This window comes from Coffea arabica, chromosome 3e (genome assembly GCF_036785885.1).
Source record: "Coffea arabica cultivar ET-39 chromosome 3e, Coffea Arabica ET-39 HiFi, whole genome shotgun sequence".
Classification (NCBI taxonomy): Eukaryota; Viridiplantae; Streptophyta; class Magnoliopsida; order Gentianales; family Rubiaceae; genus Coffea; species Coffea arabica.
The window spans coordinates 4,905,588-4,967,582 of NC_092315.1; the positions used below are offsets into that span (position 1 = coordinate 4,905,588).

A 61,995-nucleotide genomic window follows, 5' to 3' on the forward strand; every position below is an offset into this window, starting at 1 on the left:
AAAGATGAATAATACATCTTTAGACCTTAATTAGATCTTTATTAACTCAATGCACAGTCACGTTACAATTCAGATATGATCTGCATGAAAAATAATAAAATACCATATGGAGAATGCATCTTCCCTTTCCTCCTCCTAATCAAATTTCGGTGCAGATTTAGATAACATATAGTTGAGCGCTCTAAACATATGTTCTTGGATCGCTTTTAGATAACTTTTTGTTTTCCAATTGTGGTTTTCATACGTGGGAGTGGAATATTTATTTTTTAGGTGAACCCAAATTTTGTTTCTTCTCTGGCGGCTGTTGAGACACGCATGCAAGTTGATTAGAATCGCAGATTACGGCCTTTTATATTGGTTCATAGGCGTCTAATTACTGCTATGTATTCATTTTTAGATGTTATGCATGTGCTTGCTGTAGGATTTTTTTGTAGATAGAAGACTCTAAAGAAGCGATGCTCGAGGTGCTATTGTATAATCTAATGAATAGTTTACTGGTTCGGACAATGATTGTTTGAGAAGATCTACCACATCATTAGGAGTTAATCAAGATTATCCTTCTGGAATATGGCATTGATTATTGGATAACTATAAATGTAAGCCTCCAATTAGCTCGGTGAAGTCTGGCTAATCATTTGTTTGTGGCTGAATAAAGAAGGGGGGGGAAAAATCAAGGTGGACAGTAGATTGAACGCAATATTAGGCTGGGACTAAGCCATTCCTATCCCATTCTTTCTTGCATTTGGATATTTGTGCTTGTCCATTTGTCCATTTATTCCTTCTTTGGCTATGTCTGCTATGTTGCTAGGTACCATACTGGTAGCTGAATTTCTTTATACATCCCTGCATGTGCCAAAAAATATATGCCCTAATTCCCATTTCATTGACCATTTCTGCTCCCTATCTAGGTTCATTTTGTCTTAAGTACTAAATATTACACGACCTAAGACCTACTTGGGGACATTGGATACATTTATTGTAGTATGTTATTTAGACGTGAATATGGATGGTGGATGGTGTTCTCCACTCTCTCATCACTAGGGCTTTAATTGCATTGAGCAGAAATTTTTTTTACTTAACATGGACTCTTTAGGGTTTTCCCTTTGCCAACCCAAGACAAGGTTGCCATTTCAGAAATTTTTTGCCATGGAGGTAGGAAGAGAAATTAAAAAAAAAAAAAAAAAAAAACCCTTTTTTTGTCTTGGTCGACTAGTAAGTAGCAATAATAAATAGCTTTGCACATTTAAGCCCCTGTGCTTGAGCTCTGCATTGCATTATATGGTAGCTAATTAGTGATTTGGTTGAAATTGGCAGCCATTATACTAAATAGCTTTGTACAAGAGACGGTAATTTTTTTTTTCTGCAAAAACTTCCAGCAACTCTACAAAAATGCGATCTAAACGAGTTGTCAATCAATGGGCAATTTACCCATCTCCTTTTTGTCCTAACCAAAAAAAAAAAAAAAAAAAAAGAGCAAGGGAGAATAGCAGTAAAATTCTGGTACAAAAGTCTTACCGTAATATTTGACTAATGGAGTCCTCGAGTTTTGTCCTCTATGTTCCACCAGACATGGTATACAAACGCGAAAAAATGGCAGTTGGATTTCATATCCCTCTTATTGTCCTTGCTACCTGGCTTCTCGACTAGACCTCATCAGTTGATTTGACAGGGCCTATGTATAAATAAATAAATTTGCAACTCAGTGGTTGAGTGGCTTTTGTTCAATTAAATTTTTTTGGGAGATAGAAATTTATGTCTGTCATTATTGAATTCCATGTCGGAGGGTAGTGTGCAGAAATACATTGGCCCTCTGCATGTCTGCCTTTTCTAAAAAGAGAATCTGCAAATTTTTGTTATGTTCTGGTGTATGGGTTGTCCTTTTAAGATTTAATTGATTCGGCTTTGTTTGGATATCAATTTTTTAAAATAACATTTTACTTGTATCATAAACACATTTTTTAATTCAACTTTTTATATTTTCAATCACCTTTTTATCTTACATACATCACATCATAAAAAAAATTATAATAATTATTTTAAATAATACTCTATTCAAACAAATTCCAAAACAAGGAAGAAAATATTAGTGTAGAAAAAAATTCTACTTATAGGGAAGGAGTGAGATTTAAGAAGCTGGAAGGAGAAGGAGGATTTGAAAACAAAATACTAGAGTAGTGATATATAAGAGGAAAATAGAAAGTGCGTTTGAATAGGAGATTCTTTAAAATAATTTTTGTGATGTAATGTATGTAAAATAAGAAAGTTGTTGAAAATATAAAAACTTGATTGGGAATTATTATTGTAATGCAAGTAAAATTTTGGGAAAAAAAGTTACCACCCAAACGCATAATCATTGCAGTCAAAATAAGATATTTTACCTAGAAAATTAAATACTCTATATTTCCTCCTTAATGTTCTCGCCACATTAGTAATATCTGTAAAAATACGAGCCATTTTTTTATATCTCACTCAGGCCATAATGTGGTGATTCCTTTTCTAAACCCAATTTTCTGATTTTGAGGGTAACTATGAGCCAAATTTAGGTAGAGATCAAGTTCTTCAAGTTAATTTTTTAACGACTTTGTGTTGGAGTACTTCATTTCATTGGTAACATGCTTTGAGAAATTGGATAGTCTACGGTCAACAATTATAGAGTAATGGAAAGGTACAGTGACCTATATAAGCACGGTTAAGGAGACTAATAAGTAACTAAAAGCATTCTTTCCGCAGGCGGAACTCGATTTCTTGATATTTATTTAAAAAAATCAGCACATTGGAATTGTCTTTTAGTACTTTAACATATTGTATTCATATCATTTTATTAAGTTTCTAAAACAAAAAGAGAAATGCATATGCTTTTAATACTACTGTTCTCACATAAAACAATGGCTTTGTTTGGACATTAAATTTTTTTTAAATAATATTTCACTTGTATCATAAACACATTTTTTAATTCATCTTTTTATATTTCTAATCACTGTTTTATCTCACATACATCACATTACAAAAAGTTATTTCAAATAATACTCTATTCAAATAATATGGCTTTGTTTGGATGTAATTTATGCAATATTATAACAAATCATATTGTAAATAATGGTATTTAATGTCCTCCAAAGAGCTTCTTCAATTAGATGAAGGTGGTGTTAGTGTTACTTTCAAAGCTAGAAATGATGTTGGCTTCAAAGGTTTTTTTTTTTTGTTGTGCTAGTTTTCTTGGGCAAAAAGAGTAGTATTTTATTGATTTTTCATGAACTAGTGAAATAAGAATTCTTTAATGTTGTTTACATTTCTATTATTATAAAGGAAAATGATTAAATTACAGCCCATAGCTTCCTTTAAGTTACTGACAACTCTTGACCATTGATTGCATTTAGTCGGATTGGGGCATAAAAGGCTACTAGTTTGTCCAGTTAAAATGTGGAACAAAGAGTCTTACATTTGTGCCCTTCCTCAACTTCGAAATTCTCAACATGCCTCTTTTCCAAACCTCTCAATTAGCCACCATCTCTGCCACTTCTATGTTGCATAAGCCGGCCAAATTTCATGAACTTTTTTTGTTTTCCTTTGAGGTACAAATTCCATGACTTTATGCACAGTTTAGAAACCAAATTAACAGTTGAAAAATCTCATGATTCAAGAGAACTCCTCAATTAATCAAATGTTTCCATCTCAAAACACAAATGCACAATAACTCCATTCATCACACCCTGCATATGAAACCAATGAAGGCAGAGATTTGACATGAAAGACATAATTAATGTCAAGTTTAGAATGAGAAGAAGAAAATAGAGGCAACCATTTGGTGTTTTGAGGGGGAGAGGGGGGGGGGGGGGGGGGGGGGGGTTGTGGAGTGACAATAGAACATGGGGGATTTGAACTTGGAGGAGAGTAGGAAAAGATTGGTACGAGAAAACTGAAAAGTGGCAGACGCAAGAAAAATGGAGACAATAATGGTATGACTTGGGGTTGCAAGAAGGAGAGGACTTGAAGCTTGGAGGCTGAGGGGGGAATGGGGTGGGATTGGTCTATTTTTTGATTGATAAAACTATTAGGTCCTATTCAAAATATTAAAAACCGATAAAACAGGCATCAACAAGAATCTCTAACAGTGAAGTCACATACGTTTGTAACGTTAGAATAGTCGTATTTAAAAAAAAAAAACCCTAAAACTCGTCTCATAGGCAAAAGTGCTGGATTATGTGAAAAAGAATTGTCCACCACAAGCGTTACGCGTCAAATATGCTACTAGAAAATTAAGGGAAAAAAAAAAACAACCAAAGTCGCACATCTTGCAGAAATTTGTAAGGCCATGTGAATAGTTGCATTACCCAATAATGCTTATTTATTCACGATTAGGGGCAAAACTTGTGAAGTTAAAAGAATTGAGATATCTCATGAGAAGGTACTGATTGTTGCTTTCTACCAACTCCTATCCTAAAAGAAAATTTTGGACATATACAAGCAGAACACAAGGTATATAGGGTGCTTGTCAACTTTAATAATTAGGACCAGGAGGTACTTCAATTTATAATTTCAATTCTCGAAAGATGTCATGATATTTTACCCATCTTTTTGTGTAAGAAGCCGAGGAAAGACATCAAGGGTAAATAACAAAAGTTTTGCCTCCCTCCACCTAATAGGATATTTAAAGATCAAATGATAGAACACCCCAGATTCCTGGACTTAAAAAGTCATTCTTTTGGATATCATCATGAAGCATTATGGCTTGTCTACTAGAAAAATGTTCCTAGGGGCTAAAACACTTCCTACAGAAGATTTATACGTAAAGTTTCATGCTAATAACACCAGCTCTTTCCTTTGAGAAGACTGGCTTGTTTCTCTACTTAATAAAGAAGATGATGATGAAAAATGACTTGTTGCTTCTCGACGAAATAGTTCCCTTTGGTATATTTTTGGTTTTTTTTTTAGCCCATCTTGCATGCAATGGCGACAAGATAATGATGGTTGATTTCAAACATAAACTCATATCCAAACACACTCATGACAAGTTTTATATCATCAAACATAAATCATAATGACCACTCATGACAGGATAATGATGGTTGATTTCAAGGCACTTTGGTGTGATGGTTGATTTCAAGGAATCTTTGGTACAATGGGCATATGAATTTGAACAATTCATGTGTTGTACTTAGTATATTTTTCCTGCCACATTTTGTTAAGCATCACCTTGTAACACAATTTATCGTGCAAATCTAGGTGCACTTTCTCTAACACTAAGCTACAAGTTGCATTTTTCTGATGACCAAAAAAAAAAAAAAATTCATACTTTACTCCCAATTCTGCTATTTCCAAAGGCGTTCATTTGGAACCTCATGGATAATAGTACGTCATAGCAGCATCCTTCAATAATAGTGACTCCATTTTTCACAGGCTCGTATTCATCTGGTTATTGACGATGGCCTCAATCAACATTTAACTAAAAAATTGTTTCAACCTATATAAGCATAATTGACTTCTTAGGAAGAGATTAACTTAAAGCAGATCACTAGCTGATTACTACAGGTAAAATCGCCCATGTTAAAAAAGAAAAAGAAAAAAATCATCCACGTACAGACATTGCGTTGAATGCGTAAAGTACAAAAGTGAAGCACATACAGCAGTAGTAGTAGTACTTCAAATGGAAAGCAAAATAGGTGAACGTGTAAACTAAGGCAACTAGTCAGTTCAATTGCTTTATGAATTATTTTTAGAAAGACGAGATTAGCTTTGAGTATGAAAAGGTATTTGGTTCATGTCCCACAGAATACCAATATATCAGTTGTAATTTGCTTTTCTTAAGATTCTTCTAATTATGTTATAAAAATATCGAAGATTCGCTTTTTTCCATAAATTGTACTGATACAAAACTGCTATGTCAAAAACACCATTTTGACATAGTAGTGTGAGTTTTCTCCTAAATTCAAAACTATGAATTTTGTTTGTTTTGTAATAAAGTTTCTCCTAAGTTTTCTTAATGATAGTTTTCTATTCCTCATAAAAATTCCTAGTGTGAATTTTCTATTCTTTTAGAGATTCCTATGGAGATTTTATATTTGTTTTCTAATTATATTGTTAGATCTAAATTTATTTCAGATCTAGTTGTTAGCTCTGAAATTTTTTTAGATCTTGAATCTATTTTAACAGATTTCATCATCGTTATTGGAGTTTAAAACCGTTAATTAGCAGATATGACGACTGCAATATATACAGAAGGGAGTTGTAGTGATTCATCTATTAGAAGACAATTATAAAATTTCTTGTACTTTTCAGATCTATTGATAATTTTTCAAATCTATTGTATTTGTTAAATTGTAGATTTATAATTTTGATAGCATGTTTAACCTACCATCAAGGTAGTATTGTAAATTAAATCATGTAGGACGATTTCCAACAATCTGTTAATGAAATTTGCTTTTATGAAAAAAAAAAGGGTCAGGAACATTGCTCTGGTAATGCATTTCTCTTTGAACCCAAAAACTCTAAGTCCTTAAACCTCAATTTTAGCTATTAGATTAATGCCTCATCAGCAAACTAATTATTAAGTTTCCAAATAAATAAATAAAAAGATTAACTTTTTATGCATTGATAGTATATTGATTTTTTCACACTAGCAATTTATTATGTATGCTATGTGTATGATTTGAATTTTAAATTTGAATTCATGTTATACTGCATAATCTAAATCTGTTAATGTTAAAAAATATATATACACTAACAGTGTAAAAAAAAAGCTATAAATAAATAAAACCACATTATTGTTATTCCATACTTGATCATATCAAATATTTAGTCTTCTTAAGATAATAATGGCTAAACGGAACCTGATGAGTTCAGGAACCAATTGAACCAGACGAATTCAGGAACAAGTAAACCTACTCGAGGAGCAAATCAAAACGACCTGAACTAGTAAAAGCCCTGAAATACTACTAACTAATTGTATAAAAATTCATTAACTTATTGAGATCCTTTATGTTACCAAAGTATGATAAAAACTAGTTGATGTCCTCTCAATTTCAATATAAGATTTTGAATTTGTTAGAATTAAAAATAGTCACCGGGCCCAAGGAATTTCCAACTCATATGTAAAAACACCAAGAACAATTCATGGAAAAGTACTATAGGCTGCAAAATATCATAAGAATAAGTTTCATTTGGATTGCGAGTTTTCTTGAAATATTCTCTTGACAAATTTTCTAACTCACATGCGTCGCATCGTTACAGTAAATTTTTTTTATAAAAATTGCTAAACATTTTAATCCAAACAGATACTTGTCTGGATCGCTATTTTCAGGAGTTTTTATAGAAAAGCATACTATAACAATTTGACGTATGTAAAATAAAAAAGTGATTAAAAATATGTTCACGAAACTACAATCCAAACCCTTATATGAATTAGCTGTTTTTGAAAAACTTTATTGTAACAGAGTTTTTAGAGTATATTTTTAGAAAATATTTTAAAATATTTAAGAGTAGTAGAGTTTTTAAAATATATTTTGGGATATTTTTTAAATATTAAAAAATTTTAAACTACTTTTTAGAATATTTTTTAAAAATTTGTATAATATTTAAAAAATTAATTTTTAAAAAACGGAAGGATCCAAATAGAGTTGGTTGGAGGTACTTGATGTTGTATTTCGGTGCAGTAGTACTAATAATAATCTAATAGTACACACACAAGCAAGTAGTGTTAATAGTTACAAACAGTAGAATCAGTCATTGTCATCAACTTTTTCTCAGCCATAAGCACAAAAAGAATCTGAAATCCAAAAATTTTTTTGTCAAAAAAGAAAAGGGTACGAGAATCCTTCTGCAATCACTCAACCAGTCAATAAAATTAAATATGCTTGCAGTCCGGACCGGTCCAGTCCAGTCCAGTTAGAGTCGAAGAATTGGGAGTTGCTGACCCTCTCGATTTGACATAAAGTTACTTTTGGGCCCACTCCCCCTGCCCACACGCACGTGGTTGTCTGTCTCTCTTGTCGGCCCATTTGGATTTCGCAAGATCCCCCACCCCACCGCCACCCTCCCAAAAAACCCCTCTTTTCGTCTTTTTCCCCGTCATAGTAGTTGCCCTTTTGGCTATTTAGTGGCTCTATTAACTGGGTAAGCACTCACATTAACTAATGATTAATTTTTTACCACACCTGTAAAATATTTTTGTGCTCACTTCATCCAAACTTGGAATTTTCTTTTTGTATATATATGCCATACTATGATGCCTTGCTCTTAAAAGTAGAATCGTTATCTTCAACTGACAAATTTTTCTTTAACGCCCCACTTCTCTTTATACCCTTTTTATTTTCAATTATCAAGCACAGAATTTAAATTTTAAATCTAAAAGTAAAAAAGACTCGAAAAACTCTTTCTCGATCACTGAACAGAAATACATTCAAATGTATTAACTAAAAAAATAATTTTGTATTGATAGTTTAGTATACTATTAATATATTAACTAATTTACTGCCTGCGCAAGCTTTCCTGTCTGTATTACTAGGTGTTAACTAATTTAAGCACTTAAATTTTCCAGTAATAATTAAAAGAGTTTGAGGTGCATAATTTATTCAAATACTAACAGGACTGAATGCGGTGTGGGCTTAATGCTAGTCCCTCCATTCCAATTTATTTATTGTGTTTCAAGAATTCAAATTTTTAATAAAATAATATGTGTTTGGGTAGAAGTTATTTGCCAAAAAATTATTTACTGGAATCACAAACACATTTTTAATACATTTTTCTATCTTTTCAACCACTTTTTTTGTCTCACATACAATCATATTGCAAAAAAAATGCTATAGTAATTATTCCAAATAATATTTTGGTTGTCATGTTTATACTTCTCTTTTTAATTTTATCTTCAAAGATTCAAATTATGAATTTGACTTGGCATGCATATAATTAAAGAAATGAACAATATTGAAAAAAAAAGACTAAAATGAGTTTGAATTTTCTTAACAGGGCAAATATTTTGGGATATCTTAAAATAAAAAGTACGATACTTTCACTAGGATGAAGAAAATATCACACAAAACCTAGACCAAATTGTTTATGTTTTATCACTATATGTGTCTAGGGTTGCAAATGAGTCAAATTGAGTTGACATTTGACCTAATTGAAATTAGTGTCAGCTCAATTTTATCAAGTTTGAACTCGAACTTGAGTTCGACGAGCTTTCAATATAAAATTCAAGTTTGAGTTTAACCTCAAATTCAAGCATAGTCGAGTTCGAACTCAAATTTAAAAAGTAAAAAATAATTATTTTTGCTTTTAGAAAAATAAATAATATATTTAATTTTTCTTAATAAATAATAAAAAAATTAGAAACATATATATAATTTTACTATTAAAATAATATATATACATGTGTGTATATATATATTAAATCGGTTCACAACGAGTTAAGTTTCTCTATACTTGATTTGAGTTCAAGAGCTCGACTTAATCGAGTTTTGTTAAGTTAATTTAAGTCGAGTTTTGATCGAATCGACTCACGAGCACTCGTGGACAGTTTGATTCCTTTGTAATTGTATATGTGCCTGAACAAAGGAATTTTGGGGGTTCATTTTTTAATGGGGATGGGGGTAATGGTAGCAATTATTTGAATAGAAAGATTTCTGCTAGAATAATGTGGGATAAAAATCGGAAAACGCCGGTTTGTCCGGTCTAAAGGGTGAGCTAAATGCCATGCGGTCAGATCTTGACTAAGAGTTTGTGTTGTCAGCCTTCAGCCCTTGATGTGGACCATACAAAAGGCCCTGTCTTGTCTGCGTCAATCATCAATCATCTCCCTCCGTTTTTCTTTTTTTTTTTTTTTTCCACTTTTACTGCCTCCCTACACAAACTGCTGCTGCTGTTATTCTCTTGCCAGCAGAATCCTATATTGTGCTTCTCATTCCCGTGCCTTCAAGCCTTCCTCCCCCCCCACACCAGCAGAATCTCTCTTTTTTCACCAGGGCTGAAATTCATCTGAGCAATTTGAATTCTTTTGGCACATTGGTCCAATTGATGTTATTGATGCTTAAAATTGTTGCCCAATAAGCACAATACGCCTTTGCTGGAGAATTTAATTCCCGGTTGAAATTAATAAAATGTATACTTAAAATATGACCTTGAAGTTGCTATGGACTTGGAACTGTTTCCAAACCTTGATGCCTCCAAGCACCTCATAATATTCCAAAGAAAAAAAAAAGTGAGGCTTTGCCGTCGGGAGATTCTGAGTTTAAAAACTCATTCTCGATTAATTATTTTAACTAATTATAAATTATAATTTTGAATAATTAGTTTTCTGATGTATGTCTTCGTTTGCTTTTCAGATTATAGATTTTTTTAATAACTAAAAAATTTAAATTCATAATCAACCAAATGGTAGATTTTGTTAATTCTGATTATTATCTATAGTCAAATTTTACAAAATTCAAGCAAATGAGAATAAGGCCTAAGTCAGTACTTAAGCTTAAAGGGAAACAAAATATGGTCATAGATAGCAGTAAAATTGTATCAGGAAAGTGCAGAATGATCAACTAACATGATGGTCATCCAAGTATTCATGCAAAAAGAAACGAGTTTTTTTTTTTTAACCAAGTGGACTTTTGTAGCTTTATGGACCTTAATGTGTAGGACGATCCAGTGTATTGGTCCTTAATCCATAGGACTAACTAGACACATGGCAATATTGGATTGTCACATAAATTTTTTTTTTTTTTTTTTGTTAAATGAGAGGTTTTGAATTCAGAACTTCCTAATTATAATTTCTTTCACTTTATCATCCAATTCAGCCCTCTCTTGAATTATCACGTAATTTGAGTATCGTCAGATTGAATTAACTTCCTATAAAACTGTGTTACGCCAGTACGAACAAAGAAAATAAATTATGTTACAGCAATGCATCATGGACAAATAAATTCTTGGATCATTGTCAACTTATCTTATTGGATAGACAATCGCACTCCTCTAATGAAACTTTTAAGCATGATTTAAGGGGTAGGACGAAATTACTAATTCAAAATTTATGAGCCAAATTACCCCTTTGCAATTTCTTTGATTTGCATATCACTTCTCTATCTTCCAACGCAAATCATCTTCCTGATTGAGTTGAAAACAGAAACAAAAAAGGGGTCTTCTTTGATTTCAATTTTGTCAAAAATCCACATCATTGACCCACATCTAAATCGTCCGTGTTTTCTGCCCAAATTTGTCGGCCAGTGTAGCCTTTGGGTAGCTCAGAGGCCCAAAGGGCCAGAAGCTTGGGACATCGAATCTAGTCAAATTCTAGAGGTAGTGATCCACGACCGCTAGATTACCTTGTTACAGTCCAAGTCAGCGACAAATGTTGTCATTTCTTTGATCCACTATCCTTTTCAGGCTCATCTATGAGCCCAATTACCAAACCAGCTTCTTGAAACTACAGATATTCCTTCACATCGAGTTAGCCCAAGCTTTTGATATTGGGCATAAAAGCCGGTAGTCCACAGAAGCTTGCCGTCAACAAGTCACCGACAACTTTTAAGTACCCCCAGCCAATTATTAGCTAATACCGCGTGATTCCTTACCTTTTCTTTTCTTTTTTTTTAAAAAAAAAAAATCTTATATATACTATCAGTGTGTATACTATTGAATTGAATGCACAACACATATAGAAAATTTAGATTTTAAATTCAAAATTTAAATTATGTGTCATATATTCAATTGTAAAAATATATACACTGACATATTAACATTATGTGTCATACATCAAATTGTGAAAATGTATACATTGTTAATATATCAAAAATTAATCCCTTCTTTTTTCATTGCAATTTATCTATTTCACATTTAACACTGCCAAAATGTGGTATAAGGCATGGGGGGGGGGGAGAGATACAGTATAGTTTTATAAGTGAAAATTTTTCATAAAAAAGAGGTTAAATTTATTTAGTTTGATTGACAAAAACTAGTACCCTTCTTTCCCAATAAATGACGGATAACTTTTCTATACACTCAGTATATAATTTTTTTATACAAGCAAATTTAGATCATGCTACGTAAGATTTGAAATTCAAATGATGCACATGTGTCATACATCCAAAGCTGATAATAGAAAAACATTACTACGTTGTCAATGTATAAAAATTTAATTCATAGATAAGGGGCAAAAAATCTCAATTAAAAACTTTGAAATAGTTGAATTATACCAAATCCTATTGCCATTGTTAAATGTGAATGAGCTGGCATGCAAAAAGCATGCAGTAAATGAAATTTGTAATTACATTATGATAATTGGCATTCTCATGGATGAATGTGCAACGGTTAAGCAAACGATACCCTCAGATTACGTGACAACGACTCCTTCCAAGTTTATAAATGAACTCTTGATTTGATAGACATTTGGACTTGGGGATAGAGGTTGACATCCAATGGGGACATTAGTCTGTTTGGATTGTGAATTATTAGAGATATTTTTACTGTAGCACTTTTTGTGATGTGATGTATATAAGATAAAAAGGTAATTGGGAAGGTAAAAAGGTGTATTGAAAATTGTAATAATGATGTAAGCAAATAAATTTGGAGAAATAAAGCCCAATCCAAACAAGGTAATAGACTTATGGTTGATAACGGCAGTAATTACCATCTCTTGTAACCCTTTAATGATAGAGGGACTCTAGGGATGGTCATTACTTTGTTGATTCAAAAAATAAATAATAGCATCTAATTATGACCAAATTTAACTTAACAACTTACATAGTTACATATCCTAATCCTTGTTACTCATTATCGGAAAACAACCCAAATAATCCCCTATCCCAAATGAGTGTGTTTGGATAGCTAAATAATGGCAAAAATTTATTTGCTTGTATTACAAACACAATTTTCAACACATTTTTTTATCTTTTTAATCAACTTTTTATTTTACATGTATCACATCACAAAAAGTATTATAGTAATTATTTCAAATAATATATTAAATAATACTTTTCTAAGGTACTGTTGGGATTGAGGAAATGGGAGGAAAAGGGAAGGAAGAAATTTGAGGAATTTGATTTTTGTTTTTTGGATTGATTTTTGAAGAGAAAAATGAAAGGATAGGGAGGGAAAGGAAAGAAGAGGGTGTTGTTGTTTTATTGAGTTATGAATTCCACCAAAAAGTGAGCAAAAAATGGAGGAAAATGAAATTAAATGTATCAAAATACTTTAATTTAAAAAACAAAATTTTCCTATTTAAATTAACACTTTATCTTTTCCTTTCCTTTCTTCTCCTACCTGAATCCAAATAAATATTCATTATTTTTTTCTTTTTTCTTCCATACTTAATCCAAATAAGATGAATGAAAACCAATTTCATCTATTCAAATTTTCTTCAATTCTTTTACATTGGTGTTCTCTACTTCCCTTACCCTTGTTACACAATCTGTAAACTTCAATTAGAAAACTAATTAATGATCCCAATTATTGATCTTGGCTTCATTTAGTACACTAAAACTTTACCCCGAAGGAATCCAAGAAAAAAAAGGGAAATAAAAGAGAGGACAACAAAAAATGTACACAAATATTAGCAAAAGTTAATGAAAAGCCCCAAGGACACACGATACCTAGACACTGTTTTTAACTTTTCACCATGTGGTCCACGCCATCTCCAAAAATAGCCAAAAACACAGAAACAAGTGAAAATGTGAGTTTAATCTCAGAACCTGAGATCTAACCCCTTTCCTTTTCGGCTATCTTCCCCTCCCGGGCTGCTGGGGCCCCCAGCTTATTTTATTCTCTTTTTTCTTCTACTGAATCATCGGGTACCTACGCGTTCAATCCCATTACACGCACCCTCAAAACACTCACTCAGAGGCAAATCCATGTCTGGGCTTTTTATTTATTCATCGCAATTGTGTTTTCTGATACCTTTACTTCTTGAAGATATCCAATCTCAGATCTAATCCAAATTCTGGACTTCAACTAAAGTAAGCATCTTTTTCTTTCTATATGTCTCTCTTTTGCAGTTCAATCTTTTTTTTTTTGGATCTGATTGAAAAATCTATGACCCTTTGATGACTTGATACAGAAAGTTGTTGATTTTGAATTCAATATATTGCTTTTTTGTTGGTTTTGCACTGCATTATTGGTGTTTAAGGTTTAGACGAAAAGTTGTTTAGATCTTTGTAGAATTGATTAGTTTAAGGATTTATGAAGCTGCCCTTTTCTGTTTTTCTTGTTTTTGTTATTCGTTTTCGTAAAGGTTGGATTTTTATGTTGATTTTGGCAAAGGGTTGTTGAATTTACGGAGATTTCTAATCTGGATCATGACTTGGGGGTGCATAATTTTTTATGTTATTTGATTTTTAGTAATTTCTGCTTTCTTAAATGTTTCGATCATTTAAATGCTCGGCATTCAGTGAATGTTCGATAGACCTAGTTAGTTGGTCGCTGACTTTTGATTTGGTTAGGCTCATGCATCCTGTGCGAATTGGATTTGATTGTGTAATAACATCTTTACATCCTCTTTTCATCATAAATTGTTAATATTTAATGTAACACTATCTTCAAGATTTGGGGTAACTCTAGTGGTTTTTCTAGTTTAGAATAAAATGAAACAGCTAATTCAGTGCCAATTTAAGTATCTTTCCCTGAATTACATTTACCAGATTAGATTTCTGTTATAAATTGTCTATGATCCTGAAAAGGGAACTGAGATGCTGATGTTTGTTGAATAATCTTGGAAAGTATTTATAACTTTTTGAGTTTTAAATAGTAAACTTCTTAACAGATTCTCATATGTAGGCTGACATATGTGCAGAGATTTCTCTATTCCAACAGAAATGTTTTGCATTGTTGATTTATTTAGTTCATAGATTAATACAATTATGTTAACATTGACTTGAACTTTGTCATAAAGGTTTTCAAGCATTAAGGTTCTCTTATACTCTGGAGACTGTTTTCTTCTCTATTCATTCTCTTCTACAGCTTATACAAAGTAATGTTATCTAGCTATGGTCTCCCCTGCTTGCTGAGTTGGTCTGACCAGTTTACTTTTATCTTGAACAGGTTTTTCTGAAGTATAGTTTTCTTTCTGAGTTACTTTGTTTAGCTTCCTTTGTCGGTCAAAATTGTGGAACTGCATTATCAATGGCCCGGTTATGAGATCGTGTTCATGATTTAAGAAGATCTGTCGTGGAAGGGCAAACTGAAAGTTATCTTGGGAGGGTACTCAAGCTACATAAATGATGAGGGGTAGAGCAGATGGAGCACCAAGGAAGCGCTTATTAACTTCCGTCAGTATTGTGGCAGTTCTTTTGGTTTTCCTGTATGTATATTTTGGCTCTAAGAGCGGCGGTGAGTCTGCCCTGGAGTATGGAAGCAGGTCCTTGAGGAAACTTGGTTCTTCTTATTTGGGAGGAGATGAAGATGGTGATCTTGGAACCAAGCAGGATGATTCTGCCAAGTTTTCTCTGGAAGATGGAGAGGATGGATTTGTTGCAAAGACTTTCCCGGTAGGTATTTACAATGCTGAGCAAATGAATGACTAACTCCCTTTTTCATCTTTAGCTGCCGTCTTAGAAGTGTTTGACTTATTAGTTATTTTATTGTCTGTCTGCATGATTTTATTGAAATCTTTCAATTTTTACACTTGCCTTTGAAGGTTTGTGATGACCGTCATTCAGAATTAATCCCCTGTCTGGACAGACATCTCATATACCAGATGAGATTAAAATTGGATTTATCCTTAATGGAGCATTATGAAAGACACTGCCCGTTGCCTGAAAGGCGATACAATTGTTTGATTCCTCCTCCTTCAGGTTACAGGGTGAGAAATATGCCTAATATTTAATCTTCAATTTGTATATATGGCTATGATATAATAGTTTGCTGCATGTTCATATGACAGGTTCCTATTAAGTGGCCAAAAAGTAGAGATGAAGTTTGGAAAGCAAACATACCACACACACATCTTGCACATGAAAAATCTGACCAGAACTGGATGGTTGAGAAAGGTGAAAAAATTGTGTTTCCAGGAGGAGGCACACATTTTCACAACGGAGCTGATAAGTACATAGCATCAATTGCAAATGTAGGTTTCTTTGGATTTTAGGCTATGAAAAATTTTATTTCTTTAACTAGTTTATACAATCCATGTCTGGGATTTATATAAGATCCTTTCTATTATGCAGTTTTGAAGGAAATTTATTGATGTTTTTTTTCATACACATTGACTGGCAGATGCTGAACTTTTCCAACAATAAATTGAATAATGAAGGAAATATACGCACAGTTCTTGACGTTGGCTGTGGTGTTGCGAGTTTCGGAGGCTATCTTCTTTCATCCAATATAATTACCATGTCATTAGCACCTAATGATGTACATCAAAATCAGATACAGTTTGCATTAGAAAGAGGAATTCCTGCTTATCTTGGTGTTCTTGGGACGAAGAGGCTTCCTTATCCAAGCAGATCATTTGAATTTGCTCACTGTTCTCGTTGTAGGATTGATTGGCTGCAGAGGGATGGAATCCTTCTTCTTGAGTTGGACAGGCTACTCAGACCTGGAGGCTATTTTGCTTATTCATCTCCTGAAGCATATGCACAAGACGATGAGGATTTGAGAATCTGGAGAGAGATGAGTGCACTTGTGGAACGTATGTGTTGGAGAATAGCTGAAAAAAGGAATCAAACTGTCATTTGGGTCAAGCCTTTGACAAATGACTGTTATATGGAACGACCACCTGGTACTCAACCCCCTCTTTGCCAGTCTGATGATGATCCTGATGCAGTGTGGGGAGTCAAAATGGAAGCTTGCATTTCACGTTACTCAGACCGTAAGTTTCTGATTTGCATCAAACTTATTTTATTTTATTTTTTCTTTACCTTTTTGTAGCCCTAAATGTGAAACATATTCAATAAAGTTCGGAGATGATAATTACTCTGCACTTAGAAACAGTGCTTGAAGATCAGGGCTGGTGAATACGATCCAATATCCTGAATTTTAGAAAGCTTGAGTGCTTAAAGCCTTAAATGGGGCAGATTTTACCTGAATAATAACTTGCTATTAGCTAAAGAAGCAGCAGGTTGTTTATTTGCTCTTCACTTAAGATTTTTTTTATTTGTAGTCACTTGCTGTATTCAGAAGTGATAACTACCTCCTTAGTTTGTGTTTTAAGTGCTTTTCACATTGGGTTACAGCCTGTGAATGGATAGAAAGTTCTTGGCTTTAGGGCACAAATTGAATGGTTTGGCACTTGTACTAACAATTGTAGTTTGAAGTTAAAAGAGTTTTGGTGCTTCAGGGTTATGCCGAGGACAATCACAATAGTAATGGAAAAAACAGGTTTATGATCTAAATGGTAATTTACTCTGTTCTTTTTCTTTCAGATGATCATAGGACTAGGGGTAGCGGTTTGGCCCCTTGGCCTGCTCGACTGACTGCTCCACCTCCACGCCTTGCTGATTTCGGTTACTCAAGTGAAATGTGGGAAAAAGACATGGTAATTTTGAGGCCTAATATTAGCTCTCTCTCTCTTTCTCTCTCTCTCTGTCTCTCTCTCTCTCTATGTGCTCTTTAGTTGTATATCTCAAAGGCCTTTGTACTTCTGTGGTATATGCACAGCAACTTTGGCAGCGGAGGGTTGAGAATTACTGGAATCTTTTAAGTCCAAAGATTTCATCAGACACTCTGAGAAATGTGATGGACATGAAAGCGAATATGGGCTCATTTGGAGCTGCTTTGAAGGACAAAAACGTTTGGGTGATGAATGTTGTGCCTGAAGATGGTCCTAACACGCTTAAGCTTGTGTACGATAGAGGGCTTATTGGCACAATCCATAACTGGTATGCTACTGAATTGTTTTGTAGTTTTCATAAATTTGAAGTTTGGTTACTAAATTTTCATCTTCTGGTACAAGTGAATAATTCAAGGGTTGGAAGAGTTAATTTAGTGGCTGAAGAAAATTTAGATTATTGGAACATATTATAACATTTGTCTTGGTATGTTGAGGCTCTATTCTTCTTTTCTTGAGCTTCTTAAATTTGATTATGGAAAAATAATTGCTGCTCAAAAAATTTGAAAACATGTTTTGGTTGTTTAGGGTTTTTGAAAGCCAAAAACTGTTTTCAGAATCACCTCCAGGCTGCTGTCAGCAATCAGTTTATTCAAGCATAATTAAAGCTTAAAAAGAAGGTCAACTGCAAGTGAGACTACCTAGAAAAGAGATTTTAGCTAAAGAATGTATGTACTCAGCTGATTTTAAGCAACTTAGGACAGGCACCAATGGCCGAGAGTTTTCCTAGCTTTCTTAGAAAAGTGACAAACATTGCAGATGCTCTATAACCTTTATTCAGTATGCCTTACTTCAAATTTGTTGGAAACAGGTGTGAAGCCTTCTCAACATACCCTAGGACTTATGATTTGCTCCATGCTTGGTCTGTGTTCTCTGATATTGAGAAGAAGGGTTGTAGCGGTGAGGATCTGCTGCTTGAAATGGATCGGATACTAAGGCCTACTGGATTTGTTATCATCAGGGACAAACAACCGGTTATTGAGTTTGTAAAGAAGTACATGGGTGCGATGCACTGGGAAGCAGTTGGAACAGCTGATTCCACTTCTGATCCAGACCAGGAAGGAGATGAACTCGTGTTTGTCATCCAAAAGAAGCTGTGGTTGACTAGTGAAAGTTTGAGGGATACAGAATAGGCAAACAGTGTGGTGCACCTCAATTGTCTTCTATATCCACACGCTCCCATCTCTTTGGATTCAAGAAGGACGTCCTGAGAGCATGGAAATCAGTTTTTTACTCTGTAGCATTATGTGATGATGATTTTTCTAAATTTTCTCTTCAGCTTTGATTTTGATTTAGTTGACAAGGCATAGACTTCTGCACCTATAGGCAATTCTTCATTGTTTTGATATCAATAGATTTTGAGTTATTTTGAAGCCACTTTGCCAATGACCAATAATCTCAGCTGCTATACATGCTAAAAGTGGCTTCAATTTAGTTGATTAAGGGTATTTGCTCACTGATTCATTACAACTATGCTATTTAGCTGTTTCAAGTGGATCCAGCACTAATACAGCAATCAATATTTATCCTAAGTGTTTATATTTCCAAGGTGCACATGCTTTGAACTCGCAGCTTCTTTCTTAGAACAGGTAGCTTTGATATATGAATTTAGTAGTAAGCTGTAGCTAGAAATATTTGAGTTTTCTTGACTATTATTGTTCTTAACCATTTGATGCATATGTTACTTTTCCTACCTTTGTTATGATATGTCAAGCCTCAATTTTGCCATCATTTACAAGTCTACTACTTATTAGTTTGTGTGTTTTTTTTTAACCAATTTGAGGTTTATAGATAATCTTAAAATGGTTCTGAGCCTTTTTAAAAGAAACACATTCCTAATTAGCTAAACCGGGAAAATCTTTAATGTACATTTTTTTTACAGTGGTGGGCACAAAAACTAAGAAGTTAATTTTCTGGCATATTGTTCGTTTTCTTCACTTTTTCCTGTTCTGCTATTCTTCATGTTCAAGAACCATGGCACCATAAAAAGAAAGTAGAATTAACAAGATGGAAGTGCGAAAGAAGAAAAGTCATTGCCAAGATGGTCAAAATTTGAGTCTGAAAAACATTTCACTATTCTAATCCACTAGGCTGACCAAATACTAGTACTTCCATTTCTGTCATCCTTTGGCATTCCTATTTCCCTGTGACAGTTCCCTGTTTGATTACTAGTTTCCGCTGCATATTACAGAGTTAGTTCATGCATGGGTCACATCCTTTTTTGGCATCTTTGCTATCTGTGTTGACTTTTCCGTCTCCCGTGGCAGAATATCTCAACAAAAACCAATCAAAATTTAGATCTACCTGTTGAAGAGGTACTGCAATCTGAGTGGCAGGGTACTATTTCTCTTCTATTTGTGAGTGTCAGGGTGCTAAACTAGTAAACAGTTGAATCCAGATTTACTAAATCTACTCCGAGCTTTTTTTAATAAACACTACTGTTAACACATTTAAATTTCATCCAACTTATCGTATATATACGTATTAACAATTAGAAGTATTATATTTTTTTGTATTTATATACTTTTTTCTAATTAATTTAATATTTTCAAAATTTAACACCTGAAGTATATCTTGAATATTCGTTAGACAGACCCTTACATCAATGATGCCAAAATTTCAGTTTACAACTACTAAAAATTCAATCAAAATAGGGGTGACTCAAGAAGAATGAAAACACAAATTAATGAAAATCTTCAAAGAAAATGATACCATCCAAAATGGGAAAAAATAAAAAAAAAAAAGGAATTATCAACTCAAAAAAAAAATATTAACACTTCTATCCGAAATATTTGGACCAATCTCTATCTTATAGACCCTTCAATAGCAGAAAACATTGGTAGATTTTCAGGCACAAGATTTCTTTTTTCTTTTTTTTTGTCGAGAACGGTAGATAATTCAGGCACAATATTTCAACAAGGCCCTCGTATGATCTAATGTATCCCTCAACCTCATAGGAGAGCCCATTAATCCTTGGGCTATATGCAAAACAGCTTGAAGCTTAATACAACGTGGTCAGAGGCAGATGTGGTGTTCTTTGATGAAATTGACTAACAATTGGTCTTCGAAAAGGTAAGGCAAGTTCTGCTTCTATTACTCCCACCGCGTGTCAGGACATACTTCTAGCACCACAAATCGCTTATAAGAATATTTATAGATTATTCATTATTACAAAACTTATTGGACTAAAGTAATCTGTTCATACCAATTGAGCGAGGATGCTTGGACGACAAAGTACTAGTAATAGAGATTTTGCTTCAGTGGTAAAGCAATTCATTTTTTGGAACTTGATACTCGAATTTGAGGTTCATTGCCTCGTTTCCTTTTCCCCTTCCAATGAAAAGGAATAAGAACGAATAATTCTTAAGCAAAATGAGAACCAAAACTGAGGGGCCATACCACCAACTGATTTAACATCTTTGGCTATGTTGGTCAACCTGCCATGTTGGGCAAGTATAGCTGCTATAGTACCATGCCATGCATGGATGTCGCATAACATGTAAAGGATCTGAATCCAAACATGTATTGAGATTCAAAGGCACATGCAGTGTCTATGGGGCCTTTCCAATTAAATGAAGTGGGTACTTGTTTCCTATCATCAGTAACTTGCTTAGACATCTTGTGGAAGAGCATATGGATTGAGTACGTAAATCCTCATATGGTTTTGTTATTCTTGTTCCCATCCATTTCTCTAACTAGCAAACTTGTTGATAACATTGGCTAGAATGTTCCCATCACTAACAACATATGCTACTACCTGTTTCATATCCCTTCATTCCTCTTCCTCCCAAATATGTCTGCTTAATTAGGCCATTCTCTGGCATCAGATGTTTTGTTCTATTAGTAATATATATTCATGTCAACGTCTCTTCTAGGTTTTGTTCTGAGGTTCTTCTGTCCTTGGGGCACAGAATAAGAAGTGCGGGTCAATTACTTTTCATCTGCAAAAGTTTAAACTTCTTATGCAAATGCGTACGCAGAATAGAACGTGGGGGATCGGATAACTTTATAATTTTATGGTGGATCCATCGTCTGCGTTAGTGCGTTTAGTATACTTATCATAATACCCTAACGTATAGAATAGAAAAGGCCTTGTTTTATCAGTATCTTTTCTTTTTCGAAAACGATAAAATTTTTATTGATGAGTCAAAACTGTACGGTATCTGAGCAACGGCTCAAATATCTTTACATAAGTGTACCATGGCACTTAGGAAAAGATATAAATTCTCTCCTCATCCAGTATTAGTGAATATGCAGTAAGAGTATTAGTGAATATGTAGTAGGCATACTAATCGATGAGGGGAGAATCTATATCTCTTCTTAAGTGTCATGGATTTTATCAGTATCTTCTTTTGTTTTTCAACTCATTTACTTTAACTGTAGTAAATTATAAATTTAAGATGAGCAAGGTTCAAAACCTCTCAAGCCTATTGACTCTTTAGAACCCCACACTAACTCCATCAATATGGCACAGTGAATATTGATAATGGCCAGTATGGTGCTAGCAATGATAGCTTGCATAATAGTAGTTAATCAAGGAAAAAGTTGAATGTATATTCTCTTTATAAAGGTTTGTTTAATGTTGAAGAGTTGTGAGGAACAATATGATCTTGCAGGATAATTTGGAAAGCTAAATTTCAAACTTAACCTTTTCCTTTGTTGTCGAACCAAACCAAATGCTTTGACAATGGTCCCCAAATGATATCCTTATTCCCTTAATTTTGGGGCATCCCCACCTTACTCAAACTCAACTTGCCTGTCTTGCGGGCTCTCCATCCAAATCTCCTCTCTTTTTTAAAGCTTACTACTTACAAAGTCAAATTGCCATTTATGCAAACGTTTCACATTATTGGTCCATATTCACAGCAGTAGAGTATCCGATTTGCTGAAAACAATTTAAAAAAATAACAATAGGGATCCGAAAAATGTACAAAAATCATTCACACGAATCAAGATTTAAACTCCCTACATTTTCGTTTGATCATTTATTTGTTTTGTGATTATTTATGATTTGGACTATTAGTTACAAAGCGCATACGGGTTTTTCTTGGGTTACAAAAGTAAAAGTCCTCCACTTAAGTTCAAGAAACCGGCTGACTTGACTCTTCCAAGAAGTAATCAATTTGCTAGTGACCTTCTCAAAATAGAAGCAAAAAGGGCAGAAATAATTGTTGATGATAAATTATTACCTGACCTTTATTTTTCTCTTCTAAGCCATACTCATGTTGTTGTTTCTTTTTCCTTCTTTTTCCTTCTCTTCTACTACTTTATAACTTTTTAATTCATGCAATGATCCTATGGCCGTGCCCCTCTTGAAATTTTTTTTTTTTAAGGAAAAGGATTCGAACCTGATATTTCTCACTTACACTCCATCTCCCTTCTTGAAAATATTAACTCACTTGTGAACTCAAATTATCATTCTATGCATTATAACTATAGAAAGGGCTATGATACAAAAGTTCTCACAAGAGATAAGCCCTTCTTTTCCTGTATAGTAGTAATTCACGATGTCGATTTTTGTTGTCAAAACATTTCCTGTCAAACATGATTGTTGAAATAATAATAATTTCTGATATCTTACGTAGCAAATTCTAATCAAATGAAGCATGCCATTTTTTTCTCGAGAAAAATTTACTTTTTTCGTAAATATGTTTTTTAATCACCTATTTATCATGCATACAGCAAATCGTTGCGATACATTTTTGTACAAAATCTCCAGAAAATAGCAATTTTTTTTTAACAGACAGCAAATGACAGTTTGGCCTTCAGATTATATATATCAACCAAGTCTCATTCATTACAAGAATTCCTTTTAATCCATCTTCAAGATATTTATTACTGCTTACAAGTTTCCACAGAATTTTTACGCGGATGGCTTGCAATTTAAGTTGTTATCTTTTGGAGGAAAAAAAAAAAGTAGTAGTCTTTTGGAGCAGTTATTCTGGAAACGTGTGATTATTTTATTGTGATTTTTCGTACTAATAATTTTTAATAATAATTTCTTGGGCTGTCTTAGGTAGTGGTCCAGCGCAGCAGCCGCGTTTTCTCACTTTTCTGATTACCATTTTCTTCAGACTTTTCCCTTTATATCCTGTGTCTTTATTGTGATTGTTGGAAACCCGCGTTTTCTTAAAACTTTTCTTTTTCTTATTTCTTCGCTTTTATATTTTTATTGAACTTTCTTTCTTTCTTTCTTTTTTGTTTATTCTACTTCAATATTAATTTATCCAATCCAAAAAGTCAAAAACTAAGAACGACTAATATTCAACATGTTATCACAAAGACTATTCAACATGTTATCACACTTCTAAAAGAAAAAATGGGCGTAAAACCTTTTTTTTTCCCTTCATTTATTGGGGTGATTCTGTGGGTTTAGCTTCTAAAGTGAAGGTGGAACTAAGAAAATTGTAGTTCTGGTGTTAGAGGTAGATGATATTTAAATGTGGACCAAAATTGGCTTTGTTGTGTAATACTCCCTTCGTCCCACTTTGATAGTCCTGTTTTCCTTTTTCATCTGTACCGAATTGTAGTCCACTTTTCAATTGAAGAATGTAGTTGTATTTTAATTTTTCTAAAATACCCTTATTCAATGTTAGTTGTTGTTACTATAAACCTACTACATTTAATGAGAGTTGACTCTTTTTTTACTATCAATTCAAATTCCCTTAAAGTTGTACTCTATTTAATGTGAGGATATTTTAGAAAAATAACAATCTAAATTTACTTTTCCAACAAAGTTAGTTATTTTTTCTTAAACTGTGTGAAAAAAGAAACAGGACTATCAAAGTGGGACGGAGGGAGTATATTGTTTTTTCTCTTTGCCAGAATCAAAGTTGTTGAATTGCAATTTACTCGATAGAATTAATACTTTTTTTTTTTTTACCCTCTCACCCCTGTCCACATCTTTCCTCACCCTCAATTTTTAAGTACAGTATTTGAATTCTGAATTTGGCAGCGGGAATATTATAATATGTATCACTAATGAATTTATAAATAGCTCTTTCCTTCACAACAATATTAATATGCGTAGACAATTGTAACAAAAAAGTCAGAATAATTTTTACTTGGAATGACTATTAAAGTCAATCTTGAACTAAGTTTCTTTTAAGTATCCATAAAAAGGTGCTTAAAGGGTTGGCAAGAATTGATGTTCTATGTATTCAAGTGGAACCAATCACTTGCTCACAGGGCTGTTAAGCACTGACTATCTTTTCTTCAAGGGAATTTATGTAAACAACCTAGACTCAAAGGAAACACATGATCAGGTGGCGCATCCTTTTCTTTCACCTTCAAGGTTCGAACTGGGCACTGAATTAATTAACACGGCAAGACTTTCAAAGACCACCATGATTTGCATTACCGGTCTTCTAAGGTAATTAGAGTTGTTGTGTATTTGTAATTGACCATTAAATTAGTATTTGGATTGGAGATTATTTGGGATAATTTTTTTTAAAAATGATACTGTTACACCTTTTTTTTATATGATGTATGTGAGATAAAAATATTGTAAAAAAAATATATTTATAATGTAAGCAGTCAAACTTATATAAATAATTTGTTATCCCCAATGCATAACAATTAAACCTATGTGAGATGGTCATAACTTGTCTACTCAAATCTCTTTTCCATTCAAGAAAAAAAAAAGCCCTACATAACAAGTATCATGCTCATGATGAAATCATTTGTTTGATAGAGATTTTGAGTCATTTTACACTTAAAGCACATTACTTTTTTTTTTCTTTCTAAATCTCATGCCACCATCAAGAATCAAGACATGGAAGCTGCACGATCAAGAAGCTAGGCTTTGTACCATTTAATAAGTGCTGCCATTTATGTTGGTGGAACAGCACAATATTCGATTTCATATGCAATAAAGGGCTTGTCTTTGTGGATGAAGTTAAGGCATTTCTGACAATAACTGATGGTAACTGATAGCCAGATACTGCATTTTTCTATTGGCAATTATAAAACCAGAATATCCACCTCGATTTGCATCCCATGCACTCCAAAACAGTACTAGTAGTATTGTATGGATAGGGTATTATTCGAAATATTATTTAGAATAATTACTGTAGTACTTTTTGTGATGTGATATATGTGAGATAAAAAGGTAGTTGGGAATATAAAAAGGTGGATTGAAAAATGTGTTTATGATGAAAGCGAAATATTATTTGAAATAAGTTCACTATCCAAACAAATTTGGATTTTATTTTCTTATTCCTCAGTGGCTCCAAATAAAGAGCTCATAGAGTAAGATTCAAAACCCACAAATAGCAAATAGACAGAATGGAATACAAAAGTTAAGAGTTCTATTCGTCTTAAGAGAATATATAGTAAGTTACATATGCAAAAATGGATTTCATTTAGAGCATAATAAGTCGTTTTTTACCTCATTCTTTATAGGTTTCTCCGTTATTGGACCCAAAAGAAATCAATCTATTTTAGCAGTCATTATTCTCATTTTGAAGGAAGTTTGCTTTGCTGTGCCTAAAACTAAATTCTAATGAAGGAGATATTGCATCTTTTCGATATCTAGATTCTATAAAAGAATACCCCTCCCCCCGGGGTTAGATCACCCGGTCTGCGGCTGGAAAACCACTCGCAAGGTCGTGGGATCGAACCTCACCTAACGCCTGGGTGCGGTTGGGGTGGCGCTGTACTCCAGGCGCAGGGGATTAGTCGGGCCGCCTTCGGGTCTTGACCCGGACACCCCTGTGTTGACAAAAAAAAATAAAAAATAAAAAAAAAAAGAATACCCCTCATTTGGATCTGTGCTTCTAATTTAGATAAACGTGACCTTTGACTTGCTGGATAAAAGTAAGTTACTGAAACTTTTCGCACCTTTCTAAATTATTTAGGAGTATTAATTTTTTTTACACCAACAGTGTATACACTGTCAATATTAGATAAATAATAACTATACAAAATTTGAATTTGAAATTCAATTTTTACACATATGCCATGAATTTAATAATAACAGTGAACATACTGTTAAGTATATAAGATTTACTCTTGTTAATAAACTAACAGTATTTTGTCTCTGCACTGTACATATACGTTACCTAGTGAAGTTTGATTTCATTTCAATAACTCATCGTGATTTGGGCTTTGAGAATGAACAATGTAGTGGTTGTTCATGTCTTAGTATCTATATGTAAGAATCAATAATATTCTTGAGAATTTGAATCAGTAAATTTTATGGTACATCATATCTCTTTAAACCTTAGTTGGATAACTGTGTAATTTACAAGTTAAAGTTTTTGCTTTAATCTGAATTTTTGGTTTAAACTCGTCTTGTAGATATTAGAGCTGATTACGGTACATGGACAGACTTGTGAAGCATTTAATTGAATATTTTTTCTTAATTAGAAACTTAGGACAAAGTGCAGTATGTTCTTTTTTTTTTAATTCAAACATAAAACTATTTGTTCTTCAATCCAAGCAATGTGGCATTTTTTCTTGATGGAAACATTGAGTTTTGGACCTTTATTTGTTTTTTCCTGTTGTGTTTTCTTGATAGTTTTCGTGCTTATATTATTCTACAATGACTAGAGGTTATCTACACAGCAAATACAACTATTTTTCAAGATTCAAATTCAAAGCAAGTCATGACTAAAAAAATGAAAAAACTTGATTCAAAATATCAACCTTTTTAATTAGATTAATATTTTATGCAATGTAGTGTAAAGATGACTTTGCAGTTTCGATGCTGCATGATGCATAATTTCAATTCAAATTTTAAATTTACTTTTATACATTTGTCATGCATCAACGGTTACTCGTGTGTAAAATCTGATAGTGGGGATAAATGGTCCTTGTTAATTAGGTTAGGTTTGCACACAATACTTTTCTTTTTTCTTTCTAAAAAATAAAAAGAGCTTTCATTTCATTAAATTAAGTTGAGCAGGAGCAGCATATATAGGTGGCAAACACACCTATTTAATTAAATTTACCCATATCTGTCCATGAATAGATAGATATGAATATCTTAAATTTATGTATATGAATATAAATGGGTTACCAGCAGCATACAAGACTTCTTTGGGAAAGCTAACAAACCATCATACATAGCTTCCATCAATGGAGAATAAAACCTTAGGCATAATTTCTCCCACCGTTCTTGAATTTCAGAACATAACCTAAGCCTTACGCATATGCGTGCAACAGTCCATCAAAAGTACAGAAAAAGCCATGTAAAGTAAAACTCTCTGCAAATGAACAACTAGCCTATGAGAGTTGGTCTGAGACCTCAAATGTCAAAGCGAGTATAAATAATTTCTAACGGGATAAAATGTTTGAACCGGTAACCAACGTAGCTGGCTTTGAGTTGGCCACTAGCGAGGGTCCTCCCGTGGAACCAAGTCTCTCGATTTGCATTTTTTTTCATAATTTCTTGAAAAATTTTGCTAAAAGGTAATTTGGTGGCTGAATTTTTTGAGGAGTGTTGTAGTTTTGTTTGAATCGGTAATTATTTAGAAAAAAATTTAACGTTCGAACGCCAGCATTTTATTATCTGTTTGGATTGTAAGTTATTTGAGATTATTTGGGATATTTTTACTGTAGCACTTTTTGTGATATGATGTATGTGAGATAAAAAGATATTGGGAAAATAAAAAGGTGTATTGGAAATTGTAAAGATGATGTAAGCAAATAAAATTGAGAAAATATGAAGCAATCCAAACATGTACAATTTTCTCGTCTTTTCTCATATGGGAAGGAGAAAATTCAGTGACTTTATGAAAATCATTCAATTAATTTCACCGTATGCTAGTTAGCAGACTTACATGACAATTCATTTATGGATGAATCAATTTGGAAAATAAGTTGATCCAATCTATGATAAATTATAATTGTTTGGATTACACGTTATTTACACACACTAATTTGTTTGCATCATTAATATATTTTTCAATCATTTTTTTATCTCACATAATCACATAAAAAAAGTGTTACAATATTTTTTTACAAAATTATCTCAAATAATTTACTATCCAAACACCAACCATTCTCCCAACCCAAAACTTCTTGCCTTTTGGGATGAAAAAGAAGAAAAAAAAAACAAAAGACCAGTTGTATGAAAAGAAATTAAAGAAGGAAAAGTCAAAAGCTAAAAAAAAGGATGCAAATCTTGGAAGACCACGCCGCATTGAGACATTCGACATGATCGCGATTTCCCAAACTTCGCGCGAGAGACTCAATGAAACCATCCATCCGGCGGCGTTAGGTTTGGTGCTGACTTTATGGGTCCATTGTCTATTAACGTTTGGTTCCGCAAAACATTTGCTAAAGTCATACAGTACTATATAAGTAGTAGTACTTAATTCGACAATTTGACGTTTCAGATTTTTCTTAAGCACCTGATATTTCTGAAATCAACAGCTGCCTGAAATTGGTAATTAAGAAACCGGGGGAAGCATTAATGGCATTCTTTTACTTGTTAATGACGCTTTTTTTGGAATTTTTTGATCATGTAGTTAGACGAAATACAACCATTATTAATTGAATTTACAACTACCCCTGTTCATGAAATTACAAGTAAAATGAAAAGAGGACGGGGCATTTTTTGTTTATTCTTCTTTTTTTAAAAAAAAATTTAAATTTAAAGAGAATCAAGAGTGATTCTCCGTTTATTTTCATTAATTATTCGAACTCGTGATCTGTCGATTACAAATGAAACGTTTTATCAAATGAACAACAATAAACAACACGGAAAGTTTTAATGAAAAATACGAGAGATATTATTGTCATTGATGATTCATCTATATCTATACACACACGTTGACGAGTGAGCGATCATTTTAGGATAATTATAATTGCATTCTTAAGTTGAGACAAATTATTCATCTTTTATAAAAATTATTTCAGTTTTAATTGAACCAAAATAGTTATACTAAACACTTCTAGAGATACAATAATTATACTTTTTATCTTTGTGTGAATTTAGAAAAGCATGGAGTACCAATAGTGGATCCTTTTTTTTTTTTTTCTCATTTTAAATTAGTATTTGTATATGTTTGCAAAGAAATTGGAGTCAAATGCGTCCTTTTTACATCTGATGACTCGAGGCTTTTTGTAATCTAAATAATTACACGTCATAAACTCCACGCTTTCAAAAACAACTGGAACAAATGACTTGGGCTGAGAACACATTAATAGTAGAAAACACTACCATGTATTCTTCTAGTCTTATAAAATTCTAGATAACGTCGCTGACCATTTTCATCATGCTACCATGTTATCTTATTTTCAATGCAAAATCTATTGACAAAACAAACTATCATTTCATTAGCAAGAAAAACTCATTGCCTATTAACTTGAACAATCCTATTCCATTTTAAAATTCTCTAATTAATTTCTAGAAATTCGTTGCAATTCCATTTCAAATGCATTAATAAAAGAAGTCATTAGGGCCTTCATAATTGGAAGTAGTTAGGCATAAAATACTTGGATATAATGGTAATAATAAGCTATGTTAATATTATATATATCGACTCTATATATTGACCCTTCTATTTTAATAATGAGTTTTCATTTTACTTTCTTACGTAACAACCCTATATAGATATCATAATATAATGCAAAAGACGGCTTATGATTAAGATAATTTCTTCGATGATGTTAGAGTATCCCATTTTCCTAAATTTTTTAAGTAAAATATTTGAGTTTAATTTTTTTAAAAAAAAGAACCCGGATCACTTCTATACATTGTACATTTATCAATTTCGGTAATCTCATTTAATATATTGGCAAGAAACCAAATTAAGTATTCTTTAATGGAATGCTTGGTCAAATTCACAATGGGATCCACCTTACTCCAACTGTCTTAGAACTCTGATTCCAGACATCTCTATCCCTAGTAACAAAAAAAAAAAAGAAAGAAAAGAAAATTTTGTTACAAAATACTTAAAACCTCACAATTTTGTTAATTTAAAAAAAGGCAACTAATCAAATCAAAGAAGTCCCTCCTTTTTCTTTTTTCTCTTCTATCTCTTGAAGGAAAGCTGAACTGTGTGTTGTATTTGTTGTTTCTGGTATGTGTTGTGTGTGTTTTTTTCCCTTTCTTTGGTGAATGAATGATGCCACCACAACACAGCACAGACTCAAAGTGGTCATCACTCATTACTATTGCTTCACCAACAACAGCTACAAAAATCACCAGTCTTCTTCCCTACCTACACTGAAACCATCTTTTTGCTGCTTTTCTCTCCTTTTTCTTTCTCTTTTTTTAGGGGTGGGTTTTTTCTTTTTCCTTTTTTCATTTTTTTTTATTTAAGATATACTCTTATGCTAATCTTACTTTACTCCTACTTCTTAGTCTCTCCAAAAAGACACCCTCCACACTGAAAAAATAGCACTGGAAGGCTAAAATCAATCCAATTCAAAATTCTTGCTGGGTTCTTGGAGGTGAATTCTGGGTCTTTTGATTTTTCTGGAATTTTGCTCCTTGGGTTCTTCTTTTTGTTTATTTATTTTTTTGGTGACTTTATTTTAGCTCAAGGTTGTGTAAAGTGCATCTTGGCTGTCTTTTTGGATCAGGTGTTTAATCGAATTATGGTAGAGTTTGAATCTTGGCTCTGACTTTTATCCTGAATTGTGGTCAATATTGTGTGTTTTTTAGTTCTTCAATTTTGACTGTAGTTTTTGAGGAGTCAATGTGCTATTTTCAGTCCTTCCTTTTTGTTTTTTGGGAGAAAAAAAAGAGATTTCGGGTCTCTATTAGGAGAGTTTAGAGAGTGTATTAGAATTTTAATTTTTGCAACATTCGGCCAATTTAGTTGCTTGAGTATCTGTGTATGTAAATTCTTTTAGTCCGTGATGTGTGAAGTGAGCAAGCAGCAAATTTGGAAGGATATTTTGTTTTTTAAACTTCATTTGCTTTTAGTTATTATGGTCAAGGTGATCAGCCAATTTGGTTTGCTTTAATTGGAAAAAAAATCTTGTATTTAAAAAAAGTCGTGAACTTTTGCAATTTGGAATAAATGCTATTAGAGTAATCTTTATTTCCAGATACTATAGCTATAATAGTGAAAAGGGAAAAAGAAGAAATAAAGTAGATACCGCAAGGCTTAAGTCCAGATGGGTCTAGTTCTAACAACTGGTAAAATTTTTGTTTCCTGTTGAAGAGATTGTCCTATTCATTTTCTCTTATTTTTGTGTCTTATGCAGAGTGTATTGATCAGATTCTTTATGGTTGCTGAAGATTACTTTCAGAGTTGATGTGCTGGATGGTTGTGGATAGAAGGGGAATAGTTGAGATTGTGGACTTGTAGCATTTTAGGTTTTGGTGCGATTCTGATCAGAAGTGGCATAACGGACTTGTCAAGCAGATGGAGGCTCTGAGGCGATGGTTTGGAAAATCCCGATCAAAGGATAAGCCAAAGCCAGCAAAGAGGAAGGAAACAGTTAATGGGAAAGAAGGATCAAAACTGGTTGCAAGTGAGGAGGCGCCCTCAAATGCTACCAAGCAGAAGGCTGCAGCTGCTAAGCAGTATATAGAGAAGCATTACAAGGAGCAGATGAAGAATCTTCAGGAGCGGAGGGAGAGGTATGACCTTTATTTTCTATTTGATTGCAATTGGTGTGATTTCTGTAATGAGTGTTGGACAAAATATATTTTCAATGTCTTCTACTTAATACGTTCATTTTAGTTGCAACAGGAATAGGATTATAATGCTGTTTTCATTCAAAGGCTTCAAATTTAAAACAACAGTGGTTGTAATCCCGTTGTTAACCGATAAGGGGATCCTAATGAGCAATTCTTAAGATGATTTTCATGGTGTCCTTGGTAAGAAAAGGGATCTTCAGTTGCATTACATTTGCACACAATTTTGTAGGAAGACATGCTTGTTGTTTTACATGATCGCTCCCAGGGTGTAGTGGATCATCTGGAAGGATAATATCTCGGCTGCTCAAAGATGTATTGCTGCAAATTTTGGTAGCGACCTGTTAGTGCTGAGGCTGTACTTTGGTGTTAGATGAACAATAGTCATTTATCTTTCTTTGACCCACACGCACATGCGTTGCAGTATGCCCCTTGGACTAGTTGTAATAGACGTCAGGGAGTTGTTAAGGATTGTCTCAGCTGATTGCATGCTTTGGGTAATAAATCTCCTCTGGGCTTATTTAGACACATGAAAGATTTTTCAAAAAATATCGGCTAGGGGTGTTGTAGAAAAGTTGCTCCAGCTCTATCTTTGGTAGAGGCTTCTCTGATTTTTATGCTTTAGCATTCCACTTTGGAACCTGACAATCAAATTGCTGGTCAAAGAGTCCCAGCTTTTGTGCCTCAACATTTGACATGTAACCAATCTCACATCCATGTTAAGCTCTTTCTTTTGCAGGTACCTATATGATTGTAGGTACCAATATCGATTTGTTAAGCTCTTTCTTTTGCAGTTAAATATCCATTTGTCTTAACATGAATTGCTCATATCCATGTTAACCAATCTCATATCTCGTCTTTGGATATGAAGACAAATGGGACTCCAACTCTGTTGAAGTGCTTAATCTGCTTTCATTACATACAATAACAGAATCCATGGTGGACATTAACAGTAACTTATCTGCACAAATAGAAGAGCAATTGTCAGTCACTTATATGTTGCTTTGTATGTGAAATATTATCAGTAATCTCCTGAAAGATACACTTACAGGGCAAAATAACTAGGATGGCCATGAAAAACCAATTGTAGATTGTCCATATGCAGAAATGAATTAGAAATAAATGTCTTCCTATGAGAAAATGGAACACAAATGTCTCTATTATGGCAAGAACATATCATATTTTATTAATGAGAAATGCAAATTGTTTCTATAGTTTAGTAATTCCTCGAAGATTTTATAAACAGAAGAGGGAACAAAAGCGAATCTCATGTTTAGTTGCTCATTCTAGATTTTTAAATGTGGATTTTTATGTGATATGTCCATGGGCTCCTTTTTGTCAGAGCGTGTCTAATGACGATCAGTTCTCCTTAGTCTGCACAAAACTAACCTTCAGATTTCCTGTGAATTTAAAATTGGCCATTCTGACAACTTTTGAAATGCCAGAGAATTTGGCCTTAGAAAGCAAGTAAACTCTAGCAGTCTACTCGACACAGTTATTCGAAACTATCTACCATCCGTTCTTTTGGTACCTTTCCCTTTTTGACAAATGCTGCCTGTGAACAAGGTGAACTTCTGCACTAGCAACAAAAAGTTGCATGCATTAAAAGTGATCCAGATGTTCGATTTGAAGGAAGGTTGTTTTTAGTGAATATGTCATGCTACGACAAAAAGTATCAAGTCTTTTCAGTATGAAGAGTTAAACTATTTGTCCTGACCATTAAGAATGCAGACTTTGCTTGTCTTTCTTTTGACTAAACAAAGTGCTGCTTGATCAATATATTTTTCTGGCACGGCGTTCTTATCTTGCTTGTATTCTTGTGCCATTCTTTCCTTTTCTTGCTCAGAAACAAGGGTTTTTAATTATTTTGAGTAGAGCATTACAGAGAATATTAATGTCTTTCTTTGTGCTTGCAGACGTCATGTCCTTGAAAGGAAATTGGCTGATGCTGACGTCACTGAGGAAGAACAAAGTAACCTATTAAAGTACCTGGAGAAAAAGGAGACAGAATATATGCGCCTTCAGAGGCACAAAATGGGTTCTGATGATTTTGAGCCATTGACGATGATAGGGAAGGGTGCTTTTGGGGAGGTATGACTCTTTTTGTGGGGGTGTTTGAGCACATGTGGAAAAATCTGTTGCAAAAATCCATCAAATTTATTCAGGCCAGAAAACATTCAAATTACCTTTTTTTTTCTTTTTTAACATATTACCTTTCTCTTTTCATTGGGCTGTTTTCTTGTCTTAGGTTGGCAAGGGAACATTAACTCTTGGCACTATAGTAGCTTGTTTGTTTTATGTCAACAGAAGAGGTTTTGAAAATGGGATGCACTTTTTCTTTTTCTTTTTCATTTTTTTGAATTTGTTTCCTCAAAATTTATAACACTAGAATTTTGGTGCATAAATATGATTGTCTAGGTGGGGGAAGTTTGTGAATAGTAGAAATGGTCAAAGAGGCGAGTTCTTATATTTTTGTTATGAAATTTTAAGCCTAGTCATTGCGTTTTCAAGTGAGTATAGGATGAAATGGGTGGTGACATAACTCAGTCCACTGTTGATAGGATATGCGTCCTTCAATCCTGTCTATGACATGTGGTTCTGGGTGGGTAACTTTCTCTTTTGTTTGGCCAAAGTCTCCTCGTGCAAATTGTTAACTACTGTTCTTATTTATCCTTTTTTCTCTCTTTTATCCACAAGAATAAGATGAGCTCTGCTGGAGATAGTGATATTACAGATTAACAATGTTTTTATTACAGGGATTGATATATGCTTCTCCTTTATTTATTATTTGTTTTGTATTGCAGGTTAGGATCTGCAGGGAAAAGACCACAGGCAATGTATATGCTATGAAAAAACTAAAGAAGTCGGAAATGCTTCGTAGAGGCCAGGTAGAGGATTATTTTCTTATTGAGCTTTTCTTAAGGATCGTTTCTTGTTGCACTTTTCTCCTTAATCTTTCGAAATATATTCTTGTACAGGTTGAACATGTGAAAGCAGAAAGAAATCTTCTGGCTGAAGTTGACAGCAATTGCATCGTCAAACTTTATTGTTCTTTCCAAGATGAAGAGTATCTTTATCTTATTATGGAATATTTACCTGGTGGAGATATGATGACTTTGCTTATGAGAAAGGATACGCTGACTGAAGATGAGGCCAGGTTTTATGTTGGGGAAACAGTCCTTGCAATTGAATCCATCCACAAACACAATTATATTCATAGGTCAGTTAAGTTATTCTGACAATTGCTTTTGGGTTTATTTTTATTTTCAAACTTGAGAGTAAATGTTCTATAGCAGGAATAATTTGTTTTTCATTGACATTTAACAGAGATATCAAGCCTGATAACTTGCTCCTAGATCGTAATGGGCATATGAAATTGTCTGATTTTGGGCTATGTAAGCCGTTAGACTGTAGTAACCTTCAGGAGAAGGATTTTTCAGTTGGGAATAATTACAGTGGTGCTTTGCAAAGTGATGGGCGACCAGCAGCACCAAAGCGAACTCAGCAAGAGCAGCTGTTGCATTGGCAAAGGAACAGGAGGATGCTTGTAAGTTCCTGCTGTGAATAATGTTGCATGGCATAAATGACTTCAAATTAGAAAAAGTAACAAGGAAAAGTGCTATATAGTCAGGTAGATAGAGAGGTTGTCTTCATCTGCCAGTGTTTTATTTTTCTCTTGCCCTTTTATTGCTCTTTGTATCCATGCCTCTGTGTATTCTATTTGTTTCTCAAATGGCTGCAGTGTAATCTGGTTTCAGATCTGGTGTTGTTCCTTAAACAAGCCAATTGTAACGAGATTGTTCTACAACGTGCCCTTATTTCATTGTCTTTCCTGCCTAAAGTCATTTGATTATGTCTCAGAATCAACACATACTTCGACATTTCCTGTACATGATGACCTGTCTTCTTCTCTTTTTTGTGAGTGGATTAACATTGCATGTTACCTTAATAAGTTATTTACCTTCTAAGTTTTCATATATGTATGTCACACGCTTATTGGTTAGCTCTATTGCTGGAACTTGAATTTCTGGTATCCTTTTGAATATCCAGCTTGCAAGTTTTGGGAACATGCTAAATTGTCTAGGTCCTTTCCTCTTCTTTTAGCAGATCTGTTTAGGAGATGATGTTTTCAGACTCTTGAATTATGAAGACTTTGTGGAAGAAGCATATGTTGACATTTCTTTTTTCTTTCTATATTTTGAATATGCAGGCCTACTCAACTGTTGGTACGCCTGATTATATTGCTCCAGAAGTGTTGTTGAAGAAGGGCTATGGAATGGAATGTGACTGGTATGTATATTGTGGCATTCATTCGCCTCCTACAACAACAAGAAGATTTATGTTAAGCAAAATTATCTGGACTCTTTTTTTTTTTATAGGTGGTCTCTTGGTGCTATTATGTATGAGATGCTTGTTGGTTTTCCCCCTTTCTACTCGGATGAACCTATGTCTACTTGTAGGAAGGTAATAATGTTTTTCCATTTTTGATTACAGTTCCTCATCAACTATGTTTCTACTTGTTGCTTTCTTGGACATGGCCAAGTAATTTTTTTTTTTTTTTTTTCTGTTTGTTGCAGATAGTCAACTGGAGAACGTATCTAAAATTTCCTGAAGAGGTAAAACTATCCCCAGAAGCGAAAGATCTTATCTGTAAGCTATTATGCAATGTGGAACAAAGGCTTGGAACGAAAGGCGCTGATGAAATAAAGGTTCCTTTTCATCTATCTAATCTGAAAGTTGAAATCTGATTTTGATAAAAGAATTGCAGAGTGAGAAATTCCTGGTGCAATATTTTCAGGCTCACCCATGGTTCCGAGGTATTGAGTGGGACAAGTTGTACCAAATGAAAGCAGCATTTATTCCAGAAGTTAACGATGAGTTGGATACCCAAAATTTCGAGAAGTTTGAAGAGGTGCACTAGACTTTCCTTTTAAACATCTTCAAGCTATGGTTACTCTAATCTCAGCCAGTCGTACTCAAACATTATTATTTTTCTCATGATCAATTTACATTGTTGTAGGGTGATAGTCAAGTTGCTACATCAGCCAAATCTGGTCCATGGAGGAAGGTTGGTTTATGACGCTCCTTTATACACATGTTAAACTAATGAAGCACAGCATTTCTTTTAGTTGGTGGTTACTATTGTTTCTCTTTCACATGGTGCTCTGTTATTTTATGTGGTGGTCCATGTTCATGTTTGCTGTCTACTGATAAGTGAGAAAAGTTTGTCGCAGCTTCTGGTAAAATAGTTGAAGCCTTTGTGCAAGTGGTTTTAGTTGTGATGTTGGTCGCACGTAGTATGTTATTAGCTTGCTGTGAATACAACTGTATCCCATTCGCAAGTTTGGGTTGTAGAGAATTTGTAGGGTCAACAGATTAAAGAATTATATCTAGGCTAATACATTCAATCTTCCATGAATTTAACATTCAAACTCTTACTGAAATTTTGTTTTTTAGTAAATTACATTATTGTTAGTGAATATCAGAAACTTTGTTTTATCAAAACAGACTGTCAGTTGCATTGTTAGCGAAATAATAAAAAAATAAAAAATAAAAAAGAAAAAGAAAAAGGAAAGAAGAAGTCACTGGCCAAAGCCTGTGACTAAGAAAGCATGATGGCAACTCCTCTACTTAAAGTGCTCCTAAGGTGGCAGTAACATAATTGGAAAATTTTGGATGTCTAGATACTTCTATTTCTTAAATTATGCTTGTTTTTTATTATATAATAATGCTTGCTTACGTGTGATATTGCAAGGAAAGTGTTCATGCTTGTGTACCATTTCATTGTTCCTTTTATTGTTGCAGATGCTCTCATCTAAGGATGTCAACTTTATGGGTTACACATACAAAAACTTCGAAATTGTCAACGATCATGAAGTTCCTGGAATTGGTATCAAGCTTCTCCATTTATATTCCAGTTTCATGGGTTCCTTTAGTTTTCTAATAAAATGTGGCAAAAACATAACAGAAATTTGTGCTTGATGCTTATCTTTAGCTTCATGTGATATTTACTAGGGGGAAATTTTTCTAATGTGGCGTACTCAATTTTAATGGTTCTGATAGGTTTCTGAAATGATTTTCTTTTTTCAGCTGAACTGAAGAAGAAGAGCACTAAGCCTAAGAGACCCACTGTCAAATCCCTCTTCAGTATGTTTCTTTATACCCCTTGTCTGTTCATCTGTTTGTAATTTGTTTATAAGTGTCTCTTTACATTGATACAACTGTTTCTGGTTGTTTATTATGCCATGTGACTGTTACCAGAATAGGAAGACATGCTCCTTGTGCTAATTATAAGTATGAAGAGAGAAAAATGTGTAGTAATTGTTGCGTCCTCCCAGTTTCAGATACACTTTGTTGCAGGTGTTCCTTGGATGCCGTTTTGATTTTGAACTAATGATGGATTTTGCATGTAAATGGCAAAAGTCAAGTTATAGATGGTTGCTTGCTTAAATGGACAAGGTTAAAGTCCAAAGAGTAATACTTTCCGGAAAGAGTGCTGTGTGTGTTTATGTTTCCTTCTGGAAAGAGAAGCTGTATCTTGGCTGGGGAGCATATGAAATATAATGATGAATGTACTTGTTTGTTGCCTGAAGTCTTTCACATTTCCTCGTTTCCTTGTCATTTCGCATTTTATTGTTGGCAGGCTGTTTCTTTTGATTGTAGCTATGGAAAGGAAGTTGCTTTCGTACCAAAAGTGAATATCCAAGTAACATGTACCACTTGTGTCTACAAAATGATACATGCTCGTTGAAATTTTCTCCTTTCCTTGTATGTTTTCATGATACTGTTTGAGTCCCATCTTTCTGTTGCAATTTATATATCTAAAAGGTTCGGTACCGTAGACAACTCTGGTTAGTTTACTAGTTTACTAGTTCGGACTACTAAGATTCCTCTACGTATGAAAAGCAATCTGTCGGGGACCCGTCTGATGTGCGCCGCACAATCTTGATAAAGTCTCACCCACAGTCTCCACTGCTGATAGTCTCGATTTGGAATAGCTACTATTAGCATTAGTTAGAGGTGTCAAAATGGATGATTTGGACGAATTTGAATTGGTTAAAATGAATAATGGGTATAAATGAGTCAAACTATTTATTCCCATTTAATTAGATGGGTATAAATGGGCAAGTCAAAAAATTCTTGTTTGATTCTGTTGTTGTTTCTTTTGCAATGTCTTGTTTGTTAGGCATCTCCAACTTTACTTGATGAAAAGGTATTCTACTGACTTTACCCACGGTCATCTTCCATTACCCTTGGACAGCATTCCCGTCCCAAAAGAGGAGGTGGAAAAATTACTTAACCTCACTGCTCAATTCAAACTTTAGAAATTCGTGTTTTAGCATGTTGGTGATGACTCAAAATGGATCTTGTGCTGTGTCATAGAGGGTCTGACTTCATCCATCCCATAATTGCATGTTCATATAGGTCTACTCGTTACTTGATGTTCTTTTGTTTTGTGCATTTCACAGTTTTACGGCTTGACTCCACCCTAGAATTGCTGTGGCTATGTGATGTGATTGGTAAAAGATACATGGAAATGCCAAATTCAGAGTTTTCTGATCTCCTTATGTTTCATTTCGCAGATGAGGAATCAGATGCTTCTTCAAATCAGTCTGCTCAAGGAAGCTTTCTGAATCTATTACCTCGGCAATTAGAAGTTTCGAAACGGGGGGAACCATGAAAAATGACTAATCTGTGCATAACTTCAGATGACTCTAGCAATTGCCGGACAGGATTAAGTTAATTATGACCGAATAGCTTCTGTTACAGCTGTTTTCGTTTTTGTACACCCAAAGTGTAAGTATGCATGATGAAGGCGTTTTGGCGTTTGTTACAGTTTGCATTTGGATTGGCTCGGCTTTGATCGTGATCTGTGTAAATTATCTCCAGAAAGTATATATATATTCAATTCTTTTTGGATAGTTGCAAAATGTGCAAGTCTTCTGGTTTTTTTCTGGTGCCAAAACTGTAGAGAACTGATACAATAGCCTGTTCTTGTAATTACCTTTCTTGATACAGCTTTAGTCATAGCAATACCAATCTTTAAGTTTACAAAGCTTTGAATTTTGGGCTCTTATATCTGATTATTCTCTGACTCTAGCTTTCTCTTTCTGATTGGTTCATACCGGCGAAAACAATTCATCACAGGTTTCTGTTCAATTAATGGCTATGTAGCTTTCCTTCGTCTGCAACCATGGACAAAAATCTGCAGATGTACCATGTTCTACTCCACAGGATAAATTATGAATGGTGACAAATGTCTGTGAAGGCTCAAGAATTGGAAGATTTATCCTATTGTGTCATAATTACCCTTTTTTTTTCTTCCCTGCACCATGGAAGAGCGTTATGTTCTTTGTTCTTCCATTGTCTTATTGCTGCCTAGCTCATCAATTCAAGAATTGGTAGATGTTGAAGCAAGGGTCAATCAAGAATTGGTTTAGAGTTGAATACAATCCTGAAGAATTGAACTTTTCGAACAAATGCAATATATTTTCTTCACAATTTCAATATTTTTTGGATGAATTACCGTTACAATATGATACTCGAACTGATCAAATTCTTTGTTCTTCGTTAGTCAAATTTTGTTAAGATATTATTATAACTAACACTTAATTTTAACGTGATGATATTCACATTAATAACTCGCAAATATTCACATTGATGACCAAAAAATAGTGGGACGAACACTAAAATCTAGTGAAAATTGAACAAAAAATCTCTAATTTATGGCTAATAAAAAGAGTTGAGGAAAAGAAAAAAAATTCTCAAAAACTAGTATAAACCCGGCCCAAGGCCGAAGCAGCACTTTGGTCAATGCCATACTAGTAATCTACTAATCTCCGTTCTTCCCCATCTTTTTCTCTCTTTCTTCTTTTTTGGCTCTCCAAAACCCCCAAATCATGCAGGTAAAAAACCCTAAAATTTATAGATAATTTTTCGATACAACAAAATTACCGTTAGATTCGATTCCAAAATCCATTTCGTCTTCTCCGTCAGCTTATTTTCATGAATTATTATGCAAAATCGAATTTTAATAACCCTAAATCCTTTCCTCTAAACCCTTCCCCTAAAACCCTAATCTTCCAATATTTTCCAATTGCATTCAATTTAATGATTTTTGTTCCCGTATGGGTGCAGGCGAGCGACAGGTTTAATATAAACTCACAGTTAGAGCATTTGCAAGCTAAGTATGTGGGCACTGGCCACGCCGACTTGAACAGATTGTAAGTTTGCAATTCTCTCCCTTTTTTTTGACTGGATATGATTTATGATTTTTGGATTTGGTTTTAAATTTTGGAACTTTATAGTGAATGGGCAGTGAACGTTCAGCGGGATAGTTATGCATCGTATGTTGGGCACTACCCAATGCTAGCTTATTTTGCAATTGCAGAGAACGAATCAGTTGGTAGAGAACGCTATAATTTCATGCAGGTAAAGTTCTGCAATTTCAGAAAGATCGATTCTTGATCTATTTCTTTTTCTCTGGATCACTTGGTGTTGATTTTGTTCCGTATGCTGCTTTGTCATTCTAACATCTTATTTTTGCCCACTTTAGAGGTGTAATTTAATTGATAACTGTTTCAGGAAATAACCAAGTTGCTAGGTTTGCGGTTCTTTCTTTCCTTTTGTTCCCTGTCGTTTTAGTACGTAATATGTTGCTTCATGATTAATTAGGCCAGTTCATTTTGCCCTTTCTAAGCAAGGAGGGCGGTGCTTTTCTCTGTTGGGTTGCTTTACCTGTTTTTAGCTAGTAGTAAAGTGTCCCTTCTTGTTCGAAACATCAACTTTTCTCATGTTTTGTACTTAAAAATATGAGGTACATTGTGGGTAGTTGTGCAAGTTTGATAATACGACCTGGTGTTTAGTATAAAAGATGAAAAGAATGACAAAAATAAAAATCAAGCTAGCTGCTTTGAAATGATGAATGAAAGATCTAGTGGTAGCATCAAGTTGATGATTTCTTTTGAGTTTTTGATGTGCCTATCCGTTTCCTATATCCTATATCAAGCTGAATCACAGGTAATTAGAATTTTGTGAATATGGTCCACCTGTTATATTAAGGAAATGCTGGAGATGCAGGATTGCCACTTTGAAGGATTTAAAGTTACCTTATCTTGGAGAATTTTGTTTTTTCCTTGTCAGTTTTCGTGTGTGAAAAAATTTAATTGTTCTGTAGTACTCTTATTGTATTTCCTTAACTAAAACTAAGAGGACTGTTGGATTTGCTTCCCTGAATGTTGCAGAAAATGCTTTTGCCCTGTGGTCTCCCACCTGAGAGAGAAGATGATTGAGAATTGCAAAGTTCAGATTTTAGCATTGTCCTGCTGCATGTTTGGAAGCTGAGATACTATCTTTTGTTTATGATGTACTCAGTACAGCTTTAGGGATGTGATTTCTGTCACTGACAAGGGCATATGTATGATGTGTATCTTGAATTTTCATGGATGTTACTCTTAATGTAACCATTATAATTTGATGGGATACTTTGTTCTCCAATTGCCTTCTGGTTTCCAATGGCTGTGTTTGAGTCTTTTGGGTTTTATCTTTCATGTATGTTAGATTTTGTTCCAGGCAGCCACCTGATACAGCAGGAGAAATTTATGCCTTGATTAATTCGACTTTGGAGTTAGGGAGGTCATTGTCATCTGGATACTTATGGATACCAAATTAAGGATCTGAACCACCTAATCCGAGTTTTGGATGATCGGTAAGAAGGAAGAACATGAAATGGAAGAAACGCTTTCAGGTTTTAGTGTTTTTACCTCCATCAATGTCACATGGAGACATTGAGTTGGGAACAAATGCACCTGTTTGTATGTGTTTATTCTTTTTTGAGATTGTGGGATCCTTTTTGATAGTTGAACGTTGGAGAACCAGGGCATAATTAGTGGGGATAATTACTTGACGCACGATAAACATTGTGGCACATATGATCGGGAAAAATCACTTCTTGGGAGTTTTGCATTCCAATTTCCATTTCCATTTCCATTCAACTCTTTTTTTTTTTCAGTAAAAGCCAAGTTGGAATTGGGGATGGTTTTGGAAATAATAATTTCTTTATAAAAGCATGAAGAAATTTACTTGAAGACGGCTTACAATAATTAACGAATTCATTAACAATTGTGCCTCGTGTGTGGTATGACTGTCCTTGAAGGTTCTTAGGAAGCCCATGGGGGCATACTCGGAAACAGAAAGCCTGCTGGGGAGGAGCATAGCCTCGCTCCCGTCCTACTCTCCAATGAAGCTCCAGCTTAGGCGGTTCAGTGTTGATGAACACAGAGCAGAAAGCCGCGTACGTACTTTAAATCAAATCTTCAATCTGTGAATCGTGTAATAAATGTTAAAACGAGCATAAAAGTTGAATCTTTATTAGTCCAATATTTCACAAATATTCCAGCAAAATCCCATGAGTACTTGCTATCAAAAGTCTCTGAGGGCTTTCCTCGAACACGAATCAGTCATCAAGACAAAGCACCAAGCAAAAGAACTCCATGCACGACTCATCAGAACAATGGCGCCAGTATCAGCAATTCTCAACTCTAAGATCATCTCCATTTACTCGAACTTTAACCTTTTACAAGATTCTTTAACTCTTTTCAACACTATTGATTCACCACAGCCCACAAAGGCCTGGAAATCCATCATTAAATGCTATGCTTCAAGCGGGCTTTTCTTGAATTCCTTGACTTCTTTTAATGAAATGAGGTCTGTCGGAAGAATCCCAGATAGAAATGTGTTCCCTTCTGTGTTAAAATCTTGTGTGCAATTGAGGGATCTAAGGCTTGGTGAGAGTGTTCATGGCTGTGTTATGAGGCTTGGCTTGGATTGTGATCTTTATACTGGGAATGCATTGATGAATATGTATGCCAAGTTGCAGCTTCCAAAGGCCCAACAGCCGTTTGATGAATTTCCTGAAAGAAAGAAGCAGGTAGGTAGCTTTAGAAATAGTTGGATGGGAATTAATCATCCAGATGAGGTTAATGTACATTTAATAAGTGGAGTTGGGTTGAAAGATATGACTGAAAAGCCTATAGAGATGGAAGCTTTAGGAATGGATACAGTAAGGAAAGTTTTCCAAACGATGCCAATAAGAGATGTTGTTTCATGGAATACGATTATTCAGGGAAATGTTCATGGTGGGCGCTATAAGGAAGCTTTGGGAATGTTAAGAGAAATGGGAAATTCTGACTTGATGCCTGATTCATTTACTTTGTCTACTGTGCTTCCTATCTTTTCTAAGTATGTTGATCTCAAGAAGGGAAAGGAGATCCATGGCTTTGCAATTAGACATGGGTTCGATGGAGATGGTTTCATTGGGAGCAGTTTGATTGATATGTATGCAAATTGTACCAGGGTGGAGGATTCATATAAATTGTTTAGTTTGTTACCTCAGTGTGATGCTGTTTCTTGGAACTCAATTATAGCAGCATGTGTACAAAATGGTAGGTTTGATGAAGGCTTGGAACTGTTCAGGCAGATGTTGAGGGCTGATATTGAGCCTCTGGGACATTCATTTTCGATAATAATGCCGGCTTGTGCTCATTTGACAACCCTAACTTTGGGGAAGCAGCTTCATGCATACATAATTAGGACAGGGAATGTTGAGAATTTATATGTAGCTAGCTCACTGGTGGACATGTATGCTAAATGTGGGAACATAAAAAATGCTTGGTGGATTTTTGATAACATGGAAATACAAGATTCAGTTTCCTGGACAGCCATGATTATGGGGTATGCAATGCATGGGCATGCTCATGATGCCATCTCATTGTTTGAGGAAATGCAGATGGCAGGAGTGCAGTCTAATTCTGTGGTCTTTGTTGCTGTTTTGACTGCTTGTAGCCATGCTGGATTGGTCAATGAAGCTTGGAAATATTTCAGCACTATGACTCAAAATCATGGGATTGCTCCTGAACTGGAACATTATGCTGCGCTTGCTGATCTTCTTGGTCGAGCAGGAAGACTACAGGAAGCTTATGACTTCATCTCTAGCATGCATATAAAACCAACAGGGAGTGTTTGGTCTGCACTATTGTCTGCTTGCCGAGTTCACAGAAATTTTGAAATGGCTGATAAGGTGGCTAAAGAAATATTTAAGATTGATCCCGAGTACACAGGTGCTTATGCTCTTTTGTCAAATATGTATGGTGCTGCTGGAAGTTGGAAAGAGGCTCAAAAAATAAGAATCACCATGAGACGAAAAGGCATGAAGAAGAAACCAGCTTGCAGCTGGATTGAAGTTAAGAACAAAGTACATGCTTTTGTGGCAGGAGATAAATCTCACTCATTTTATGGTCAGATAAATGAGGCTCTGCAAGATATTTTAGAGCAAATAGAGAACGAAGGTTATGTGCCTGACACAAGTGAGGTTCCACATGATGTTGATGAAGAGCAAAAGAGGTATGCTGTGAGCACTCATAGTGAAAGGCTAGCAATAGCATTTGGTATTATTAGCTCTCCTGCTGGGACAACCATTCGCGTGACAAAGAATCTTCGTGTATGTGTGGACTGCCATACAGCAATAAAGTTCATATCAAGGACTATGGGCAGGGAGATTATTGTCAGAGACAACATTCGTTTTCATCATTTCAAGGATGGTAATTGTTCATGTGGAGATTATTGGTGAGAAACTGTGTGATGGCATCAATCATGTAGATACCAGAAGTTTGTGTTTGTTATATTGTCAGTTGACGATCAAATCTGGAGTATCCTTGGGTGATAGATGGTGCTTATATGTAATTAACCATTATCTAAAGGTGGAGTGCATCCTTTTCTGGTTAACGCTGAGATTCTATGACCCTAAAGTCTTAGATGAGGTTGAATGCTTTAGTGGTGAAGGTCAGGGCACCTTTATCTTTTGCATTCAAGTAAATCTATAGCTAAGACAGAGCAGAGATTTCTAGTTTGCCCAAGTTTTTGACAAACCCTTTTATTGCTTTGGTGGCTACTAGAAGGTGTTATGTATATATATCCAATCTCAAACCCTGGTAAGTGGGAAGGGAGTCAATCAACATGCCTGCTCAAACCTAATTTTATTTACTCATCAAACAGAAGTCTTCTGATAGCAATTATTGGAGAAACTTCTTCATATCATATTCTGGAGGGACATTTTTGGTACTATATCAGTATTGCTCATTAATGGATTTTTAGCTACTTGGATGTATATGCAAGGTGAGGGCAAAAGCTTTCACTATGAGGAGGTAAGCCCATTTATATCTGGCATACATGGTCTTATATAGCACTAGTAAGCATTTGTCTGAAGCTGAGTGTATTTGTGCTATCTGTGACTTGAATTTTGATTGTTTGTACAATTTGAGCTTAGATTGTTAATGACTGTTTTTTCATCTTCTACCTCAATTGGCGGGAAGTCTTTGTTGCATGTATATTGTGGCAAAGGATAATGTTTTATATATGACTGATGGATCATCCCGATAGTAATTATGTTGAAAGCTCCTGACTTTCTGGCTGTGATTTATTTGTGTAAACTAACGATGAATATTATTCAGAACTTACACCGATGGTAGGTTTTAGAAGTTACCTTTTTTTCTTTTGAGCATTGAAATAGATAGTAGTTTTTAAGAGTTACATGGGATTGATATGCACTGCGTTCTCATGAAAGAAGGCTTTGTCAGTTTTAATTACTGCATATTATGTTATCACAGTCTTTTTGAGGAGTTTAAGGGTAATATTATTGAACATCATCTGTGGAAGGTTGATAAATTATGCGGAGGTCAGACTTCTGAGATGTAAGTCCCGCCTTGTTTATGTCAACTCTTTGTTCCACTGACATTTCAGTTATGGGGCTGTCATTTCCACTTACTGGAAAATTCAGTGGAAAGAGTAAAATTTACCTATGTGTTGCTTCAATAAGACAGAAGATTCAACTCTCTAATCTAGAAATTTAAAAAGGATCCAGCTAGAAAATGCTACTAACTGGATGTATGAAGCTTTAGACTTTCACTTTGAGAATTGGATTCGTTAAATGAAATTGATCGGATAACAGATAGAGCTTGATTGGCTTCATAATACGGGTTCACTCAGAATTTCAATATTTGGTTTAGTTCGGATATTTTCTTAATTTATTTGGCAGTTCGCATAATGCTTAATGGATCTTGTGCATTGTTAATTAACTTTCATTTGGACAAGGATTTCATTCAGCGTTTGTTCATTTTCTTTTTCACTGGTGTGATTACAGAAAGTTCTGCTCCAGATTGAATCAGTAAAAAGAATTTCTAGCAGGTCAAGTGGGTAAATGAATTGATGACTAGCGGTCCTGCATGAGATCCCATTGTTATGGTCGTCTAGTGAATATTCTGGTGAAGATGTTCGAAGCTGGTATGTGGTGTCATACTCATGAGGCCAGAAAAGCATGTTCTACTGTGGATTGCTAATGTGGGGATGATTGTGACAACTTTACCAGTCTCAAACTCTCCTGGAAGACGTTCAGAATTGGTATATGGTTTCATATAACTTTTGTTCACGTATTGGAGAGCCAAATTTTCTCCTTCAACTGCTTTTTTTTGTGTTTCCAAATCAAGCATTATTCTGTTTCATTTCCATAATAATTGCTCTCATACTGTTAATATCTGCTGTTGTCCATTGTACAGTGAATTACCATTGCACTCGAGACATTTATATTGTCCGACTTGCTGATCATTTTAAACAGCCAGCAGGATGACTTTCAAGCAAAACCAACAACGAAATTCTTGGAGAAGAACCGTCGTAAAATGTTCAGAAAAAGATAAAAAAAAAAAAAAGAAGAAGAAGACGGTCTGCTACAAATCTGGAAGGCGAATGTAATTGAAGTTTCGATCTACTAGCATTGTAGCTGGATATATGTAGTTATATATGTTTATGCTCAGTATGTGTAGACTTTATGATGGATAAAGGACTTTCAACTTTGTTATGTCAATACATGGGGAAAGTGATGAATGATGTTCTCGTGTAGTTGCTCCAAGTTTAAGCTAGGTCATGATGGATTTCTGCCCTGTTTTCTATGCAAGCATATGAAGTGAATCCATCAAGCTAGCTATACTCTTCGAGCACAAGACAAATGTTCAAAATTTTCTCCATTTTAGGTGGATCTTGCTTCAGTTTCCATTGACCATAACCTTATATTTCTAGCTTTGGCCTTCATAATAAAGAGGTCCTGCACAAAGAAGAAAGTGAAGAAGGCAAGGGGCTAAGCAAACACTGATGATATATGCACCTCTTTAGCGTCAATGTTGTGTCCTATTTTAGTGGATATTCCAAAGAGAACCAGAAGAACAATAATTCTGCACAAAGGGATCTAATTGACTACATTAAGCTTGAATCAAGAAATGAACTGATTATTCTCGAGGTCACTTGGGTCACCTACTTTTCTTTTTTCCTGTCTGGTGGCATGTGAAAGCAACATCTCAGATATGGACATAGTTAAAGTCACCAAAAGGTGTTTCAGAGATTAATTCTCAGCCTAGATTAAGAGGAAAAGGGCAGAAAAAGAAAATATAGCAGTGAAAAAAAAAAGTTTCATTCTACATTGTAATCTTCAACTTCTCACCAAAATCTTGAAGTCTAGCCAGTGGTCTCCCTCCTCTAAGAAGGTTAGGCAGGCTGTGGAAGGTGAGACAAAAGTTGGCTCCTGGCAAGTCAGTGATCATCTTCAGTTTTATGTCTTTAGTTTTATTGTTTTCTTGCCAAACTGAGAAATGAAGACAATTGTTTAGTGGACTTGGTCCACAAGCTATGTCATGTTCTAAAGGTTTGATGATCTCTTCACCAGACAAAAAACAGTGTAGTAGTGTTCAATTTAATGGATCTTAGTGCCTAACAGAGCATCATTGGCTCATCAGGAGATGAGATTATGGTCCTCTTTTTTTTCTTTTTTCTTTTTTCTTTTTCATTTCAATTGTAGTATAATGAAAATAGGGAAAATGACCTGTTTCATCCCTTACATTTCGCAAAAATATTCTTTTCGTCCCTCACTTTTAAAATGAAGCAAATTCGTCCCTGACATTTAAAAATTAAAACTATTACATCCCTAAACCTAATTTTCAATCTGAATCAAACCACCAATCAACCTGATTACAAATTTTGGGGGTGTAATTAGTAGATCACTTGGTTAACTCAACTTGATATTCATGTAAAATTTAATGAACCTAAAAAGAAAAAATAAAAAATTATAACATAAAAAAGAAAGATTAATCTTTTCTACATTATCATTATATACACTGATGGTTTTATGTACCGCCATATCATTTTAATTTAAATTTAAACACCAAATTTTATATTTATGATACACATCTAGATTCGCAAGCAGATATACTAACGGTGCATGAAAAGATTTATCCAAAAAAAAAACTCTACTATTCCAAAACAAAGAATGGCCTTTTATGTTATAATTTTTATTTTTTTGGTTTAATAAATGTCATATGAATATGATGAAGTTGACTGAATGATCTATCAATTCTATTTTCAAAATTTATTACTGGGTTATTAGATGGTTTGATTCAGATTGAAAATTAGGTTCAGGGATGTAATAGTTTTAATTTTTAAATGTCAGGGACGAATTTGCTTCATTTTAAAAGTGAGGGACGAAAAGAATATTTTTGTGAAATGTAAGGGATGAAACAGGTCATTTTCCCATGAAAATATAATGAGGACAAAGAGAAGCACATTAGCCACAAACACAATTGCATTAGAAAAATCAAAGATAAATTCCAATAGTTCCAAAGCTTTTGGGCTTGTAAAGTGACTTAGAAGATGGAGTAGGAAAGGGAAGCTTGAAGAAAGGTCAAATCTCAAAAAATTGTAATTTAAAGTCTTTTAAAAGCCGAAGCGGTTATTTGTGATTTTCACGGAATCATGTAGATTTAGACTATTCTTAACTTGTTATTAATATATTTTTCAACCACTTTTTTATTTCAAAACGTCAGATCGTTACAGTATATATTTATTTTTTGACAAAAATATCAAAAAATAGCAATCCAAACAGACTTTTTAATTTTCCTTGCAAAACTAACTAAAGAAGAGATGAAAGTTCTCTCTTACATGTGCGTTAAGTATCATTAACATGAAAGAGAAAAGGTTGGTTATCATGAAAGAGAAAAGGTTAAGTACAGTAATACAGGTTAATCATAATTTAACAGTGAAACAACCAAAAAATAAGAAAAGACTTTCATCATCTTTCCATCAACAAATTCTAGAAAAAAAAAAAGAAAGACTATTTTATAGGCACAGTGATATTAACTGCATGACAGCATTAAATATGAAGTATTGAATTTGAACCAAAACATTTGACAAAGTAACAAATGATTGTTCTACCCAAAAGAAATAAAGAAAGAGGAAACTGCTGTCCATTTAATCTCTCCCCTAACTCTTTAACCTAATTCCTGTCCTTTATTTACTGCCGCCACTAATGCTAGATGCTTAGAGAAACAATTAAATTTTAATAATGTCATTATAGTATTATACTCATTCTTGTCACTATGATCAAAAAAAAAAAAAAAACCTCTGTTTATCCTTTAATCCAATTCTTTAGTTATAATCCTAGAAGCACTGAAAATCTCTAAAAATGACTAATTGCTTCATCATTACATAAAGAAAAATTATCACAAGAGTGAAATTGAGCTAAATTTTCTGAAATACTATAATTGAATTCAACAAACATTGCCTATTGGCTATTTAAGTTTTCAAAACTTTTACAAATTCATGATTAGATACTATATTTTTGTATCACAATTAAGAAAATAACTAAGATATTAAAGAAGGGTGTAGATTATCGAAGAGTCAAAACAAATAATTAATTCAATTAGAAGTAAATAAAAAGCTCAACATTTATCCATGTTGGAAGGTAACAAGCTTTAATGTGCAAGAGTACTCTGATTTATACAATAATGGAAAGAGATTAGTTGGATTATGTAAGAAAACTATTTATTAATTTGACCATATATTTCTCTATTTAGAAAAAAATTAGAGCTAATTCTTGTAGTCATTTGAATAGTTTACAATTAAACAAATAAAAAAGCCAGTAATGTCCCAACAGCTCTTTATTCTTATTTCCATATGGTTTTACAGACCATCACAATCCACATTTCTAGTCCTCATCTCTTTTGTCTCAATCTCTTTCCCTTTCCTTCTTACACAGATCCCTCTCAGAATCTATTTTCTCCCCGTGGATTTCGTTTTCCTTAGATTCCTCCCTCCAGAATTAGACCTTCTTCTCATTTTCCTCACCTTCTATTTTCACTCAAATGTATATATGCGTTTAATTGTTCACTTGTTTCCCTTGTTGGATGCAAAACCAAACTGGATTTCTATTTAATGTACCTTCTTTGTTCCCTTTTTCTTTTCCCTGCATCCCAAGATGTAGATTTTAAAAGGGTCAATTTTAATTCGTTAATTTATTGAAAAAAAAACCATCTTTTTCAGAATTTATGTGAAAGAGTACATAAATTCTTGAATTCCCAAGCTCATATATCAAGACTTGATTTTGGGACTTGTTTGGTTTTTGGTTAATTTGTTTGTCTGCTGAGGAATTTTTTTTGAGGTGGGATTTTTGGATGGTTTTTTCTCTCTTTTCTTTTGATGGTGGATCTGAATATTGTCTAAATATTGGAGCTTTGGACGATCGATCGAAGGAAGTTTTGATGGTTAATATGTGGAATGTTGTATTCGGTTCAGCTTGAAATCAAGAAGGAAAATTTTTTGGGTTCCTTATTTTTTTGACCTCATTTTTACCCCTTAATATTGGCTCTGAAGGGTAGTTTTTCTTAGAAGGTTTAGTTATGGATCATGTGATTGGTGGAAAGTTTAAGCTTGGCAGGAAGATTGGCAGTGGATCATTTGGGGAGCTATATTTGGGTAATTTTAGCTCCTATGCTTTTCTATCTGAATAAATTTTTCTAGTTTATGTTGTCATGGTATTTTTATGCGTTCATGGGGTTTATTTGTATTTCAGGAGTAAACGTACAAACTGGAGAAGAAGTTGGTGTAAAACTTGTGAGTACTAAACCGTTGTTTTAATATTTACATTTAATTTATGCTGCGCTTAATTCTTTTTGGTATATATTTCTGATGATGAGTCTTCGGTAGTGAATAAAATGAATTGCTGATCTCCTCTCTGATTAGTTTTAGTTCGCCGGTCTAGTTGGTTTTTGAGCTTTTTGATATGTTTTTGTACAGATATGCCTTATGACCTATGGAGTTACAGGATTTTGGGCTTAGTAGGTTGGATTTTAAGTTCGATTTTTCAAATGGACTTGTCATTGACGATTCTTTTCTTAGCATGTAAATTAGGAGTTTTAGTTGCCTGATGTGGCCTAAATAAATCATTAGAGAGTTGAGTTTGAGCTGTTTGTTAACTATTGGTATCATCATTCCAGTTGACTGAATTTACTACTGTTGAAATGTAGCAGCATGTGCTTATCCTAGAAAGCTTGTTGAATTTTTTCCAGGAACCACTTAAAACTAAGCATCCTCAACTTCACTATGAATCAAAGTTGTATATGCTACTTCAGGGAGGAAGTGAGTACTGAATTGTTTCCCCCTGCTATTTTCTTTTCCCTTAAGTGCTTATATGGTAAAGATAAAGCTCTTTGCCAATTTTTCCTTTTTTTGCATGAAGCTGGGGTTCCCCATCTGAAATGGTTTGGCGTTGAAGGCGAATACAGTGCCATGGTCATCGACCTTCTTGGCCCAAGCTTAGAGGACTTATTTAACTACTGCAATCGAAAGTTCACATTGAAAACCGTTTTAATGCTTGCAGATCAGCTAGTGAGTGACTTACTTTGTCAGGAAAGTTTTGTTTCACTTGTAGCTACTCTACTTATGATATCTTGTTTACGCAGATTAATAGAGTTGAATACATGCATTCTAGAGGTTTTCTTCACCGTGATATCAAGCCTGACAACTTCTTAATGGGTTTAGGGCGCAAAGCAAATCAGGTTAGACCATTTTCAACCACTAGTTTCTGTGTTTTGTTTGTGTGAGTTTATTGCTTTCATGGACCTCATTCATGTGTTTCGTCATTCCTTGTGTATTTCTTTGTCTCATTAGAGGCTGATCTGGAGTTAAGCAAATGAGGTCATGTCTTACTTTTGGAGATACTGAGGTCTAGGATTTCTGTTGTCATTTCCTCTGGGGGTTCAAAATTTGGGAAGTGTGTTGGCAAACACAAAAAAATGTATTATTGACTGTAATCTTTTTGAAGGATTAGGCTGGTATCTACTGCCTGTAAAACTGTTCTGGAGGTAGCGAAAGTGATGCAAATTACAGTGGAATGGCCATTTATATTATTGCTAAACTTTTGAGTCAAGTGAAACATTTAAAGTGCATATTATTTTTGGATGCTGGACCATCAGAATAATGAAAGAGAATTCCAGAGGCACGGCTAATAGTTTCTTCTGTGGTCTTAAAAATGAAGGCTTCCGCATATCCTAGTGCTAAAGATTAGTTTTTCTGTTCCTTGAATTCAGCTTTCCATGTTTTATGTATTTTCGTTTCCTGTCAATGGTGTAATGTAAAATTCATGCATGCTTGTTTGTGCTTTGACTCTAAGATTGACATTTTCTGTATTACATGGACCACTTCAGTCAGCAAAATGATTTCTCCTCTGTTATGTACTTAAATTGTTCTGATACCATAGACCGAATATAGCAAGTTGATATTTGGTTGTCTTTCGCTACAATTTTTTTATACATACTCCAAGCACTTCCCTTAGGTTGTGTTTGGATTTTATGCCCTTTATTAATTTGTGTAAATTTGACCATGTGGATCTTGACTTTTCCTCTTGACCCTCGAAGTTGCCAAAACAATCCAAACATTAGATACAATAATCACACAATTGGAGTCAAATAGATTGGACAATACCGAAATACAGAAGCATGCTAGCTTTTTAAACATGATGAAATGTTGTGTAAGCTTCCCACCAAGTACCAAATATGAGTTCCTTTTCCATGTATTTGGTTTTGGCTGTTCAACTAATGGAACAAAATACCATGACCATAAACTATGGTTATCTCATGTTGTCATCTGTTTCTACAATTGTCCATTTGCATTGACAAATACTGTAGTAGTGCAAGCTCTTTAAGCTTTCACTTCTGGAAGAAAACAAAGGCCTTAGCTTAGCTGTAGTATCTGGAATTTGTTTTATTATATATTGTTTTTCCCCTTTGAGGGGAGAGTGGGATCAACCTTGTGGTCAAATGTCTTCTGTCATGCATGAAGTGGGATATGATCCTACATCTTTTTCCGATTTTTCATGACATCTTGATGGAGTGCTTGCAGAGGTAGCATTATAAGAAAACTGAACAATTTTCTACGCCTTCCAAAATCACAGTGAAAGAAAGAAGAAGAATATTAAATGCAAAAGGAAAAGGTAATAGAAGAATTAGTTGCTCATACATTCATTTTTTAGATGTTTTTTCCTTCATCATGGAGCTTTCCTCCTTGGAAGCAGGTGGGTTGCTCTTAACATTACTGCTTCCTCCTTGGAAGCAGGTGGTGACTTGTACAAGCATCAGGGTCTCATCAAGAGATTGTCGGGGATAAGTATGACCAGACAGTCCTGTATCAGTTTTAAATGTGGAGGGGGTTGGATAGTTGGCGAATCCATACAATAATAGCATTTTTATTTATGATGTATTAGGACTCCGTGTGCTTCTTAGAAATTTGAGGCCTTCTGTTTCCGCCTTTTGCCATTTCCCTTTTTTTAAATACTGTTTGGCTGCCTATCATTCTCATTTAAAGTTGTGAATGGTTAACTGTAACAATTTAGGTTGAGCTTCTGGCTTGTATTATTGCATTATGCATTGATCTTATCAACTTCAATTCTAATAAGTTTGGAGCTTTTATATATATTTTTTGGTGCTCTGATTATCAAATCTGACAAGAATAATGGTAAATGAGTGTACAAACACGAATATCATATGCATGACTACAAACTTGTACTTGTTAGATGAGGTGAAGCTGTATCTTTGGAAATTGTTGTGCTTGTAGACATGCAGGCTCAATTGCTCATGTTTCCTGCTTCCTATGCTCGTGTTTCCTACATTCCTTTGTGCAGTTGTATCTCAGTTTTCTTCATTTTGTTGTACAACAGGTCTACATCATTGACTATGGTCTTGCCAAAAAGTATAGAGATCTTCAAACACATAAACACATACCATACAGGTATTGGAATGATCATGCATGCGCGTCGTTTAGGTCTAAAAATTGTATCTGTTCTTTTTTTTTTCCCAATTACCTTATCCTTCTATGAATCTGCATTTTCGTGTCTGTGAGATGACATTTGGAATCTGAATCTGAATGAGATGACTTTTCTGCATTTACATAAATGTGCTATTCTATATGACTTTTCTCAACCTTTCTTTTTCTTTTTTACAGGGAAAACAAAAATCTTACTGGCACAGCTCGTTATGCGAGTGTTAACACCCATCTTGGAGTTGGTAAGTGAACCAGTATGTGGGTTAATTTTTAAGTTCTTATTCTTGGATCCTTTCCTTGTGTATTCTTAGCATGCGTTACATTGAGATTCTATTGCTTCGTTGCAGAGCAGAGTAGAAGGGATGATTTGGAGTCTCTTGGCTATGTGCTTATGTATTTCCTCAGAGGAAGGTTGAGTGAAAGTGCCTTATTCCACATCTTTCCTTTATCTTCGCATCGACCAATGTTCATGAATCTAATTGTTTTTCATCTTTTATTCTAGCCTTCCCTGGCAGGGGTTGAAAGCTGGAACTAAGAAGCAGAAATATGACAAAATTAGCGAAAAAAAGATGCTTACACCAATTGAGGTACTCGAAAATTTCTTCTTGTTCAACTGTGATGTTGGCACATCATTGGACTTTTTTTGGGTAAAAGGGAAATCTATTTTTCAATCTCTTTTGAATGCTCATGGTGAGGCTCTCTTGGCTAATTGTTTAGTCTGGACACAACACACCATTCAGAAGTACATGCATACACATACACATTCATTCAATACCTGTTCACGTGTTCTTGCATGTGTATGGCCACACACACTATTTTGTATAGTGTAATTTGAATTGCTATTCTGTTGTGGGTAGGTGCTCTGCAAATCTCATCCATCTGAATTCATATCATACTTTCATTACTGTCGATCGCTACGGTTTGATGACAAACCAGATTATTCGTACCTGAAAAGACTTTTCCGGGACCTATTTATTCGAGAAGGTGAGATGTTTCATTAATCCCAAAAATATATTGCCAATATGTATAGAAGATTCTTGTCAAAGTTGATCTGAATCTCATTCTGGGTGGTGTTTTGAATACTGATGTAGTGGTGTCTGTTGCAGGTTATCAGTTTGACTATGTTTTTGACTGGACTGTGTTGAAGTACCCACAGATTGCCTCTAGTTCAAGAGCAGTAAAGAACCCAGGTCTGTTTAGGCTTAAAAACACTTGATTTTTTGGTTTCTGAAATCTTAGTTTTGACATGGTCGTGTAAGTTACATTCTCTGCAATCAAAGATTCCAATATGGGTTCCTGTAAAACCTATTTGTAGTTTAAGCTAATGTTCCTTCACTTTCAGCTGTTCGTCATTTTTGTATTCCCTTCTCAACAGTTCAGTAGTTATCCAAAAAAATTTTCAACCTCCATCCCCAGCCTACCTTCATAAAACAGGAAAGGGAATAGAATATGTCTACTCATCCAGATACATCACTAAAAGGAGGGTAAAGATTGTATAAAAATGAAAGGAGTGTGAAAAATTTGTTTAGAGAGAGACAGTCAGACACAGAATCCAGAAGGAAAAGTTAGAATAGTGAACCGAGAAAGCGTTCCATTAGCCATCAATATGGTTGTCTTCAGATTGAACACTTAATAATTAAAAAAAAGGAAAGAGGAAAATTTTCTATAGGATAATTTCCTATTCATCTGGTGGGGTGAAGGACAGGTGGGCATGTGGGAATTTGGAGGTTGCTGCAGGCGAAAGAGATGCTTCTTTCTCACCGCTTTTGTTAGCCTTTTTTAAATTCACCCATAGTGCTCAAGATTAGAGTGTCTCTGGTTTCATCTGGTTATGACATGTCAGCTGTAAAATATTTCTTAGATAATAGGTCCAGTTAGAGATGATGTTCCTATATTTTGTATTCATGAATAGTTTCAAAACACAACTTTGAAGTTTATTTCATTTGAACTGCTTACCTTTAAAGATAATTGGAATATAAGGTTACACTTTGCTCGATTAGTCAATTTAGCAACATTTAGTTTTTATTGTTGACCAGCATAAAATCATTCTAAATTGGGCAATGTTATGCAAACTGCAACTGTCTTAAAAAAGGTTTGATTTCTTAAATAGGTATACGAATTAGTCCAGGTTTTTTTTATCACATTTTGCTGGAATTACATCCAGAAAATTGAATTCTGCTCTCTCAGTTTTTTGATCATCTTGTTCCTCAGTCGTGCGTTAGTACCACCACTAGATTAGGTCTATAGTTGAATTTGGTTTGCTTGTGGCTAGCTGTTATGGGTATTTGGTCATATATATGGATAGTGAATGGAACAATGGAAAGTTATCAAGCTGTGGATTTTCAAAAAAGTTGCTGCAAAGATGAAAACATTCGCAGTTTCTGTGTCAAAACACTTCTGGAATTGTAACTTTGGGTGCAGGGTGTATTAATTGTGTTTAAGCGCATTGTGTGAAAGGTGATGAGTTGTTTCCTGCCTTTTACCACATGGAGATGGGGTAAAATGTATATTTTTGTGAAAGAAAATTAATGAAAACTGATGATAGAGCAAAGGAAATGTGTTTCATTATGATTATAACTCTTGGGGTTGATTTTTGAATGAGTTGCAGTGAGGCTAATCATTTAATACTTGTGATGTGTCCTATCTAGTGAGACAGGAGGTTCGAGATAAATACGAGTCATTTGGCAGAAGGAATAGTTCTGGTGCTGGCTTGCATGGGGATCCCCTGAGGCATAGAGCTTCTGAGGACGTGCCATCGTCCAAGGAAGTGGTGAGTGGAATTGCCACTGCATCTTTGCTTCATAATACTCCATGTACGTGTGTGTCCATTAATCTCTCCTTTTCCTTGTGGATCAGCTGACAGATTCTGAAAGAGGGCGTGTAGCTCGAACTGGTAGCACTTCAAAGAGGGCTGTAGCCTCAAGCAGCAGACCAAACTCGTCTAGTGAACCTAATGAAAATCGTCCTGGCCGGCTGGGATCCTCAGGCACTGGTCGCCTATCTACAACCCAAAGACTGCAGCCTGGATTTGAGTCCAAGTCATCATCTTTCACTCGAGTTGCAGCCTTGAGAGGTGGTCGTGATGATACTCTCCGTAGCTTTGAGCTGCTGACAATTGGCTCAGGCAAAAGGAAATGAGAATATCTAAAGATAATTTTCTGTACGAGACAGTTTCATTTCCTTCCAGTTACTGATACCGAAAGTAGAACTTAAACTTTGTCAAGGTTAAGTTCTTGTCCTTCCATGTTTCAGCATGGTTGTTCAATATCTTAAAACTGCCATGGCTGGATTCTGTTCCAAGCTAATCGCGGACTTTTTCATCCCACTACCCCAGATCACTTAACCTGTATTCTGCTCTACCAAGTCCTGCTTTTGAAGCCATGTAAACGCGTGAAAGAAAGAGATTAGTACCTTGTTAATTCTGAGACTTGAATGATAATACACATTTTTTGCGACTGTTGTCGTTGAAAAGTATATACGTATTATGACTTGTCTTCTGCTACATGCCCACTGCATTTTTACGTGTGGTTGTACTGGGACTACTTTTGTTTCTGCAAGAAAATTCTTGACTAAGGTGGATGTTTTTGGTAGATTAAGTTCTTGCTGATAACACTCTCTGCAAATATCTTCCCTTGGTACCTCTGCAATTCTGAAAACAAAGGGAAAAGTGAAGGAGTCCTAGGGGATTTAAGCCCCAAGGATTTGGGGCAGTATGACCGTCCCTGCACGGTTAAGGGCCAAGATTTGCCCTCAAAATTTTGTGCGGCTGAGATTACACCATGTAACTCGATTTTCGCTCCAAGTGTGGGATCCATCACTATCTGTTCTGAAAATACATCCTGTGAAAAAAAAGTTACACGATGTACAAAGAAAGTTACGCGCAGTTGATAATGACCAAAATTGCCCCCGTGCCCCGAGTCCATGCCCCAAGGATCCTACCAGTTTCACGTCAGTCCAGTGTTCAGTAAGAGGTCTCCAGACATAAAAAATATTGAGACCATCATGTGCAAGTGAATTCTTACGAGCAATTCTATAACATCCACATGTTTTCCTATAATGATTTGTGATATGCAAGTTCTTCAAGACTCTGCATATGGCATGCTTGTTTCTTTCTTTCACAGGATTAATTATGTCCCTGAGAAATCTTATGATTCAGTCGAAATAAACTGAAGACTTTTTTGTCTTCACTTCAAGTAGTAGTATAAGCATATACTTTTGATCATTAAAGTATATTTTTTTATAAAACTTTCAAAAAATAGCAATCCAAACGGGTTCATGTAGCATGCTTTTCTTTCTTTTTTTTAAAAAAAGAAGTTTCATGTAACATGCTCAAAGAAATAGAGACTCAATATGGTCAATGAATAATTTAGAGGCCATCCAAAAGTTTATTGCAAAACATGTATGTGGTAAGCATCGGATTATAAGTTTTATGTAGCACAATTGTTCAAAGATGGTGACTCCATATATTTTTTAGGGTCAACTTTTAACTTTCTCAGGCATCCATCTCAAAGTCTCATAAGTACCCTGGACTATAAGGGAGACTTCTTTTTTTTTTTTTTTTTTTCTCGACGTAGGGGTGTCCGGGTCAATCCTTACGGGGCCCGACTAATCCCCTGCGGCCCGGGCCTTGGCGCCCCAACCCGACCCAAGCACGGTAAGTGCGCGGAGGACTATAAGGGAGACTGATGAGAATGTTTTTTGAAGTCACTAGCTAGGAGGTTGGAAAACCGTGTTACGCACGGTTTTGTACATATTATAGTAGAGTGTCCATGATTATGTGCGATTATGTTAATATTTTTTTATTAAATAGTAAGTGAATATTTTCAAGATTACTTAACATGAAGGTTAATATTTTTGTAATATGCATTGATATTTAATAGAATTGTGTTTAAATAATATGGAAATTATAATTTATTTACTGTAATAGTGAATGTGCTATATTTGTTAATAAGATTTGACCAATTATATCTAAGTCGTGAACAATAGGGATATTAGAGTCAAAGACAATTATTTAGCATATGGATGGAAAAAAAGGATAAAATTTTAAGCAATGAATATAAGGTGTACTATTGTATTTACTCACTTAATATTCAACAAATATAGACTTCTAGCAATGAATTAATGGATTTTCTTGAGACAACTCCCAACAACTACAATCATTTCTCACATTATAAATAAATAACTTCCACTCGATAGACAACTAAATTACACAAAAAATTAATAAAGCAACAACCACTAAAAGTACAAACACCTGTTTATCAACAGGACTTAGTATATAATTATCACTACAACAAAGAAAAAAAAAACCGCATGATAATCACAATGGAAAGGAGGAGGTCGAAAATCGCTTGGAAGGTTTCTTAGGGTTTGAACAATATGAAGAGAAATCTAAACCGAACCTAGAAGAAAGTTTCTTAGCCACTTTGCTATAGCAAGTATTAAAATCCAAAATCTCTCAAGGGCGTCTGGATAAGTATTTTACCTTTTAAGGAAGATTAGTGAATCTTTTCAGCTTTGCTCAATTATTGAGTTACCATGAGATGTTCACGTATTCTCCTGTTGCTATAATAAGTAATGCATACTTGAAAAGGAAAATAACATCCGTCCTTCAATAACTAGAGAACCAAAAATCATGAAACGTTAATTTGGTAAGAGATAAACGGTTCATAAAATTCTATAAAATTAATTAAATAATTGCTAGAAGGAAAACAAACCAATGCATGACAATTATGTTAACTTTGGGGCTAAAATCCAACTTATACCTTAAAAATTAATATTTAACATGAATTGCTAATAAAATCTCCAAATAAAGGATGTTGGTGTAACAAAAACTTGAATCTAGTTGCTTGGAATTTTTATAAAGCTCAAGGAAAGTTAATCATAAGCGGACCACATAAAAGTCTTGCAAAGTGCTATAAAATCACGATAATTTTACTCCCGTTATTCATCGACTACTTTTGCTTTCTCGCAAATCTCCGAGTCATTTCAAAGTAAAATTCTGCTTTCAAATTCATTTTTACGTCGAATAGAATGTCTGAGAGTCATCAAAATATGAGCAATAATATTCTTCCTCAAATGATAATTGTGCTGCAATTGTCATATCATCCACTGCTTACCACATGCCCATTTTGCAATGGGATATTTGAGACCTTTCTTGATTTCTTTAACCATATTCAATCTCATTTCCCAGAGCATGTTACCGATTTCATCGAAATTAGGTCATAACTTGCATGGGAATTCAATCTTTCCCAATCCACAACCTTTTCCTACATTAGGAAGAAGCAATGCTACAAACCATCCTACAATCCCAGCTCAACCTTACTCTGTTGGATCATTGACTATGACATCATTACAGGCTTTTCTACCTTGCAACCAAATACATAATCTAAGTGGCAATACCCCATCAATAAATCGACCTAATAGGTTTTTCTACAGGCGCAGTTGGGAGCTAAAGATTATACCAATTATGTTCCCATTAAACTCCAGTGGCTCTAGAGGGTTTGTACATCATAGAGCATCTAGACAAACAATTGAGTCAACATCTACAGTGATTGTACATGATTCACAACAGGCTTCAAGCCCAACTTCAGCTAACCCTGATCAACTAGCGCAAGTAATCCCAGAGACAGATGAAGCAGACCGTAGGAGGCAAGATCAAGATTTATGGAGTCATCATCCGCCAGTTGTT

At 34.5% G+C, this 61,995-nt stretch overlaps 5 protein-coding genes across 5 annotated transcripts; all 5 read left to right on the forward strand.

Moving 5' to 3' along the window:
* The first annotated feature begins 13,660 nt into the window (after nucleotides 1-13,660).
* LOC140038918 (probable methyltransferase PMT3) lies at nucleotides 13,661-18,891 on the forward strand. The gene is made up of 8 exons (XM_072084521.1): nucleotides 13,661-13,931; nucleotides 15,013-15,458; nucleotides 15,608-15,772; nucleotides 15,854-16,036; nucleotides 16,186-16,780; nucleotides 17,334-17,446; nucleotides 17,569-17,789; nucleotides 18,330-18,891. Exons 2-8 carry the CDS (start codon nucleotides 15,189-15,191, stop codon nucleotides 18,649-18,651), a joined length of 1,869 nt encoding a protein of 622 aa, XP_071940622.1. The 5' UTR covers nucleotides 13,661-13,931; nucleotides 15,013-15,188; the 3' UTR covers nucleotides 18,652-18,891.
* An 11,692-nt stretch (nucleotides 18,892-30,583) lies between these two features.
* LOC113734300 (uncharacterized) lies at nucleotides 30,584-40,184 on the forward strand. The gene is made up of 15 exons (XM_027260787.2): nucleotides 30,584-30,749; nucleotides 30,834-30,922; nucleotides 31,685-32,063; nucleotides 34,037-34,211; nucleotides 34,925-35,008; nucleotides 35,099-35,340; nucleotides 35,448-35,667; nucleotides 36,331-36,410; nucleotides 36,500-36,584; nucleotides 36,698-36,829; nucleotides 36,919-37,032; nucleotides 37,141-37,188; nucleotides 37,926-38,010; nucleotides 38,211-38,267; nucleotides 39,704-40,184. Exons 3-15 carry the CDS (start codon nucleotides 31,846-31,848, stop codon nucleotides 39,799-39,801), a joined length of 1,638 nt encoding a protein of 545 aa, XP_027116588.1. The 5' UTR covers nucleotides 30,584-30,749; nucleotides 30,834-30,922; nucleotides 31,685-31,845; the 3' UTR covers nucleotides 39,802-40,184.
* A 701-nt stretch (nucleotides 40,185-40,885) lies between these two features.
* Nucleotides 40,886-42,617, forward strand: LOC113734302 (uncharacterized protein At4g14342). The gene is made up of 4 exons (XM_027260789.2): nucleotides 40,886-41,026; nucleotides 41,259-41,344; nucleotides 41,429-41,552; nucleotides 42,365-42,617. The coding sequence occupies exons 1-4, from the start codon at nucleotides 41,021-41,023 to the stop codon at nucleotides 42,410-42,412; spliced, it is 264 nt and encodes an 87-aa protein (XP_027116590.1). The 5' UTR covers nucleotides 40,886-41,020; the 3' UTR covers nucleotides 42,413-42,617.
* A 613-nt stretch (nucleotides 42,618-43,230) lies between these two features.
* Nucleotides 43,231-48,219, forward strand: LOC113734303 (putative pentatricopeptide repeat-containing protein At3g23330). Its single transcript, XM_027260790.2, has 3 exons — nucleotides 43,231-46,321; nucleotides 47,317-47,573; nucleotides 47,729-48,219. The coding sequence occupies exon 1, from the start codon at nucleotides 43,528-43,530 to the stop codon at nucleotides 45,745-45,747; it is 2,220 nt and encodes a 739-aa protein (XP_027116591.1). The 5' UTR covers nucleotides 43,231-43,527; the 3' UTR covers nucleotides 45,748-46,321; nucleotides 47,317-47,573; nucleotides 47,729-48,219.
* A 2,966-nt stretch (nucleotides 48,220-51,185) lies between these two features.
* On the forward strand, nucleotides 51,186-58,509 carry LOC140038921 (casein kinase 1-like protein 11). The gene is made up of 13 exons (XM_072084527.1): nucleotides 51,186-51,965; nucleotides 52,063-52,103; nucleotides 52,559-52,628; nucleotides 52,729-52,877; nucleotides 52,952-53,047; nucleotides 55,204-55,274; nucleotides 55,488-55,549; nucleotides 55,655-55,718; nucleotides 55,810-55,894; nucleotides 56,165-56,291; nucleotides 56,414-56,497; nucleotides 57,956-58,077; nucleotides 58,164-58,509. Exons 1-13 carry the CDS (start codon nucleotides 51,890-51,892, stop codon nucleotides 58,443-58,445), a joined length of 1,329 nt encoding a protein of 442 aa, XP_071940628.1. The 5' UTR covers nucleotides 51,186-51,889; the 3' UTR covers nucleotides 58,446-58,509.
* Nucleotides 58,510-61,995: the final 3,486 nt, after the last annotated feature.

Coding starts and splice junctions, on each gene's coding strand:
- LOC113734303 (XM_027260790.2), top strand. CDS start 43,528: ATGAGTACTTGCTATCAAAAGTCTCTGAGGGCTTTCCTCGAACACGAA.
- LOC113734300 (XM_027260787.2), top strand. CDS start 31,846: ATGGAGGCTCTGAGGCGATGGTTTGGAAAATCCCGATCAAAGGATAAG. Junction 36,411..36,499: donor TATGGAATGGAATGTGACTG/GTATGTATATTG, acceptor TTTTTTTTATAG/GTGGTCTCTTGGTGCTATTA. Junction 38,268..39,703: donor CACTGTCAAATCCCTCTTCA/GTATGTTTCTTT, acceptor TTCATTTCGCAG/ATGAGGAATCAGATGCTTCT.
- LOC140038921 (XM_072084527.1), top strand. CDS start 51,890: ATGGATCATGTGATTGGTGGAAAGTTTAAGCTTGGCAGGAAGATTGGC. Junction 55,895..56,164: donor AGATGCTTACACCAATTGAG/GTACTCGAAAAT, acceptor TGTTGTGGGTAG/GTGCTCTGCAAATCTCATCC. Junction 56,292..56,413: donor GGACCTATTTATTCGAGAAG/GTGAGATGTTTC, acceptor TGTCTGTTGCAG/GTTATCAGTTTGACTATGTT.
- LOC140038918 (XM_072084521.1), top strand. CDS start 15,189: ATGATGAGGGGTAGAGCAGATGGAGCACCAAGGAAGCGCTTATTAACT. Junction 16,037..16,185: donor ACATAGCATCAATTGCAAAT/GTAGGTTTCTTT, acceptor ATTGACTGGCAG/ATGCTGAACTTTTCCAACAA. Junction 17,447..17,568: donor AAATGTGGGAAAAAGACATG/GTAATTTTGAGG, acceptor GTATATGCACAG/CAACTTTGGCAGCGGAGGGT.
- LOC113734302 (XM_027260789.2), top strand. Junction 41,345..41,428: donor CACGCCGACTTGAACAGATT/GTAAGTTTGCAA, acceptor GGAACTTTATAG/TGAATGGGCAGTGAACGTTC. Junction 41,553..42,364: donor AACGCTATAATTTCATGCAG/GTAAAGTTCTGC, acceptor TGAATGTTGCAG/AAAATGCTTTTGCCCTGTGG.